The sequence below is a fragment of the Vombatus ursinus genome, unplaced genomic scaffold (assembly GCF_900497805.2).
Source record: "Vombatus ursinus unplaced genomic scaffold, bare-nosed wombat genome assembly UNPS02014798.1, whole genome shotgun sequence".
Lineage (NCBI taxonomy): Eukaryota > Metazoa > Chordata > Mammalia > Diprotodontia > Vombatidae > Vombatus > Vombatus ursinus.
Genome location: NW_020954576.1, coordinates 66,653,834 through 66,725,922, shown reverse-complemented (window position 1 = coordinate 66,725,922; position 72,089 = coordinate 66,653,834).

Below are 72,089 nucleotides of genomic sequence, written 5' to 3'. Positions count from 1 at the left end.
GAATTGTAGATGTCCTTGAGGAAGGGAAAAAAATCAAGCCAGATTTGAAGACTTTTCATTTAGAATTGCAAATTACTAAACATCCAAATGTATATAAACAATAGAAAATTAAGCTTTTCTTCATGGTATGTGCTCTAGTCACTTAAGAAAATGTCAGGTAAAATATTTGGGGAAGTCATTTTCACAAAACTTCTCTCAATTAATACCCTATAAATCAAGAAAGTCATGGCTTCCAGTAAATCTACTGCAAGTAGGACCAGCTTGCTGTAAAATTAGGTCTGGAAAGATCTCAAGAATCTTGCATCTAGCAGCCCATCCCTTGCTCTTCCAGGAAGATGTATTGCTCTCCAGTTGTATAATCTTCAGAAAAAGGCAATTTTATAGACCTTTATAGGATCACTGGATATAGATGTGGGGCTGGCAAGGTCCTCACAGATCATCCAATCCAACTCTATCATTTTTGCAAATGAGGAAACTAAGGCTCAGAGATAAATTAACTTATTCAAGGTCACATAGGTACCAGGTAGCAAAGCTGGGATTTTTCCTCATTCCAATATTTAGCAGTCTACCTTTAACTGAAATGAATATGTAATTATTTTATAATATTTCAATTCTGGTACATAAGCAGTCTGATCTGAGTAGCAGATCAAAGATCCCACTCTGTTGATAATGGTACCCCATAGTTTCAGAGATCATTTAATTTAGGAATCCCTCCCTACACACCAGTTGCCAACTTCCCCAGGAAATTCTGTGAGTGAGGGACTAAAATTATCCTCACTTCTGTGGTGCTGGAAGACAGGAGGTTTAGGTCATGAACTTCCTTCACCCTAGAGGGGGTGAGAATTGAGATTTATTGTGCCTGTTATTGCTGATATTACCATCATTTCGCTAATTAAATTGTTTTGCTTTTAGTGCTGTAAGAGGTTGAGGTGATTTTTCAAAATGACTGAATCTTAGAGGAAGGAGGGAATTCTCAGAGGGTGGGGGTAGAGCTGTCGCCATGTTACCACTGGATCATCCCTCACACATACTAAGAAAATTCTATCCAATAGAGAATCTCAGCTGCAGGTCTGTCACCCCCCACCTCTTCCCCATATTCCCTTTTTCATAATTATAGTAATCCTTTCTATGTTGCAACTTTCCCCATCACTGTTTAGCTATATTGCGGGTTGGCATAAGAAATTAAATGGGAACTTTTTGGAAACTAGGAGGGAATATCTCAGAGTTATGCTGGTAAATGTTTAACAATCACCTCACACACACACATACACACACACACACACACACACATACACAAATATAATGATAAGTGCCACATGACACATGTTTAAGTTTAATCTGCATTATTAACATTTTCTCCATCACTTTCTTAAGTCTAGACAATTAACAAAACAATAACTCAAGCCCTAATTTATAGTATTTGTTGATTTCCAAAGTTGCAAAAGCTTACATTGAAAATTTAACAATTACTTCTTGAGGACTCCAGCAGACTCACCAGGAAGGGCAAATCTGGATCATGGTCTAAGAACTGGGCCTTTATTAATCAATCTCTCTTGCCGTCAATTACATAGACAATTTATACAAAGCATTTTGCAAATCTTAAAGTGCTATACTCATGTCAGGTATTATCATCCCAGCTCTATTAACTTTTCTTAGCACATGTCATACTGCTATGAAATCCAATAATGTATTAGAACATTTTTAGTCAGTAAAGTTACAGAAGACTATGGTGTTTGATGTGATTAATTTGTCTCAAGAAGCTTACTGAAGAAAAAAAAATCTAGCTTCATATCACTGCAGAATAATTATGGAGGTATAAAATCCTAGGGAAATTTTACATTGACTTTTGCAATACATTCTTCTTTCTGGTTTTCTTTTAAATTCCTCTCATTATCAAATTGAAACTCCTAAAGGTGATACTAGTCTGACATTTTCTAATAGTTTTCTACTCAGAACTTTACAATCATAACCTGTAATTATCCTACTTGGTAATATAATGTATTAAATTATACAGATGAAAATATGCCAGATAATACACAGAGTACATGAGCTCTCCTACTAGGAGTGAGAGATCTTCATTTAATAAAGAGAAAAAGTCCCTGATTTCACCCAAAGAAAAATTCTCCAGTCTATGGTGTGGTAAGCTACATAGGGACATGATCATAGCACTGACTCCTCTATACATTGACGTCTTTCCAGAGTCTTTCTCTCCCTACAGGGACCTCTCTCTGAAAAAAACTTTGAACCATGTGTGTCTTCTCTTGAAGCTAGACATAAATTCAAGGAAATCAAATCTCTCCTCTCCTAAGTTCTCAACAGTTCTGCCCCTCTCATAGGCATGGAGTATCAAGTAATCATTCTCCACCAATAAATAGTTGTTATTCTGTCATTTTCAGTCATGTCCAACTCTTTGTGACCCCATTTGAGATTTTCTTGGCAAAGATAATGGAGTGGTTTTGCCATTTCCTTCTCTAGTTCATTTTACAGATGAGGAAGCAGTGACTTGCCCAAGGTCACACAGCTAGTAAGTGTCTGAGGCCAGATTTGAACTGAGAAAGATCGATCTTTCTAACTCCAGGCCCAGTGCTCTATCTACTGCTTCTAAAGAGGTGAGTCTTATGCAAATGACCTTGAACCCCAGGGTACACAAACATACTACAAATTCTGTGCTCACCCACACTTAGTAGGGAACATAAAACTAGGACATGAAATGAACAGCGCCTGGCCTAGAATCAAGTATCATCCTGGTTACTTGGCACAGCTCCTTTCAGGAAACTTAGAACCTTGGAGATGGGGAGGAGGCGGGGACTCAGAGATCATCTACTCCAACCTGCAACTAAAAAGGAATCCCCAATCTATCTCTATAGTACAATATCATCAATCAGGTGTCCTCCAATCTCCACTGGAAAAGGCTCAGTAATGGAAAACTGGCTACCTCTGGAGGTGGCTCATTCCAATTCAAGCAGCAATAATAGATGTATTTCCTTACTTGGAGCTAAAATTTGCCTCTCTACAGTTTCTATCTCTTGTTCTTCATTCTTCCTTTCTGGAACAAGCTAAGCAAGTCTAGTGCCTCTTCCATATAAGAGCCCTTCAAATACTTGAAAATAGCTACCATGTCACTCCTAAGTCATCTCTTTCCCAAGCTTAATATCCACATTCTCTTCAACCGACCCTTGTATGCTACAATCTCGTCTTTTTTACCTTCCTGGTCACCCTCCAAACTGAATATTATACTTCAGAGGTGTTCTAATTAGGGCAAAGCATAAAGGAATGATACTTTTCTTTATTCTAGACACTTCTTTTTTCATACAATATTTTATTCCCCCCCAATTACATGTAAAAACAATTTTTGACATTCTTTTTTTTTTAATTTTGAGTTCCAAATTGTCTCTCTCTCTCCCTCCTTCCTTTCTGTTAGACAATAAGCAATCTGATATAGGTTATATGTGTGCAATCATGTAAAACATATTTTCTAGACCCTTCTATTAATGCAAACTGAATTAGGTTTTGGGCTGTTACATCACACTAATGTTTGGGATCCTTTTCATACAAAATGTTGTCTAGCCATCTCTCCTCAGTCCTGTTCTTCTGCCAGTTTAGAACTTTGGATTCTAGATTTTTATTTTGAACTTAAGTATAGTAATTTACATTTATCTTTTATAAATTTCATTTTTTATTAGATTTAGTTTAACATTGCAACAAGCTGAGATCCTTTTGTCTCCTACCATTCAGCTTATTAGCTCTCCCTCCTGACTCTGTGTCATACACAAATTTGATAAATTCAGGTGGGGATGCCCTCACCTAAGTCACTAAGAGAAATTTTGAACAGAACAAAGTCAAGGAATGGTCCCTGAGGCACTTCATAATGGGCCTCCCTCTAGGCTGGTGTTGATTACTATTTTAGTCTGGTCATTGGACCAGATCTGATTCTACCTATTGGTACCATTATGTGGCCTGATCTTTTCAATCAAGATATCATTAGATTTTGGGTTGGTTATGATTATACATATTAGATGAAATGATCTGTCACCACCAGAATGTTATTTATATTTTGTCATTTTCTTTCATTTGTCGACTGCTTTTCCAAAAATCAGGTAATATACGACTACAATATTTGCCTTCTCTACCAACCAATAACCCTTTGAAAACAGAAAATAAAGTTAGTCTAGCATTACTTGTTCTTGTTGAGCCTATACTTGTCCCAGTGTCGACACTTCCCTTTTTAAGTGTTCACAATCATCCCAAGGGGTGCCCTTTCCTCCTTTTCTTAGCCTTCACTCTTTTCTCCTGTCCCAAGGTTTCTCAGGACTCATCTCGGTCATTGGGGTAGACCTGGTGGTTCTTTTCTTGCCTTCACTTTACTCTCTCCCTGAGCCCCAGAGATCCAGAAACAATCTGGGCTCTTTGACTGTTTATTCTGCTTGGATAAGATGGGAGTCACAGATTCTCATCCTTCTAGTGAAGTAGAGGACCACCAGGACCTACTATCTGCCTTGCCTTTATCTACTCCAGACCCCAGGACTGCCATTTGCCCAGTTGCTGCTCCCTTAGGACTTGTAAACCTTCCCATCTATCCTACAGTTGAACTCTTCTTTTATATGTCTTTTTTTCTCCAATCAGAATTTGAGCTTCCTGAGAGAAGGGACCATCTCCTTTTTCATATTGTATTCTCAGTGTTTGGTATAGTGCCTGGTAAATAGAGTATTTGATAAATACTTTTTCATTCATTCATTCTTTTACTCATAATGGTTTCTAGAATTTTGCCAGAAATTGAAGTTAAGTTCACTGGTCAATATACTTTCTTTCCTTTTTTGGAAACCATGATGTTTTTCTATCTCCAGGCATGTGGTACTTCTGCCATTCTTTATGATTTTTCAGTAATCACCAATAGTGACTCTGAGACTAAATTCATTAGTTCTTTCTTTACTTTGGATTGTAGTTTATCAGAACCTAGGGATCTGAATGACTGGGCTAAGTGCTTGCTTGTTTTCTGCTCACTAGCTCTTCCATGATTTTCTTTGCCTTTGACATTTTGGCATTCATCTGTTCCCCTCCCCCATCTTCATGTTTTCCCCAGTGCTTCTTAAACTGTGGGTTATGACCCCTATATGGGGTCACAAAAATTTGGCAAAAATAAAAGATTTCTGAATAAGCGATGACCAAAAATTAATTAAAAATCAAATGCGTAATGAATCCGAGGTGTTTCTGCCAGTGTTTGCCTGTGTTTCATTGTGTAACTTCACTGCAGCCTTGGTTCTGAACACATAGCACATGCAGCACCAACATATGTTGCTGAAACGTGAAAAGGGGTCATGAATGGAAAAAGTTTAAGAAACCCTGCCCTAGATAAGTCTCAGCTCATGTTTCTGTACCTATAGTACCTGCCTGATTCTCCCTGCCTTCACCTGTTTTCTCAACTCCAGACAATTTTACACCTGGTACTCACTTGCTTCCTGCTATACTAAGCCTTTAGACCTCCTGGCCTTCACCTGTTGCCTGCAGGAATCTGTGCTATCTCCTATAGCCTTCCTGTTTAATCCTAGTCCTTGTTTCTTTTATTCTGTAATAGACCATTACTATCATGTTTTAACTGCAGCTTTTCTTCCCTGTCCAAGACAAAGGTAGTATTGGTCTTGACTATGTTTTCAAATGTCTTCCAAAACTTCATGGACACTGGTTTTATAAGGACTAGTATAGTATTCCTACACATAATCATGGGCAGCTAGGTAGCACAGTGGAGAGAGCACCATGCCTAAAGTCAGGAAGACTCCTGTTTCTGAGTTCCAATCTGGTCTCAGATACTTGCTAGCTATGTGGCCCTGGGCAAGTCACTTAACCCTGTTTGCTTCCCCATCCGTAAAATGAGCTGGAGAAGGAAATGTTAACCACTCCAGTATCTTTGCCAAGACAACCCCAAATGGGTCACAAGGAGTTGGACGTAACTGAAAAGACTAAACAACACACATAATCACAGGATCATAGCTGGAAAGAACTTTTAGGGATTCTTTAGTCCAACTTCTCATTTTATGCATGAGGACCCTAAGGCTGAGAGTGGTAAAGTGACCTTGCTCAAGACCATGATATTAATTAGCAGGAGAATTAGGATGAGAGCCTAGATTTCCTAACTATTGGTTGTATGCTCTGTCCATTGTATCACTTTGTCTTTCATTGTGTCTTCATCATACCTGGCTTAGCTCTATGCAATGACTTCTTGAAGCTGATGTATACTACACACATACACATACACACACACACACACACACACACACACACACACATGTATCCTACCCCATAAAGGATGAGAGACAGTATACGTTTGGATTTCATTACTGTTCAAACCTACTCATGGCCACAAGACCATTCTGATTGTTCTCAGCATGTTTATTAAGATCAACTTTGTCCTGGCCCAAGACTTCCTTGTTTTTATTATCTGAAGCTTTGTCTGGAAATATGTTTTTCATTTGTGTGTTTTTAAAGTTTCCCCCAGGGCATGCTATTGGATCAAGGTCCTTTAGTTGCCCCCTCCCCCATACACACCCACTCTGAAAAGTCCTCTTGGAACGCTCAGATGTTAGCCAGCATTTGTCTGTCTATATCCTATCCCTCCCTCAAATAAGTAGGAAAATAGCCAGATATTTGATCAGTACCTCAGGTATTTCTTGAGATAACCAGCAGAATTGTTCTCCCCTTTAGACTTCATAAAATTTGCCTACAGCATCTCAATTTTTCAACCCTTCAGAAAAACATAGCATTTAGTCATGAACTTTGCCCATTCCCTGCTTAAACTTGCAGTATCTGCCAGACACCTAGTCAATGTGACAATATCATTCTCAGCAGAATAAAAATCCCTGCTGAAGAGAGGGGTAATAGACTCAAGATGCAGAGTGAGACATGTTATTGGACATGGTTAATGTGGGGATTTGTTTTGCTTGGCTATGCATATTTATTACAAGGATTTTGTTTTTCTTATTTTTTTTCATTCTCAATTGGGTATGCAAAGAGGAAATGAATTCTTGTTAATTGAAAAAAAAATTTTCATTTAAAGATTAATATTCCATGTCTTTCAAAGAAAGATGACACCTATTGCCTTTCAATTTACCAGATTTGTCATTCTGTCAGAGGAATAGATCATTTTAGTCTGATCGTCTTCTTGCCTTTGACATCTATTGGTTTATGAGCCTGAGCAAATCACTTCACCACCCAATACCTCAGGCAACTCTTTAAAATTCTAAATTGTGAGGCAGGCACTAATCCAGGCTGGGGTTCTGGAAATGGAGTCAGGGAAATCTGCATTCAAATCTTGATTCAAACTTTTACTGACTCTACTGGTTGAATGACTCTGAGCTTCTATCAGAGCACATGAAATGAAAATTCCTTCTTCTTCCTACAAAAAGGAAGAAATGATTATTTAGTACTTCAGAAGATAAACAGTTAGCCATTGGATTCATTTAGCTTATTTAAATGTTCTTTTGCTTTCTGTTGAAGCAGCTGGGGGCACAGTGACCAGCAGCATCTGACATTCTTTAAAAATGACTGGGTTATATGCTGTTAATCAAATGCTAATTCCCCATTTATCTATCATGCATACCTCCTACCTTCAGAGGGCTCTCTGGAGACTCTCACTGGCTCTCAGAGGGCTTTTCCCATTGGCTCTACTCCTTTGTAATCTAGACTCTGTATGTGTGGATAACCTAATCACATTTTATGACTATTGTTTTTATCCTTCAGGACGAAAGTTCATCTCCTTATATTTGTAATAGGAATTTTTAAATTTTTTATTTCCTTTTACTCCTATTACAACTTCTGGTTAACTAAAAGCCTGTCTTCTGTTAATATTAACCTTACCTGACCAAAACCTGCCCATTGGATGTGCAAATTTACTTAAAACTTCAAACGTTCTTTACATAAAAATTCAAAAGAAGAATCTCAACTATCCTGCCATCCTTGGAATAATAGCTGACATTTATATAGCACTTACTATGTGTCAGGCACTATGCTAAACACTTTACAATTATTATTTCATTTGGTCCTCACAATAATTCTGTGAGATAGGTGCTATTGTTATTCCCATTCTACAGATGAGAAAACTGAGGCAAACCAGGGTTAAGTGACTTGCCCAGGGTCAAGTGGCAAGTCAGGTTTTTCCTGACTCTAGGCTTAGCACTCTATCCACTTTGCCACCTAGCTGTCCTTGGAGACATGTAAATCTTCCCCCTCAATTAGCCTATTTAACCCTTTAAATGTAGTTTAATCTGTACCTTGACTTAGTTTAACTATAGTGAGGTTTGTTTATGAATGACATTATGATTCTGTTTTACTAAGTTTTTTCAACTTTTATGATACTGAAGGAAGCATAGGATTATGGACATATCTTTTCTCTAACTTTTATGGTCCAAGGGAAATGTACAAGATTGCAATATGTAAATTAATTATTTCTCTGTCATTCTTGTGTAATTTTGCCCACAGGAAGACTTGTTAGTATCCTGATGGTTGTTCAGGTTTATTGTTTTCTCTGAGGCCTGAACCTATAATAATAGGTTCATAGGGCATAATAATAAAACCAGGTTTTTACCTCTAGAATTTCTGCATTGTGGTAAACATATTTTGGCAGTGTTACCTACCACATGAACTCAGAGAGGAGATATTTCTCCCATAACAAATTTCACTTTCGCTTTTGTGAGGATCAACATAGCCTTGGATTCATATGGCACTACATGACAGGGTCCTTTGTAAATGTGTCTTATAGAATGACTGGAATATGATTGTCATTTTCAGGATACAGTTTGAGCCCAAATCCTAGATCTGTCATGTACTACTTGTGTGACCAAGTCATTTCATTTCTCTGGGTTTCAGATTCAGCATTTGTAAAATAAGAGGATTGGGCTACAATTCAGTGATGTCAAACTCAAATAGAAACAGATTGCTGCAAACCACATATTGACTCAGTAAACCACAAATTAGCATTATCTATGTGGTATTGTATTTTTTATTTATTTTGTTAAACATTTCCTCCAATTACATTTTAATCTGGTTCAGGTATGCCTTAAGACTCAAGCTTGAGTCTCTGGACCAGATAAGCTCTAAATCTCTGGTCTTATAATCTATTAACCCAAAATTTCATCGGGATAACCTGATAAATGTCTGCTTCTTCTGGCTTCACTATTCCTTTGACTAAGAACCTCTAGAGCAATCCATCCACACATTACACTAAGAATATGTTGAGAAACTGAGCATAATTTCACGGCCAAACATTCCACCTGGGTGACAACAGGGTACTCAGTTTGGGGACTGCAAACAAAATTAAATGCTGATCTCTTTAGACCTTCAGTCTCCTCAATTTCTACACTTCATTCACCTGTCAATGTGTAATACATAAGTGGCATGTCCTATGTAGGACTTGAATGGTTTTTCTCCAGATGAGCACAGCATCTCCCTTGAGAAGGATCATAAATTGCCATAATGGAGTCATTGCACTGACTTGTATCCAGCTTGTTTTCCATCTCCAGATGTTGATTCCCTCCCTTATACGTGCCATGGCACATTTATAAAAAAAATAATAAATTTTCTTTTTATTGTGAACTTAACAGTCATTAAACAAATATTTTAAACTACAAAGAAGAATAAGGAAGAGGATTGTATAAGAAGTTGAACTTTTATATATTTTTTAAATGAAATAAATATATCATTTAACAAGGTGGCAACAAAAAGGTTCTATTTTGTATCTACTTATACACTTTTTTCCTCTCCTATGCCCTTAAAAAAAAAACCTCTTTATTGATTTTCTGTTTTCATGTTTATCACTAGACATTAACCCATCTTCTCTGCCCCATCCCCAACCATTTCAAGTAGAAATTCTTTCTTGAAACAAGTCAAGCAATGAAAATCAACATATTGGTCATATCTGAAAATTTTATGTCTTATTCTGTATCGCTTCTTTATCACCTTTCTGCCAAGAGAGGAAGAGGTAGGTTTATCTTCGGTCTTTTGAAATTATGATTAAGCCCTGCTTTGGTCAGAATCCTAATGTCTTTCAAAGTTGTTTTTTTCCCCCACTTACATTATTGGGGTCATTGTCTAAAGCATTCTACTGGTTCTGTTCATTTCTCTGCACAGGTTCATACAAGCTTTTTTCATACTTCTTTGAATCCAGAATAGTCTTCATTTCTCATGACACAATGAAATTCCATTACATTCATATAACACATGTTCAGTCAATCTCCAATTAATGGATATCTATGTTGTTTCCAATCCTTTACTGAAAAACAAACAAACAAAGAAAAAGATTTGCTATTAATATCCCTGCACAGATGGATCCCTTGCCTCCGTTTTTAACCTCCTTGAGATACATGTTTAGTAATAGTATCAGTAATATGAATAGATTAGGGACTTTTTGTATATAGTTCCAAATTGCTTTCAGGAATGATTAAACAAATTCATAGCTCCACTGAAAGTGCATTGGTGTGTTTTGGTTTTCTTCTTTAAAAAAAACCAAATTGGCGAATGGCATATCTGTTTTATTAGTTTTTTTCTAATCAACCCCTAGTTGTCACTTTTTTTCTAAATTTTATTTCTTTTGTTTTCAGAATTTCTACTTTTGTGTTTCCTTAAGTTTCTCACATTTTACCCTTATAGTTATTTTTTTAGTTGCATAAGAGCAATCCACTGGTTTCTTGCTTTCTTTTGCTAGTGAGGTATAAATTTTCCCCTAAGGACTACTTTAGCTATATACTATGAGTTTTGGCATGTTGTCTCATGGTCATTTCCTTTGACAAAATTATCTATTTTTTTCTATGATCTGTTCTTTGATTCACACATTTAAGGGATAACATTGTTTAATCTTTATTTGTCAGAATTTTTTTCTTCAAATAACTCTTATTGCATATATTTTATTATACTGTAGTCAACAAAGGATATGTTTATATTTCTGCTTTTCTGAATTATTTACAAGTTTTTTTGTGCCCTAGTACATCATTAATTTTTGTAAAGGTGCCATTCAAATCTTAAAACATGCCTATTCTGTCACTCCTGTTCAGCAGTCATCAGAGATCTACCACATATAATGTTTCTAAACTTCTGTTCAGATCTTTAATTTCATTATGGTTTATCTTTTCAAAAATTTATCTACATCTGAAAGGGATAAACTAAGGTTCCTCAAAATCAGTGTTTTTCAGTCTATTTCTCTTAGTAGTTCAATTAGGTTTTTCGTTAGGTACTGAAATGCTATATCATTATATATACATATATAATATGTGTATATATTTAAATATAATTGATATTATTTTATTATCTATGGCATCTTTAAGCATGAAGCAGTTTTCTTGCCTGTACCTTTTAACTGTATCTGTTTTTACTGTCTGAGGTCATGATTGCCACCTCTGTTTTTTTTTTCTTTCCTTTATTTCACCAAAGGCATAATAGATTTTATTCTAGTTGTCGTATTTCATAAGCTCATAGATCTAGAGTTAAAAGGGATATCAGAAGCGATCTAGCCCAACACCTTTATAACTTTCACCTTGCCCTTTAATTGTAATAATTCTTGACAGTTTTGTGGTTTCTGGAAATATGATATCCAGGGTTTTTGTTTGGTCATAGTTTTGGGGGAATCCAGTGATTATTAAATTATCTCCCCTCACTGTTTTCCAGTTCACCTTTATATTTCATGCGTGGTTCTTGTAAATATATTGTTGAATTCTGCTTTCTAATCCATCTGGCACCTTCTCCATTTCGTGGGTTAATTCATCCCACTCACAATCTCAGTTATGATGAATAGGTATAGTTTTCCCTCTATTTTATTCTACTTTAATGCTTCTTCTCTTTGCTTCACATCTCTATCCTTTTAACAAAGAACAAGGTGATGAAAGTGAATATAATCAACATTAGTAATCTAAAACTGTAATGATCTGATCTCACTCCTTTACCTTTCTCTTTACCTAGCCTTGACCCAAATTTCTGGGTCTTACTCCTTATTTTTCCCTTTTGAATCCTTCCTTTATAATCTGTCTTCCATAACTGAAGCTTATTTTGCTTATGACTATTCTCTTCCTCTTCTCTTAACTCTCTCTGTCCCAACTATTTTCCTATTGATTTTAATGTATTTCTGTGTATGTGTTCACATTTCCTTCTTCCAATTAGGATAAGCGTGAGGTTCATGACATGCTTTCTCCAATCCCTACACTTCTATGTTTGTATACTCTGATCTGCCCCAATTCTGAGAAATAGTTAAATTTTTCCTTCTTCCTGATTTCCTCCCTGCAAGACACCTTTTTCCTCCCTTTACTCTTAAATCAAAACAGCACAAAATCTAAACCATGAATTTCTCCTTCTTTGCTCCCTCTTCGGCTTTTGAAGATAGTAGGTTTTGAAGGCACAATGAACTTCCCCCCCCCCCCATTGGTATGTAAGGACTTGATTATGCCTTTTAGATTTGAGGTATCTCTTGTTTCCCATGTTTGCCTTTCAAAGATTCTACCCAAAACTGGCTTTCTCATCAAGAATGCTTGAAGTCCTCTAGTTTTAAAAGTTCACTATTTTCTTCCTACAGAATTATATTTAATTTTACAGGATTTTATTCTTAGTAAGAAGCCTTTTACATTTGCATTTTGGTATGTCATATTCCAAAATTTCCTTTCCTTTAAAATAGTTGCTGCTCTTTTTTGTGTGATCCTGACAGTGGTTCCTTAATATCTGATCTTTCTTCTTGGTTTTCTGAAGTACTTTTTTTTTTGTCCTGAGAACTCTGAATTTTGATTATGACATTTCTGGTTGTATTCAACATAGGCTTTCATTGAAGAGGGGAAAATTCATTCTTTCTATTTTTGCTTTGCCCTCTGACTCTAATAGCTCTTGACAGTTTTGTGATTTCTGGAAATACACAGGATTTTTGTTTGGTCATACTTTGGGGAGAATCCAATCATTATTAAGTTATCTCCTTCCATTGTTTCTAGGTCAGTTGTTTTTGGTAGCAGACATCTCATTTGTTCTAATTTTTTAGTCTTTTGACCTTGTTTGAATCATTGAGTTTGTTCAATTCTTTTTTTTTCAGATTGTCTACTATTTCCATTTTCTGTTCATTTGTTAATTTTTTTCTGAGTATTCTTTTCCATTTTTTATTTTTTGTCCTATAACATGTGTATCTGGGACAGACAATATAGATGGACAATGAGCTGGGTCCAAAATTGAAAAGGAAAAGAAAAGTCTGGATTCCTTTCAGAAAACTACAAAGTTCTTTTACTAATCCCAAGATTCCTATAAAAGCAAAGCCCTATCTTTTCAAAGCTAACATTCTAGCAGTGTTGTTATATGGCAGCAAGACATGGAACACCATTGTCTCTGAAAAACCAGAGATGAAAATCACACAAAGGACAATGGAGAGCTGCATGGTAGCTGTGAGCAGGCTGTCAAGTATAGCCAACAAAGAACTCTGAAGAAGAGGACTAAAGAAATTCATCGAGGAGTTGGAGGATAGGAAGAGAAAATGGGCTGGTCATGTGGTAAGAGTAGGGGATAATAGATGGATAGCTAGAATGCTTCACTGGTAACCTCTCCATATTAGGAGAAAGTTACACAGAGCTCTAGCACACTGTAGTGAATGTTTGGGAGAGTATGGACAAGTATTGCACAGGATAAGCAGACATGTATAGGTTTTGCATCCTTGGAGGGACTATTCAAATTGATGAGATCATAGATGTATTTGAGTATCTTGTTTCAAGTTTTCCTTCATTTCTTCCATTTGTTCTTAGAGTCCTTCTAGCTAATCTACCCCCCCCCCCCAAGATTCTGCTTATGGCTATTTCAGAGCTTTTTCTTTCTTTTGTGATTTTATCTTCAAATTTTTTAAACCCATAATATTTCTTCATCATAGTAGGAGTTGTTTGGTTTCTGCTTGTTCCTGTCTACAGCTTCGGTTCTTAGATTAGGACTTTGTGGAGGGGCTCAGGGATATTTCTCTTTGATTCTTTGGTTTTATATGACATTCTTCCTCAGTGTTAATAGATATTCCTCAGTGGAACTGGGTTTGGTTAAAAAAATTTTCTATCACCATCTTAGTCAGAAGACCACCTCACAGCAATTCCAAGCTAGTCTGTCCTTTCCAGAAGTTTTGAGCTTTATCTTTCTTTCTTAGTGTCAAGGGAGAGCGAGGAATCCAGTGACAAGTTCTAGATAGTCTTCCAAATTTTCATTTCTCCAGAGATGCTGCAATGTGCCACTGATGCAGCTAATTTAAAGACCACAAATGGGCTCTGTCTGTCTCCTTGTAATCTTTAATAAATATTTCACATCCCCCCAACTCCCTAATCAATAGTTCCAGTATCATGAAACATATCCTCAGAGTTTTGTCTTCATGGTCAGGAGGTACTCCCAATGCCAAAAGTTCCTCATGGGAATTATTCCAAAATCTTGTACTAATACTCCAAAGACTTAACATCTATTCTGCTTAGTTCGGCTTAAATAATAATCACAATGTACATAGTAATGCAATGCGATAATAATAAACAAGACCACACAGCTGCACCATCAAATTAGATGCACAGAGAAGCACAGCAGTTTTGTTCAGAATGAAATTTTCAGTAGGAATAACAACACCAAAAAACACAAACAAAAAAAGCTTTTAAAAAATCAAAATCCCAGGGCTGCTAAGTGGATAGAGCTCCAGCCTTGGAGTCAGGAGGACCTGAGTTCAAATCTGGCCTCAGACACTTGACACTTACTAGCTGTGTGACCCTGGGCAAGTCACTTAACTCTGATTGCCTAAGGTAAAAAAAAAATCAAAATCCCAGAAATCCATAGGCTGCTCTAAGCAGACTCACAAAACCTCTTTGTCACATATGACACCCAGCAACCCAGGTTATTTTGGGGCAACTGTCAAACTCTCTCTGGTTCTCATAGAGCTGGCTACCTTTAGTTCTATTCATTTTGAGGTGTTATTTTCTTGTTTTGTTGATCTGAAGTTGATACCACATCAGATCTTATGACTCTAGCACCCATCCTACCAGCCCCTCTCCTTTATTACTTCACTGGCTATGTGCTTCATTGATTCATTTACAAAACTTTTGCATTTTAAATCATAATATTAGAACAGAATTAAATCAATAACATCAATGCACTCAGTGAGAACATTCTCCATGTACCTCTGATCCTCTCCTCCCCTCCCACCCAACTTGCACCAGAAGACCAAAAGCTAGAAAGTCAGTTCCCTACAGTCTCTCCTAGATAGGAGTAAGCAAAGACATTTGCTCTGGGCTTTTCACTCATAACAGTAACAAACTTTAGGGGACTTCAACATCCATTGGTATGATAAAAGTTGATTGGCATGATAAAATATGGTGGGCTTTTGCTTGTCTTGGGTCTAGGTGGCTATTCTTGGGATCACAAAATCATAGAGTATAGACTTAGAATCAAACAGGACCTTTAGAGGTTATCTAATCCAACCTCATCATTTTACAGATGAGGAAAATGATGTGGACAGAGTGTTGAAGTGACTTGCCCAAGGTCACACACTATTAAGTGACAGAGGAAGGATATGAACCCAGGTCCCCTGACTCCAAACCAATGTTCTTTGCATGAGACTACTCTGCCTCCCCAACTGGCATTTCAGGCGCAAACATTTCATTTGCCTGTTTGTCCCTGACACGTGGATCACATGTATGCCTAGATATCACAGCCCACATAGTGGGAGAGAAAATATGCACAGTCTTCCCTAGCAGAGAATCTTTCCCCCAATCCATTTCTTCATGCTCAACTCAGCCCCTCTTTCTAATTGTCTGACCCCAGAACTTTGTGGGCATGGCACAGGCATCATGTGCTTCCTCCCACTTTGATTCCTATCCATAATCAAATCCAGTAACTGTAAGGACACTTAGTCACTTTGGCAAGACTGGAAGGGTAGACAGGCAAGTAGGTGCTACCATCTGAATCAAGAAGGGAAGTTCCTTCTGTGGTTTCCACCACTGTGGGAGCAGCTTGATTGTGCTGACATTTCTGTGGGGATATTTAGAGGTGCCAGGCTTATACTTGTGCAGGCTTAAAAGCTGCTTATATAGAAGTAGAGGCAGAGCCCAGATGTTATTTGGGGAACTGAGAGTTTGCATCAGAAATCACATTATTTGGTCTAAGAAAGGTTTTCAGAGAAATCAGTAGATATTGGGTAGAGAGTGAGAATTGTTGGGCGGGGGGGTATATCAGTAAGGGCCAGAAAAAATAGGTTTGGCCATTTATGTTATCATGGTAGTGCATATATGATGTCTATAAGAATTGGTGTAAGTCTTGGTTGTGTGTTGTGTTGATACTGAACTCTCATAAAAGGCATGCAATAATATCAAAATCAAGCAAACATCAGCATTGCCGATCTGAACTACACCAGGTGAACTTATTCCTGGATCCCCAACCATACGACTAGGTGTTGCCAGTGGTAATAGCACTGGGTACTCATAACTTTGGGAGTCTAAATGTGACACTAATTTCTGCATTAAAAAAAAAATGAAAAATGCATTAAAACTCTCTACCCTTTTAGCATCATATAATTCCACCTAATAAAGAGGAAATACTTTCATTTTTATACTTTCTATTTTTGAAACATTTTATGTCTTTCTACTTCTCATTATGTCCTTTGAAAACTGTGTCTTGTTTTTTGCTTTGATTCTTTTGACTTCACTCCTAAATACCTTCAGTACTTCTTAATCCTTTTCCATGGTCAATTCCTCTAGATTTCATGTCTTTTCTATAGCACTTTTTTTCTTTTTTTTTCCTATGTAGTTTTTTCTTAATCAACTAAATTCCCATCTCCATGTAACTTGTGTGTTGCTCAACCATGGATTTCAAAGAGTTGGATTCAACCTATGGGGTATTTGAATAATTATTTTCTCATCAGGTTCAAGCTTCCATCACAGTTTGGAAAGAAAAACTTCTAAAGTCAAACTCAGGTCTAGATTTCCAGTTTATTATTACACTACCATGGGCAGCTAGGTGGCACAGTGAATAGAGTGCCGGGTCTGGAGTCAGGAAGACTCATCTCCCTGAGTTCTAATCTGGCCTTAGACACTTACTAGCTGTGTGACCCTGGGCAAGTCACTTAACCCTGTTTGCCTCAGTTTCCTCATCTGTCAAATGAACCGGAGAAGGAAATGGCAAACCACTCCAGTATCATTGCCAAGAAAATCCCAAATGAAGGAGAGAAAACTACACTAACAGAAGATAGAGACAAGATACATTGTAATAATAAAGGTTTAAATCAACATAAAATTGCTTCAGTGGAACAGCAGGTGATGGAATTGGAGAAAGGAAGACCTGTGTTCAATCCGGCCTCAGGGATTTATTAGCTGTTAGAGTCTGGAAAGTCACTTAACCTCTTTATGCCTCCATTTCCTCATCTCTAAAACAGGGATAACCTATATCCCAGTGTTGTGGTGAAGATCAAATAAGATAACAGATGTAAAATGCTTTGCAAACTTTAAAGCACCATATAAATGCTATTATCATTATCGTTATCATTATTATTACCTTTAACGGAAAGCAGGTCATTAGGAGTTATAAGAAGTAAAGAGGCGGAGACATTGAAATGTAAAGGGGAGGGTCTTTCTACATTCCACTCCTTAGGATGTATCTGTGGCTTGAATGGCTCAATTGCATATCAAGAGTCCAGTAAAGACAATAACTTGCCTCTAGGGCACTGGCAATATTCCTTCCTACTTTTGTCCCTAGCCACTCAACTGTATAAGACCACAAAAGGAGTCTGGGAGGTATAACTGAGTGAATTGGGACTAATCGTCAAAAACCCAGGTGATGCACCTTATTGAGGGAACTGACTTTGAACCAGGAAGGGTTATCAAACAGGAGAGGCTAGAATTCTCTCACCAGTGCCTAGAGATGACAAATATCAGAGCTGAGACTCTAAGGGACTTAGAGAGGAAAGACTTTTCCAATCCCAGGGTAAGTGTCCTTGCCTCAGTCAAAAGAGTAGCCCTCTAGCAGAAGGGACTACAATACCATGTAGTCAGGCCAGTGGCTGAAGATGGTGAAAGGTTACAGCTGCCCATCCAAGAATAAGTCCAGGGAATCCAGTGTATAGGCCTATCCAGCATAGATGCCACCCTCTGAGAAGAGCTCTTTAGTCCCGTGGACCACTCAGCCCACACAAGCGGCAGCCTCCCAGTGGCAGAAAATCCTGTCCTGCCCTGTCCTGCCCAACCCAGTCCTGCAGCAGCTTCCCAATGGCAGAGTAGGTGGTTAGGCCTAGTCTAGCAGTAATTGCTCAGTGACAGAGATGCCTGCTCAACTCTCTTAGGTCAAAGCTACCCACTGATAGAGCAACCTTCCAGGAGCAGGCCAAGTGCAGGTCTGTCTATTGGTCAAGCAATCCCCCCAGTCCAGCTGGGAGACAGCATTGCTCGGTGAGGAGCCAGTGAAGCAGTTGATCAACCTATGTGACTGAGCCCAGCAGCAGATGGACCTGACCAGCCATAACCCTGTATCCTATGAGAAGCAAGCCCAGCAGTGTAGATACTGTGTCCTGTGCAAAAACAGCCCAGGTCAACAGAGGAGGGATGCATCTATCACCAAAATCATATAGTGGACTTAAAGAGGACCCTCTAGATCATGGGGAGTCAAACATGCAAGCCTCGCAGGTTCCATTTAGCCCAAAACACTCTGGACCAAGCCAGATTAAAATATAACTGGGAAATATTTAACAAAATAAATGAAAATACAATAGAACATAGATAGTGATAATCTCTAGTTTTCTAAGTCAGTATGTGGCTTGTAGGGATCCTTATGTGAGGTTCAGTGGCCTATTTCTATTTGAATTTAATACCACTGCTCTAGAGAAATAAAGGGTACTGAGAAAGAGGAGAATATAAAAGCTGATTTAAAGCTCAACATCAAAAAAACTGAGATCTTGGCAACTGGTCCCACCACTTCCTGGCAAATAGAAGGAGAAGAAATAGAAGCAATGTCAGATTTTATACTCTTGGGCTCAAAGATCATTGCAGATGGCCATTGCAGCCATGAAATTAAAAGATGCTTGCTCCTTGGAAAGAAAGCTATGGCAAGTCTGGACAGCATACTAAAAAGCAGAGAAATTACCTTGCCAACAAAGATCCGTAGAGTCAAAGCTATGGTCTTTCCAGTAGCAACGTATGGCTGTGATAGTTGGACTATAAGGAAAGCTGAGCACTGCAGAATTGATGCTTTTCAATTGTGGTGCTGGAGAAGACTTTTGAGAGGCCCTTGGAGACTAAAGAGATCAAGTAAGCCAATACTTAAAGAAATTAATTCCGGCTAATCACTGGAAGGTCAAAAACTGAAACTGAAGCTTAAATACTTTGACCACAGAATGAGAAAATAGGATTCATTGGAAAATACACTGATGTTGGGAAAGATTTAAGGCAAAAGGAAAAGGGAAAGGCAGAGGATGAAATGGATAGATAGTGTCATGGAGACAATGAGCATGAACTGAGACTTCTAAAGATAGTGGAGGATAGAAGGATCTGGTGTGCTATGGTCCATTGGGTCACAAAAAGTTGGACACAGCTGAACAGTGAGGTCCATTAGAGTTCCAGAGCTGTTAGTTCTCTTGGTCACATGTGTATCCTAAATGGAACCGTCGATGACTATTGTACTTAAGGTCATGTCTACTCTCCAAACCCTCCTTTGCCCCTCCAGATTCGTCGTGCTCTTGGTTTGAGAGGAAACATATTGTATCTAATATTCGTGCTGTGCCCTGGACCCATCATTTAACCTCTTGAGTCTTCAAGCCCTGTGCTAAGCACTAGGTAATACAAAAACAAGCAAAAGTCTTTGAAGACTCCCTGCCCTCAAAGAGTTTACAATCAAATGGGGCAGAAACTGAACTTTTCTGGCATACTCCCTTCAGTATCTGCTGTTCTGCCTGGTTTCAGTCCCATGAAACAAGATATCCTCTGGTGTCTACCCTTCTACCCCTCTTTTCAGCCTCCTTTTTTTTGTGCAGTCTCCCCTTTTTAGATTGTAAGCTCCTCGAGGGCAGGGGCTATTTTTCTTTTTATTAATTGAATTTCCAGGGCTTAGCATAGAGCCTGGCATATAGTAGGCACTTCCTAAACATTTATTCAATTGGATTGGATTGAATAATAACAAGCAAATATGTATAAACAAACTATACAGGATAAATAGGAAATAATTAAAAGAGGGAATGTACTAGAATTAAGAGGGGTTAGGAAAGGTGTATTGTAGAAAATAAGATTTTAAATGGGACTTAAAGGAAGTCAGTAGAGGAAGATGTTAGAGGAGTGAGGTGTTTGATCCATGTCTGCTGAGTGGAGGAATCACAGGTCCCAGGAAAGGACCAGTCTGGGGCAACAGTAGATGAAGTTCATCCAAAAAAGAGCTTCTAAAAATAAAAAATAAAATAAAATAAAAAGTCTTGGAAACAGGCGGTTTGCTGGAAGAATGGCAGAGACACACCGAGCACCTCTAGTAACTTTGTAGAAACGTCAGTTCAGGCATAGCCCGAGTTAAGTCCTTCTGACCAATGTTATTTTGTAGCAGCATGCTTGTAACTGAATCCTGCCCTAAAGTCAATCCCCAAAGACCAGTCCAACTAACGGATCTGTTCAATGGCCTGATCTTTAGCTTTTAAACTTTACCCCAATTGCTACAAATGCAAACTCACCTTTATATCTGTTGCCCTGTAACAAAGTAGTATTTATATAGTACTTTAAGATTTTCAAAGAGCTTTGTAGATACTATCTCATTTGATTCCTATAATAGCCTTCCCATTTTACAAATGAAGTGACTGAGACAAGTTAAGTGATAAGTTAAATGGGACCCCAAGTATAGGGTCCCATAACTAAGTATTTGAGGAAGGATCTGGATTCATCTTTCTGACTCCAATTCAGATATTCTACCCACTGGGTAACTAATCTGCCTCAATAGTCCTGATACTTCTTGAAGAAAGTAGACAGAGGGGTTAGGATCCTGAGTACAGAACCTGCCGTAACTAGAGCAAGGTGAGCAGAGTGCTGACAGTACTTACCAGCATTGTGTATTAGAACTATCATCTTCTTGTACTGGACCTTATTATACCTCGTAATCTATGCTGTGAGTAAGACAGCAGTGCCATGTCACACTTTTGACTCATTCTAAGCTTGTGATCCATTAAAACCCCTAGATCTTTTTCACAGGAAGTGTTACATAGCCACAGCTGCCTTATTCTGTATTTGTGAAGTTGACATTTAGGATCCAATGTATTTATCTTTATGAGATTTCACCTTATTTGAACTGGCCCATCATTTTAGCCTACTGAGATCCCGTCACTATCCTTGTATTTTCCCTATGCCTCTCAAATTTGTCTCATTTGCAAATTTAATAAGCATGTCTTTTGTGGCTTTATCTAAGGCATTGATAAAAATCATCAACTAAAAGCCAAGCACTGATCCTCTGGGACACTCCAATAGAGATTTCTTTCCAAGCTGACGTTTAATTCTTATTGACTATTCTTTGCTTCCAGATTTTCAACCAGTTTCAAATACACCTAACCATACTATTGTCTAGCCCACATCCTTTCATGTTGCCCACAAGCATGAGAAGCTGTCAGATATTTTGCTGAAATCTAAACATATTATGTCTACCACAATGTCTTCATCTACCAGTCTAGTTAGTAAAAAAAATATATGAAATGAAATTAGTTTAGTCTGGCATGACCTATTCTTGAAGAAGCCATACTTTCAGTGATTGCTCTTTTCTTATTTAAGTGCTCATAAATTATACCATTAATATCATGTTCTAGAATTTTCTCACAATTGAGTATAAAGACTGCACCTTCTGCTCTTTTAAAAACATTGCAACAACATTTGCTCTGTAACACCACCTGGCCTGTCCTCCAATATTTTGTTTCTGTATGCCTAGCACTTAGTACAGTGCCATGTACGTAACAGGCACTTAATAAATGTTTGTTAACTGAACAGCTTTTAAAGATCGCTACAGTGGCTCAGCAATCATATTTTTCAAATCTTTCATTATTCTAGCATGTAGCTTATCCATACCTGGTAATCTGAACTCACTGAAGGCAGCTAAATGCGGCTGAACTGACTGCTCACTTATTTTGGGTTTCTACTCTTTGCTAAATATTGTTGTGCTAGCTTTCCCAGTCCAAAGATCTTGGAAGAGAAGATAGAAGCACAGTTAGAATGGAATGCTCTGGCCTTATTACCATTGTCAATTATCCTCATCCCACATACCCTGAATAGTAATTATATTCTTTATTGATCCTTCTCTTACCTCTAGCATAGCTTTAAAAAAAAAAAAACTTTGTTGTTCTTTCAGTCCTGTCTGACTCTTCATGACTCCATTTGGATTTTTCTTGGCAGATGCTGGAGTGGCTTGCCATTTCCAGTTCATTTCACAAATGAGGAAACTGAAGCAAATAGAGTTAAGTTGACTTCTCCAGGGCCACACAGCTTCTCAGTGTCTAAAGCCAGATTTGAGCTCATGAAATAAGTCCTCCTGATTCCAAGTCCAGTACTCTATCCACTACGCCACCTAGCTGCCCTTTAGCATTCATCAACAACTGCCGGACTTCTGACACAATTCTTAAAGTGCTGTGCCATTCATCTATATTCATTCTCAGTTTCCTGTCCTTGATTCTTTCTAGATCCATCTCTTTCAATTTCAAGTTTGCCAAATAACTTACTCTGCACATGCATCAGTTGACTGGACTCATTCCCACTTGTGGCTTTCATTCTTCAGGGCTTCCCAGCCCAATTGACTGAATTCAACTTCAAAATATCAGGTCATTAAATCCTACCTATTCTTTCTTTCAACTTGCTTGAATCAGACCTAGAATAGCATTAGATACAGAATAGCAATTCCTTCTACTATTTTCTCCAAATTTTGAAGTATGAAATTGTCATTAAGGAAGACCACATATTTTTCAGTAGCTTTGATTTTGGTCAGAGTTGTTAAGAAGGGGGAAAAAGCATTTATTAAGCCTAGCAAATATCCACATAATTCAAGTCCCCCAACAGTACAATGGCATGTTCCTGTGACACATTGTTGATCAGTTTCCCAAACTCCTTATCTGATTCTTCCTTCCATCCAGGTAGTCTGTAGTATATCAATTCTCTTTCTACTGCCATTAATTCTCACTCAAATGTTTTTCATTTTGTTTCTTTTACCAAGTTCATGAGTTTTCTTACATAAATACACACACACACACTTGATAAAAATGCTCCCCACTTCCTTTTTATCTATTCTATTCCTTTTGAGAATGAGTGGAGGAGGAGCTTGCTTCCCAAATACTTTAAGGGGGAAAGAGAATAGATTGTAAATACTCGGGATGCATGTGAAATGATTTCTCTGTTTTGTTATTGATTTCAGTCCAGATGAAATATTTTTTCCATTTCCAAGCCTGGTCCTTGTGAGTACAGTGCAAACTGAATTTAGTTGATGCTAGAAGTTCCCAGGAAATTAGATGGGAACAATAAGACAGAAGCAGTAAATTATTCTCCAAAATATCCCCAGATTGAACCCTATGGATCCAGAGATGAGAGGCACTCAGTTTATACTAATATTACTTGGGGGTAGGGGGATACTAAAATGTAAAATACTGTCCACCTCTAAGCTGAGCTTTACATATGTAATTCATTTGCACAAACCACTGTCTCTGCTTCTCTTAAACATATTTGGGGAGGGGAGGGGACAGAGGGAGGGATAGAATTTGAACTCAAAACTTTAAAAAAAAGTTTTTAAAATTGTTTTAACATGTAATTGGGGAAAAATAAAATATTGCAAAAAAAGTACCCTGACTCTCTTTGACAAGCCCACCAGCTCTCACAAAGAGATTCTACTTCCCTCAAATACTCCCTGGGTCTCTCACACTCTAAATCTCAGCACTAACTCTCCTATCACCAGTTCACACATTAACCTCTTTTCAAATATCCCAGGGCCAGTTTATCTGACATTGTCTAAAACTAACATCATTGATACACCCCAGAGCCAGGTAATTGAAGTCCCTCAATGCTACAATGGCATGCTCATGTGACAGATTAATGATCAGTTTCCCAAGTTCCTTATCTGATTCTTCCTTCCATCCAGGTGGTCTGTAGTATATCACTTCTCTTTCTACCCCCATTGATTCTCACTCAAATGCTTTCCATTTTGTTTCTTTCACCAAGTTCATGAGTTTTACCTTAAATAGTCCATTATAACTGTGGGCAGTTACCTTACCACAGGCTCTGGGGCACTACTATTCCCACTTTAAACCCCTGTTATCACTACAATCTAATACACAGTCAAAGGACCTGGGTTTGAATTTTCCTTGTGCTACTTGCTATTAACCTCTTTTGGCTTCATTTTCCTAATCTATGTCTAAATACTATGAAAATATCAAAGAATCAAAAAGTATTTTCAAGTACTAACCATTGTGCTACTTTACAGAGGATTCAAAAACAAAGAATGAAACAATCCCCACTAATGAGGAGCTTACATTCTAATAGGAGAGACTATATATGTGTATGCATGTACACACACATGTATGTATATATGTACACATATGTATTATATATGTGCACATATTTATATGCACATGTATGTGTATATATACACATATAGTACCGTATATGTTATTATATAATATATGGAACATACATTGTATATTATTATATATATATACATATATCCAGTATGAAAGTATGAGAATAGATAGAACTAAATGCAAAGTAGCTGAATGCAAGGTAGCTTGGGAAGGAGACCACTAGCAATTGGGATCATGTAGAAGGTGTTACTTATGATAAATCTTGAAGGAAGAGAGGGATTATCTGAGGTCTAAGTAAAAAACGAACAGATTCCGGGCATGGGGGACAACCAGTACAGGGCCCCAGAGATAGAAGATAGAGCACAGAGGGTGAGGAAAAGAAAAAAGGTCAATCTGACTGAGACACAGAGTACAGGAAGGAGACTAATATCCAATGAGACTTGAAAGGTATGTTGGGGCAGTTTTGAAAGACTTTAAAAGGTTAACAGAGGCGTTTATATATTTGACCTTAGAGGCAACAAGAAGCCCCTAGAGTTTATTGAGTTGAAGAGTGACATGGTCAGATCTGGGCATAAGGAAAATCATTTTGGCAATAATATGTTGGATAGACTGGCATGGGAAGAGATGAGAGACCAGTTGGGAAGCTATTGCAAGAATTTAAGGGAGATGCATACCCTTCGATCTAGCAATACCATTACTAGGTCTGTATTCCAAAGAGACCATAAAAAAGGGAAAAGGACCCATGTGTACAAAAATAATTATAGCAGATCTTTTTGTGGTGGCAAAGAATTAGAAATTGAGGAGACGCCCATCAATTGGGGAAAGGCTGAACAAGTTATGGTATATCAATGTAATGGAACACTATTGTTCCATAAGAAATGATGAGCAGGCGGACTTCAGAAAAACCCAGAAAGACCTGCATGAACTGATGCTGACTGAAGTGAGCAGAACCAGAATAACACTACACACAGTAACAGCAACATTGTGAGACAACTGACTTTGTTAGACTTAGCTCTTCTGAGCAATGCAATGATCTAAGACAATTCCAAAAGGCTCTTTTTTTTTTTTTTTTGCTTTTTAGTGAAGCAATTGGGGTTAAATGACTTGCCCAGGGTCACACAGTTAGTAAGTGTGAAGTGTCTGAGGCGGGATTTGAACTCAGGTCCTCCTAACTGCAAGGCAGAAGCTCTATCAACTGTGCCACCTAGCTGCCCCCCAAAAGACTCATGATGGAAAATGCTATCCACATCTAGAGAAAGAACTATGGAGTCTGAATGCAGATCAAAGCATGCTATTTTCTCTTTTTTCTGTTGTTTTTTGTTTTTTCTGTCTCATGGTTTTCCCCTTTTGTTCTGATTTTTCTTTCACAGCATGACTAATGTGGAAATATGATCATACATGTATAGCCTATATCAAATTGCATGCCATCTTGGGGTGGGAAACGTGGAGGGAGGAGGAAAAATTTGGAACTCAAAATCTTATAAAAATGAGTGTTGAAAAAATAATTAATTAATTAATTAATTTTTTAAAAAAAGAATTTGAGGGAGAAGTAAGGAGTACCTAAACTAAGGTGCTAGATATGTGAGTAGATAGAAGGGGATGCATGGGAGTGATATGCTAGAGGTAGAAATGGCAAGATTTGCATGAACATATGTAAATCCGTGACTATAGGACAGTTCACAGGGTAGCACAGTAGAATAAGCACTGAACTTGGGGTCAGAAATTCTGGATTCATGTCAGTCTGTCAAGAAACATTTATTAAGCACCTACTATGTTCCAGGCACTGTGCTTTTTTTGGAGAAGTCACAAGATTACTCCCCCTCCTTAAGTCATCTGACTTAAGGAATGTCACAGAACTACTTCTTCTCCCTCTCACCTCAGTGTCTCCCAATACCCTCCACCAATGTGAAACCCAGATGTCTCAGTTTCTATAATCTGTTTTTCACTCCCTCTAAATTGTATACTAACTACGTAGAAACCAAACTTGGCTACCAAGAACCTTGAAGCTGTATTTCTGCAACCACATGCCTTGCTAAATAAATCATTTGTCTGGATGATACTCAGTTTTGTTTTTTTTATTTCATTGTAACAACTTCTTATGGGCAGCTAGGTGGTGCAGTGGATAGAGCACTGGACTTGCAATCAGGAAAACTTACCTTCATGAGTTCAAATACAGCCTCAGATACTTACCAGCTATGTGACCCTGGACAAGTCATTTAACCCTGTCTTCCTCATTTCCTCATCTGTAAAATGAGATGGAGGAGAAAATGGCAAACCACCTCAGTATCTTTGCCAGGAAAACTTCAAATGGGGTCATGAAGAGTCGGACACACTGAAATGACTGAAAAGTAGCAGCAACAACCTGCTATTGACCTTTGCATGCAGTGTTTGCTACTCTCTGCTGTTATCTACTGGTCCTCATCAGCTGATCTCTGCTAGCATCTGTTAAAATGTAGTTCCTAGGAAACCTCTTCCCATTCAGAAGAAGTCTAAAGGGGGGGGGGGGGGAAGGAATGAGCATTTACCTTTACAAATATTGTCTCATTTGATCCTTATAACAAGCCTGTGAGGTAAGTATTATTATTGATATTTTAGAGTTGAGCAAACTGAGGCAGGAAACAGTTAAATGACTTTCCCAGAGTCACATGGCAAGTAAGTGTCTCAGGCTAGATTTGAACTCAAGTATTTCTAACTCCAAGTTCATCTCTATTCATTGCACCACCTATTCACTGCCTCTTTAGGTCCTTTTGCATAGTCAAAGGCCATGACAGACCACTGACAGCCTAGAAGAGCTAGCAAAAACCACAGGCTAAGATTCAGTCTATTCTTTTGAGAAATTCTTCTGTTGCTCTGATTTCAGGGTTGCTAGCCCCAGTCAACCATCTACCTTGGAATTAGGAAATTCCTTTTAACTCCTCTCAAATCCCTGATTGTTAGTCTATATTCACTAATTGGTAGCTCCATCCCACAAAACCAGGAGTTGGAGTATTGTGTCTCCACTTACCTCCCATAATATTTCAGATTGGCATGCACATAAACAAAATGTATTCTGTATTTCTGCCTTCATTATGAATGCCTTCTTGCAGCAACATGACTGATCATTGCTGAGTATTTTGATGGACACAAAATTTTCTGGTCTCTCTGTATCATCATTACTAATTCTTTAACAAAGAAACCCCAGGAATTTATTTAACTCAGTGCTTTGGTCACCATATTAAATTACTTACTTTTCCAAAATATAAAAACAAGGTTTCTGATATTTTAAGTTTCTTTTTTTTCTATGGATAAAATTATCTGAAAATAGTGCAGATACATTTGACAAAAGTAGAAAAAAAAAGCCCTTATCTAATTTTGTAATATTTTTATTATCAACTTTATTAAGTGCTATTTTACAATGGTATATTTATAGGGCACTCAATAATTTTCCGTTGACTGACTAATCAGAGATTGGTGAAATATCAACCTCTATCATAAATGTTTTGCAACCTTGACATTTACAGCAGACTCCCATGAATTGGTAATTTCCTAGAAAAATTTTTTGTTCCAAGATTTATTAATTGACAGATATGGGGGCTTCCTAATTTTTGTCCTCAAAGTTTATATCACTCTTCTTTTCCTCTTGAAATAAATTCCAATAAATGTATCCTGGTGGTTTTAAGAAATTGCATTATGGATACTCATTGAGTAGTCTGACTATTTCAGTATGTCTCATTTCCAAAGAGACCCGCCTGCCAGAAAGGGAATTTCCTTCAGGCTGCAGGTATTTCCACACTTTAGTTTTTAAATTAAACAATAGTAAAGTGCACTGACATTTTGTTCCTAGAGCATGTGGAGGAATATTTTTATGGTTACTCTGGCAACCAGAGAGTCATGGGAGGGAGAGAGAGTGGGCAGGAGTAAAGGAACAGAAGGAATAGCATCAGTTATTGGTAGGTGAAACAGGGCCTCTGTGTGATATGCTGGCTCTCATACTACCAAGATGTGGCCAACAATTTCAACTGATGTCGAAGAGAAGGCAATGATCCTTGCCTGAATAATCATCATATGGTTAGAGAAAAATCTAAAGTTTCTTTTTCATGGAAAAGGAATGACAATTCAAGGATATTGGGATTATAAGGGAGTCTCAGAAATAAAAGTTTTGTTTGGGCTAGGTTAAAAGGCTTTTCATTTGGAAGAAACTGGCCTTTAAATATTTATTATGTAAATGAGTCCATTAGACCTTGTCTACACAAAGTAAAGCAAACTTGGAGGAAATACTCCATTAATTCAGACCAAAACATCTGCTAGTGAGGAAAAATGGTCTGATTTATCTATATTGGCTATCTATATCTATCCAATTCAGCATTAAAAAATTCCGTTTTTCTTTTAGCTTTGAGGATAGATACAATTTCAGGGGGTCAAGTACTGTTGTATGATTATTTAGGTTCCTCACTGCTGACTTCAAAGTTTCAAACATCACAACTGGGTATTCAAGATCTTCCATAATCTAGGTCCTATTGACCTTTCAAGTTTTGTCTGTATTACTCTTCTATATACAATCTCCACTCCAACCCAAATGAATTTTTACTGCTTCCTGTATGTGCCCAATTTTCTATCTTTTTACCTACTCAGTTTCCTCATCTATAAATGCTGATAATAGTAATATCAACATCCCAGAGTTGTGAGGATGAAATGAGATAATATTTGCAAACTGCTCAGCACAGCACCTACACATAAATACGTGTTTCCTTCCTTCCTTCCTCAACTGCCGTCTCCTTCATGAAGCCTTCCGTGATTCCCCCTTTTACCACCCAACTAGATACTATCTCTCATTCTTATGAACCCTTATAGTTTTTATAACTCTTTAACTGGAACTGTAGTTATTTGGATCCTTTTCTGATCTCCCCTAGTGGACTATAAGCTCCTTGAGGTCAGTGACCTTGCAATATTTTTGTATTCAACACAATGCCTTATACAAAATAAATGCTAAATGCATATTTACTGAATAGAATAAATGTGGTGTCCTTTAAAGACCTTATAGACCTTCCCCCTTAAACTGCACATGGATTTCTTTCTGCATTCTAATGAACATATCATGTAATATTTTTATATTACAATTATCTGGTTTGGTGTCTAATTCAACTAGTAGCTGTTCTATAAACCTTTGAGGACAGGGTTAGTACAATGTTCTATAAATAGTTCTGCAAACAGTGCTTAATAACTATTTGTTGAATACTGAATGAATGATGAATTACTAGAGGTACTAGAATTCAATAACCAATATACACCATCTGCAAAAAGCATACTTGATTTATAGCAATAATGGTTTATATGGCATCAATCATAGTTGGCATACAAAATATAAAGGTTGTTTGGAGTGCTATACTTGGAAAATAGTTATACAAGTGGTCAATGGACATTGGATGAGCTAGTAAGGATAGTCATGTTTTGAGGCAGGGCAAAGTTTTCTCCTTGTTGCTTGGAGGTGGGCTAACACCACACCATGGAAGACACAATCGTCACCTGAAAGAACTTGTAGTCTAATTAGGGAGGTTATACATGAAGTAAATAAAGTAATGTTACTAGTGACTTCAAAATGTTGCCTTTAATTTTTTGACTTAATTGCCACAAGTGGCATTAGGCTTGTATACTTCATAGATCTAATCACTCCCTCTGGAATGAGTAGGGGTATGTCTTGATATCCTTAAGTACCATTTTCTAGAATGCAGCTGAAGTCACCTTGGGTGAATGAGATACAATTTTACCCTTCTGTTGGATTAGTCACCCAATTAAAAATATTTTAAAGTCAGTGCTCTATTTATATACACACAAAGCTAAGTATGGAATAGTATGACTCTGCAAGTATTTAAAAATATTCCAGATAAGCTAAAAAGAGAATAGGTATTATAAAATAAAGCCTATCCAGATCACCTTAATTATTAAACCATCATGTCATGAAACTGGGATATGTTAACAGTGAAGTATATGTTTTTAAAATCAGATTTAAGTACCACAGGAAATATTTTTCTTTAGCAATTTTTTTAAAAAGAGCACCACTGAAATTGGTGGTAGCATAAAGTGATGGTGGCTACCACTTTTAAAAATTGTGATTAGTTTTATTGATTCCTAAGAGGTATTTCTCTGTATTTACAGTTACCTATAACACACTGACACACTGAAGGTACTTTCATAAACATTTGTTTATGAAATGTTTGTTAATGAATGAATGGATACTAATATTAATAATACTAATAATATTAATACTACTACTACTAATAATAATACCAAGTGGTTTTACTTAATGTCCTGTGATCACTTATAATTCTGATCTTCCTGTACTGAACAGAATGGTTTTGTTGTCTGGTCAAGAAACAAAAAAATAGATAAAATATTCTCAAGTTCTATAGAGGTAGACTGTAAATCCTTGAATTTTCTAGAACAAGAGTTAAGATTATAACAGAAAAAAATAGAAATAGAATAGAAAATAATTAGTAGGATAATTAATTAGAATTAATTATATAGAAATATAAATAATTAATAGAAAAAAAAGTGCCAAACCAGGAGATCATGAGAGTAAAATTACAGTCAGGAAAGGTTTCATGGAGGAAGTAGGAATTGAGCTAGGCCTTGAAGGGCTGGTAAGACTTTAATATGCAGGCAGGAGGAAAGAAGCATTTCTAGGTGAAGCAAAGACACATAGAATTTAGCATTGCATGTTCATGAGATAGTGAGGAAGTTAACTTGACCGGAAAAGAACCCATTAGGAGTTAGGAGGTTTCGGAAATAAGATGGAAAAGGTTCAGATGACTGAGGACCCTAAAAACCAGGCAGAGAAGGTTAGATCTACTGCACTATGGAATGGGAATCATTAAAATTTTCAGCAGGGAAATGACATAATGAAACTGGCATTTAAAAAAAATAAAAGTGGGGGCAGTTAGGTGGCACAGTGGATAGAGCACTGGCCCTGAAGTCAGGAGGACCTGAGTTCAAATCCAGGCTCAGACCAGACACCTGACACTTACTAGCTGTGTGACCCTGGGCAAGTCACTTAACCCCAATTGCCTTTAAAAAAAAAGTGGCATCAGTGTGGAGGATGCATTGGGGGGCTGGAGAATGGAGCCACATTTAGACGGGAGAGGTGGCTAGTGCACTAATCCAGGGGGAACTGAAGAAGGCCCGTGCTATAGTGGTAGCAGTAGTGAAGGAGATGGAGAGATGGTTAAACATGAGACACCTTGAAGGGGAAAAAACCAAAAGCACATGGAGACTAACTGGACACAGAAAGGAAAAGAATGAAGCCAAGATGACTCAAAGGTTTTTAAGTCTTGGTGAATGGAAGAATGGTGGTGTCATTGATAGAGACAGACAAGTTGGTAGGGGGGACATCTACATTGAGGAGAAAGATAGTAAAGTTTGAGGTAGGAACAAGATATCTCTTTATCCAGAGTTAAAGAAGGGGAGATCAGTGTCATATATAGATATATGTGTGTCTGTATGTGTATATGTGTCTGTCTGCATGTCTGTATGTATGTATGGGCAGCTAGGTGGTGCAGGGGATAGAGTGCTGGGTCTGGAGTCAGGAAGACTTCTCTTCCTGAGTTCAAATCTGGCCTCAGACACCCACTAGCTTTGTGATCCTGGGCATGTCACTTAAAACTCTGTCCGCCTCAGTAAAATGAGCTAAAGAACGAAATAGCAAACCACTCCAGTATTTTTGCCAAGAAAATCCTAAATGAGGTCACAACAAGTCAAACACGACTGAACATACATATTTGCATGGGTAGGGGGGAGGGAGGAAAAGAAAGAGGGAGAAAGGGGAAAGAGGAAAGGTGAGAATTTAGTGTTGAGAACATCCCCAGTTAGGTCAAGAAGAGGAAGACAAAACAGAAGATATGATTGGAAAGAAGAAGATAGTGTCCTGTCACATGCCAAGGGAGAAATGATAGCGCAGTGGGAAGGCAGAAAAGCTGGGTCACAGAAAGGGCCTAGCTGTGGCCATGAACTCTTGGAAATCTAACAGCCACTCCCATCTTAATAACATACACATATAAACATTGGAGTTTCCTTCAGGTGGAATATTTAGATAGGGAAAAGCAGGGATCTTATTGCTGATATTTATAAACAAATGCTCCTAACACTGCTTTTGTAGAATCATATCGTGTTTAGAGGTAGAAGAAGCCAGGTGGGACCCTGTTATACCAAAATAGCAGGTCTGGGAAGATGGAGGTGGGTGGGGAGATTGGGCTCTCCTGCATATCTTTCTCTGTGGTGTTTCTTTTGCCTTGTGAATATTTCCCTAGTGATGGGGTGGGTCTTGTGTTCCAGCTCCTGCTATTAAGGAGTCCAAAGTATAGCTAAGCACTGCACCAACTAGGGTATGAGTTCCTTCCTTAGAGTCAGCAAAGAAAGGCTTTATCCCTGGTTCATACCTTCTAAGCTCATTCTCCCTCACCTCATTCCTCACATATCGTACTTAAGAAGGATTAGAAGTCTTGTGGTGATACATCTGGGAGTCAAACAAAGAGAGAGTTTCAAGGGTAGCATATGCAATGGAGGAAAACACAATGAAGAGATCAAAGACAATGAGGATAAAACGCCATTGGATTGGACAATAGGGAAATTAATGGTGACCTCTACCGAAATAGCGAGCCATCATACTGTCGTGGAAAAAGCAAGATGTGGAATTTGTAGTCAGGCTCAAGGCCTGGCTCCAACATTTACTAGCTGCATGATCATAGGCAAGTCACTTTATATCTCACCTGAGACTCAGTTCCCTTATCTGTAAAGCACGTACTTGGATGACCTGCTTTATGAGGTCATAGTGAAGAAGGAGCTTTATAAATCTTGAGATGTTATTTAAATTTGGTTTATTATTAATTTCTGTGATTATATCTTTGAATTAGAAAGATGACCTTGCTTGTGCAATATTAATTGGAGAGAAACAAGACGGGCAGCAGAGAGACCAGGTACAAAAGTCCAAGGAAACCAGAATGGTCCTGAGAATGCTGTCAGTGGGAATGGAAAGGAAGAGGTAGATGCCAAGAGATATTGCCAAGCTCTTGAGACTTGAACACTGATAGGATGTGGGGCCAGAAGGAGAGGTAGGAGTCAAAGATGACTCACATTTTTGAGCATGGGTGACTAGGGAAATGGTGCTATTAACAGAAATACAGAAATCAGGAGGAGCATGTTTGGGAGGTGGGGGAAGAGAATGAATTCAATAGCTTGAGTTGTCTGCAGGATATCTAAGTGGAAGCATCTCTACAGATAGAGTTTGCCTAGGGATATAAATTTGAGAGTCCTCAACATAATAAGGCAATGAGTTGTAGTAGAAAGAGTAAGTCTAAGGACCTGGATTTGAATTCTGCCTTTATGATGTCTTACTTTTGTGATCTTTAGCAAGCTACATCTTCTCTGGGCCTCATTTTCCTCCTTTGCAAAATGAAAGAATATTTGAATTATCTGAATGGTCTTCTCCAGACCTAAATGTATGATCTATAATAATGGTGTGACATGGGTGCCCCTGAGGAATCCCTGAGACCCTTCCAGAGGATCCCTCATGGTCAAAACTATTTTCATAATAATATTGAAACATTTTAATTTCCACAATATTGATAGATATATCAATCTACATAGATATATTGGTAGCTATAACCCACATAAACAAAAGTTCTCGGTGAGGGAGGGCCTCAATAATTTTTAAGAGTGTAAAGGTGTCCTGAGACCAAAAACTTGGGAAACCACTGATCTATGAGGTGGTATTTGAAGCTATAAGAATAGGGGAAGTGACTATAGACTTTTGTAAGACTACAGAAAAAGAAGAAAGTAGAGGGCATAACTTAGGGAATTATCTATTTAAATAAGAGGAAGAGGAGTTCATAAAGTAGATAGTGAAAGGTCAAAGAGACAGGAAAACCCCAGGTCTGGTGAGAAGCCAGCCCTAAGGAGTGAATTTGAATGACCCAATCCAGCAGTGAATTAACACTGTGTCCTGAGAGTGAGGGAAGGAACTATGCCACACCCAGAAGTAAAATTGGTAAATTTTAAATGGATGTCAAATTTAATGTTTTGTAGCACATACTTTAAGTTTGAACCTATTCTCCTTTGGGACAGAGATATGTAGAGGAGAGAGTGTGCTCCCAATTTAGGGGAATGTTTTTGTACTTTGGTCCTTGTTATCTGATGTTAGTAAATATTCCATACAAGTTAATTGATGTTAATTGTTTAATTAATATTGGGAAGATGTTGACTAGTCAAATGACATAGACAGCATGGGAGCTTGGGAGTGACAGTATCAGACAACTCTTTAGTCCCTCAGGGTTAACCCTCAAACCCTGAGGGGAGAAGCACCTCAGTTCTAAGGACCCAATGTGCTAGAATGAGTATGAATTGGGAGAGTGAACTGGGAGCAGGTGCTGCCCTACAATTTACCCACGAGCTAAAACTTCTCTCACATTGATTGATGTTTCATTTCACTACATCCTAACAATTTTTATTCTGCCATATTTACTTTTTAAAATATTTTTACCAATGCTTTTCTTCCCCAATAGTCAATTCCCCCCATTCCCTGCCCCTGCTGAATAGTCTCTTATAACAAAGCTAAAAGTGAAATTAATCAACAAAATATCCGTGTCTCACCACATTGACAGTATTGGCAGCATTCTGAATTCCCCTCTCTACTCAGAGCAGGGAACTGTGTTTCATCATCAGATCTTTAGGATGAAGATTGATCATTTCAGATACTTGGAGTTTAGCTGTTAGTGTTGTTTTCATTTACTTTATCATGATCATTGTGTCTATTTTTCTCTTGAATCTGTTTACTTTAATCTGCATCAGTTCAAACACATCTTCCCATGCTTCTCTGATTTCCTCATATATGCTATTTATTACTATGCAATAATATTCTATTCCATTCACATTCTATAATTTGTTAGGCTACAAGCTGGTTGTGGAGATGATTAAAATCAACCTTTGGAGTAAGATTAGTGACTTTTGCTCATCTAGAAGTGAAAAAGATGTATAAAATGAGTAAAAATACTGAACTTTCCATTCCTGGTCAGAGGTGGTCCAGTGGATACTGAAGTCCTACTCTTCTCTTCTCTCTGAGTAAGGTTTTTGTTGAATCTAGCAGATGAAAGACCCAAGAAACTACTGAAGCTTCTTGTTTTGGCATTTCTAGTGTCCATCTATCTAGATATAGGAGTGATATACAATCCACATCCATTTTGGATTGTCTGGATGGTTGATATAAATGGGGTCAATATTTCCTTAGTGTATATTCAAGATATATCTTTGTGTGTATGATTTATTGAGGTACAAGCATCAAAACTATTGTCATTTATCTAGATATTCAAGTTTCCAAAACTAAAAGCAATCCTATTGGAGAAAGGACGAACAAGTGCTGTCCCATGATGCTTTAGGACCACTAAAAACTGGTAGGTAGCTCATTGTCCCTGCCCCCTCGTCCCAGTTCAAACCCAGGATGTGGTGCCACTTTTATTTAAACTCTATTTCCTGTTCAGCTGTTTAAGCCTTTAGAAGGTAATTTTTGATCTATGAGTCACAACCCCTGCTGATTATTGGGTGATAGAGTTAAAACAGGAACACTATGGTTCAATTGGCATTATGGCCTCTTTCTTCTTTACCCTTGCTTACCAAGCTTCCCAGGTTTTGGAAAGGTCACCATGAGCACCCCAGGCTCAAATAGGTTAAGAATTGTTTCTTGAGGTAAAGGGGACAATTTCATGTCTTGAAATTGAGGGAGAAATCTATAAAAGTGTGCTGCTTAGCTTTTAAGTTCACTTTAAAATGCAGAATAGGCAGAAACCAAGATATATTAGAGTTATAACTTGAAAAATTACATTTACTACAAAAAAATCTCTAAAAAGATTTTTTTTTAATTTTCTCTAATGATAAATCAGTTAAGACATTGTTATAATTAAATCTTTTTATCTACAGGATTTTGGTCACTGGGATGTTTTTGAAGATAAATAAGAAAAAGTATCTTGTGTTCCTTAGAAAAATGGCAAACTAATAAAATAATTATAAAATGATTAATGAATATAAGATGCTATACATTAAATGGTAACATTCACAATAATAATTACACAATTCTTAAATACACACAAAAATATCTAAGCAACTTTTTCACACATTGCGTAAATAATGATTGTTAAATTACTTTTAGAATTTCTTAGTATTAAAAATAAAAAGAGATTTAAGAGTGCTAATTCTTCATATACTCTAGTCCATTACATTCCATGGAGGTTAACAAAGGCGGTTGTAGCTTGGGGTGCTCTCTAGTTGATGGGGGTCTGGGTGAGTCTGTAGGACTGGGTCAGTCAAGGAATGGCCCATGTTAAAACTCCAATGTGATTGTGCAGTTTTTGCATGAGACACACTGAACCCATACCTTGTCTATCAGACAGCACAAAACTCCTGCCACCTGAAACCTAAACATTGCCTCCTGCCAAGCTCCTCTCTCAGAACTTTTTGCAGATTTCTCATTTTGACCCTGCTTCTACCTCTGGCCCCAGCTCTTTCCAGTCTCTCTTTACAGATCATTGATTTGTTGGCCTGCGGCTAGATAGTTGCTCCATGTTCCTAACCTTCATTTGCACAACAACTTCCCTACTTTTTCCTTTTTCCTTATTCCCTCCTTTATCCCTTTTTCCCTATTCCCCAAGCAAGGGGATTCAACTAACATCGTTGACTCTGACCAGCCATATGTCCAGGGGTCAATATAAAAGCAGATGAAAATACTGTATAGTAGGGCAGCTAGGTAGTGTAGTGGATAGAGCTCCAGCCTTGGAGTCAGGAGAACCTGAGTTCAAATCTGGCCTCAGACACTTGACATGTACTAGCTGTGTGACCCTGGGCAAGTCACTTAACCCCAACTGCCTCACCAAAAAAAAAAAAAAAATACTGTGCAGGAATACAAGGATCTCTTAATTCAACAATATTTGGAATTTCTGGTGTAAGAATCCCTTCCACTAAGAAAGATCGCAAACCACTTTAGTAGATCATAAAGTAAAACATGAAGGGAATTTAGAGGTAATCTTGTCTAATTCTGGGCAGCTAGATGGTGCAGTGAATACAGTCCAAGCCTGGAGTCAGGAAGACTTAGCTTCATGAGATCAAATCCAGCCTCAGACATTTACTAGCTATCTCACCCTGTGCAAGTTACCCTTTTTGCCTCAATTCCTCATCTGTAAAAAATGAGCTGGAGAAGGAAATGGCAAATCACTCCAGTATCTTTAACAAGAAAACTCCAGACGGGGTCACAAAGAGTTGAACATGACTAAACAGCAACAGTCTAATTCCCTTATTTTACAGATGAGGAAACTGAAGCTCAGAAAGGTTACAGAGGTAGCAAGGTCACACAGGTAGCAAGTGACAAAGGCAGCATTTGAACTCAGGTCCTCTGATATAAAATCCAGCATTCTTTCCACTGTACCATGCTGCCTCACTAAGGATTTCATGAATATAGAGATGCATGTGGAGAAGAAATGCCTTGCCTAAAGTTATATAGTTGGTTAAGCATCAAAGGCAAGATTTGAACCCAGTCCTTTCTGAGCCTAAGTCCAGCACTCTATCCATTCTATCACACTGCTTCTACATAAGTACAGATAACAACTCCTTCTCTTACATTTGCTTATCACCTTTCAGCTTTCAACAGACTTCCTACTCATTTTCTCTCTTGACTTTTCCAATAACTCTGAAGGGCCAACAGGACAGTTATTCTCATCTTACAGTTGAGGAAATTGAGGCTCAGAAAGATCAAGTATTGTAATGTGTCCAAGTTCACATGACTAGTAAGTAGAAGAAATAAGATTAGAATTCAGATTTGCTCCATTGAGTTTATGTTTACTTATTGAACTTGAAATTCTCCAACTGCCCCACTATTCATCTTTTATCTTCCTCATAAAGCTTCAAATACTCACACGGTATAAAAATTGAGAATCAAATAAAACTCAAAATCAATTTAGAAATAGAGTCAGTCTTACAAGGGGGTGGGAGGAAATGTAATTTATAGCATTGCACACTTTTATTTCAGGAAAGAAAGAGAAAAGCTATCAATAGCTAAATGGTTCAACAGATTGAAGTTCTTCAGATATAACATTGTTTGGTGATAAAGTAGTGGTGGAGAAAATAGGCTAGTCTGACTATTCTCGACTTTCAAATGAGCTCAAACAGCTAAGCTGCACCTTTTCTTCTTGGGGCATATATCTAGCCTGTGACCTAACTGTTCTGCTGAATTATGCCCTTAGTGTCAGATCTCAAATACCTATCAAGAGCCAGGGCAGGGAGTTGCCCCTTGATAAATCAAAGAGTCCACCTTGCAGGACCACTGCAAGGTCATAGAAAGATGCTTACATATATAGAGCCTTGTCGGTCCTAAATTTGCCTCTGACCAGCTATTATCTGACTGGAGAATGTCTCTGTGCTTTGATTTTGAAACTTTGCTTGTATCTCTAGACTCTACCTTTTTCCTGTATGCCTTAGTTTCACTGAATCATTACTCTATTGCTGTTTCTTGTGAAACTTACAAGTCTGCCTGCCTTATCTGCTCAGAATCCTTACTAATCCTTTCATTTCCAGGTTCCCCACAATCCATGGCCATGCCTATACCCATCTCCAGAAGGAACCTGTCTACAATGTGTTCCTTTTTCCTTTTTCTGCTTCCCTTTTTCTATCTTCTATCCTCAGACACTAATTGTGTGACCCTAGGCAAGTCACTTAACCTCTATTTGCCTCAGTTTCTCATCTGTGAAATGAGCTAGAGAAGGAAATGGCAAACCACTCCAGTATCTTTGCCAAGAAAACCCCAAATGGGGTCAACAAAGATTCAAACACAACTGAACAACAACAACAACAACAACAACAACAACATCCCAGTGCAAACTGGTAACCACTTCCTTCCATGGAAGGAGTGAGAGGGAATGAGGGGAGAGCTCGCTGAATGCATCCAGACAGGCAGTTCTATGGTGAATTTGGAGCATGAGTCGGCTCTATTTGTAGGACCAGAGCATCATTGTTCTAGAGCTGACTGAAAGAGACCTCTGAGGCCACTAGTCCAATCCCTCCATGTGATTGTTCTCACATATGTTATGTCTGAGCAGTACGAACACGTATCACTCTCATCTACCATCTTCCATGTATTTCCTCTATTCTCAAGAGTTCAATAACAGGCTCCCATTCTTTCTCTTAACTTCTACCCCAGCTCTCATACTTTAAAATTATTACCTCAAATGATTACGCAAATGTAAAGTGCTAGCCTAGTACTAGCATACAGTAGGTACTTAATAAATGCTTCCCTCCCCCCTCCACCATTAGTTTGGAACATCAACAAAATGTTATTGTCCCATCAGATATCACCCCATCACAAGCCCCCTCATCTTCCCTGCCCCACATCTCAAAGCTCCTCTATATCTTTACTCACGATCTGCTCTTTTTCCTTAGCCTCAGAGTAATAGGTGGCTCTTTTTCTTCCGAGGCCAACTTTTTTATCCCAAGTAGAACAGGGGTACTAATATCCCTTCCCACCCTCTTATCTTCAGTCTTTCAGAGAGAGAGAGAGTCTGCAACTTAAAATGCCTTCAAGTTCTTGTGCTATACTTCACCTCCCTTTCCTTGCTGATCTCTAGTCAATGCTGTTGCTTCCTCATCAATGACATTCTTCTGCATAAGCAGAATAAGGGCTAGTTTTACAAACACCACCCATCTAAGCTCTACTTCTCCCTACTTATATATGATAACTGTGGGAAATCCCAGTATGAATGAAATCTGGTACAGCCTTTGGCAATAGCGTCTGCCCTCCTACAAGCGTGGCCCAGATTTTCTGCCTTCTTTGCCATGCTAACATGGGCGATATTAGAAGAGATGGCCTTGGAAGGAAAAGGGCTACCTCTTACTCTGGGACTATGGAAAAAGAGGAGATTGTGAGTGAAGATATAGAGGGGTTTTGAGATATGGGGAAGGGAAGATGGGGGAGCTTGTGATGGGATGATGTCTGATGGGACATCAACATACTATCCAACTATTCACGTCACTTTCATCTTAAACACAGAGATGAATATGGCAGAAATCTAGTAGTTGCAGCTAGGTGGTCCAGTGGATAGAGTATGGGACTTAGAGTCAGAAAAACCTGAGTTTGAATCTTGCTTCAGACACTTGTTACCTGTAAGTGGCTTAATTGCTCTCAGACTCAGTTTCCCTATCAGCAAAATGGAGATAACAATACTGCCTACTTCACAGAGTAGTTGTGAGGATCATATAGTATGTATAAGTGCTTTGCAACCTTTAAAGTGCTATAGAGATGCCAGTTATTGCTTTTATTATATGGAAAATTATCTCAATTATCCACTTGAATTTACCAATGAAGATGTGATCCCTCACAGACTTTGAAAAGATTTAGAGCAACATAGTGGGGCAGAGGGACAAATTCACAGAGAAAATGAAAATTTACCTTGCAAGACTATAACTAACTTCCCAACTATGAACAGGTCAGCCTGCATTATAGGATGGATGACCTTCCCAGCCTAGCTTGGGCTGCCAATGTATAAAAGTTTCAGTGGACCTCTGATGATGAACCCAGATGATGAACTGAGGCAAACAGAGGTTGAGTGACTTGCCCATGGTAACACAGCTACTAAGTGTCTGAGGCTGAATTTGAACTCGGTCTTCCAGATTCCAGGCCTTACCTCTATCTACTGCACCACTGAAGTGGTGGTTCCTTTAAACCTTATATATAAATTATTGTTATGAAAATATCTCCTAGTTTACTGCAGCACTCACTATCAAAAAACAAAGATTCAATCCATCCTTAAAGGATTCTCATAACATTGGCAGATATTCCTCTACAATACTTCAGTTGCTTTTGCTATTAAAAGCAGAATGTTTTCCAAAAGCCTACGAATCAAGCGTACTTAGCTATTTAGATGGATCTGTGATCTGAATGATATGGTTGTTCCTTCTGGTACAGATGCCAAACCTACCAGGCTTTCTCATTATGTGATATTCTTATCCATATCTTTCCATTAATTGTAGGACCACAGATTGACATCTGAAAAGGACGTTAAAGATCATTTAGTCAAAACCGAGCATTTGAATTAGGAAACTGAAAACGGAAGGATGGAGTGGCTTGTCTGAAGCCAACCGGTTGGTAAATATCAGAACCTGGATTTGAACCTAGGTACGCAACTAGAAATCCAAGGCTTTTTTCTCAAAATCATACTACTTCTAATTCTGCATAGACAATTTTCTGATGTTCTGGCATCTTTATTCTTCTTTTTTACAACCTTGAAAGTAATGTTGTAATGGGGTAGTTGATCTCTGACCAACTGCTGCCAACTCGCCCCTGTTGATGTGATCACAGGAAGCACTGGATAGATAACAGAGGTGGTAAGGTATTAATACTTTAACAAACACCAAAGGCCTATTAAAGACCTTTTTGAAGTATGAAAAATATTTCTCCTTGATGGAATTAGAGGAGCAGTTGATAGAATTAAAGGGGCAAATGAGTATCCTACCATCCCTTTGGAGAATGTGAAGAAGTTTTCCTCGATTGAATTTGATGGGGCAACTAGTCAAGGCATAAATTGGACAAATCCTGAGGGCTCTTAAAAGGCTGCTGAGCTCACTAGTACTAGTTAGTTTAGGCAGGAGCTAATAGTTGGGGGAAAATCTGCTTCCTACTCCATCAGTCAGTTGCTGTTCAGTCATGTCTGACTCTTTGTGACCCCATTTGGGCCACAACCTCTACAGAAAGACAAGGAAACAAAAGCAGTGACTTGATGGGGGTGACAGCTTTTAGAAGCATGTCTTCTAGTAGCAGAGAAGAAAGAAACTGACCTTGGCAGTTGAGAGTTGAAAAACTGACCTAGGAAGCCCAGAAGAGTTGCCCACCCATTAGAGAGGCTGTACCCAATGGGGAGGAGTGTGAGATTTCTACAAAGCTCACTCTTCCCACAGACACTGTGTGTATTGGAGAGAGTGTGTGTGTCCTGGGGTAGGAGGACAATGTTTTGTAGCTAATTTTATTTTGCTGGCTTAGGAAATGCCATTGCTTAAGTTAATTGTGTCTATTGGTTGACCACTAAGGGGAAGCACACTAGTGGGTGACTTGTGAGCTATAATTTTAAGAGTGCAGATCCACAGGATACCCTAGTAGTTGCGCTCTGAGGACCGAACCTGTAAGTATGAGTACAAGCTGGGAGAGTACTCTAGAGGGGATCCTCCAGTGGTATTACAACCATCCATCTATTGTCTCTCATTCTTTCTACTAAAACAACAAAATCTTCTTTTCTGCTCTTACCCCTTCTTGTCTTTTATGGCATTTATAACATGTACACCATTACTGGTAATAGGAGGCAGCCTGCTATATTCACCATACATCTTTCCATTGCCCTTTGGGTCACCTTCCATTTTAATTTTTCTAGGATTTGTAGTATTCCATTATTCATGGTCATAGGGTATCACTCAGAAAATATTTATATTGATGAAAAGATGGGCTCTTGTAGCAAGCAAGCGACTGAGGAGCTCCTAATTACAAAAATTAGTACAGCTAGATTATGAAAAATCTGTTCTCATGCATATTTTGTACCACAGTGGCAAGGATACAATTCAAGGATTATCAGAGTTAGGAAAAGGCATTTGTGTGCCCCAGACAAGATTTGAAAATTGTGCCTCCTGAGGGTTACTGTCCACTGGAGGCTCTAGCCTTCATTGTAACATGTGCAGCTTGACTTATCACAAAATAAATGCCTGTGTGCCATGGAGACTGGAATTTTCTGCCATTAAAAATTAGTACATTTATACAAAACAAAATTGAAAAGTTTTCCTTGTGGTTCCTCCTGTGTATTGAAGCCTAGGCTGCTTCCTACTTTATACCTCTGGTCTGATTCAAAGGATTGCCACTCCAAGGCTGTGTTCATAATATTTGGTAAATAGTGGAGACATTCATCTGTACTTATAAAAACTATGAAAAAAATTAACCCTTTTAAGTGTAAGACTTCTTTGGCATTTCTTAAAAGACAACGTGGAGTTTTGATTGTCCAGAAGGGGAAAAAGAACATTTATAATCTACAAAGATAATAAGATAGGCCATTCAATAAATGCATGCTTCTATCTGAGCCGCTTCATTGGCTGAGAGTGCCTGGTGTAGGCAGCCTGATCATCTGTGCCCCACCCCCGAGCCTCCCTCTCTCCTCCTGGATTTAGGCTGGCATCAGGTGGTGGGCCCAACTGGAGCACAATCTCTGTCCCTGGCAACAGTAAGAACTACAAAGATTTGTCCACAGATGCGAAGCCTGATACTGATAGAGATGATTATTTGGTATCTAACTTGGCACCTTCCCACACAGCTTTCATAGTCTCCTTGGGTCAGCTAGCTTTCTTACACTGTCATTCTTTTATCTTCTGAATATTCCTGCAAGGAGCTGCAAGGGGACCAGCCTTTCTACAAATAGCTCATCTATCTCCATTCTCACCCTGCCTGTGGTGCATATGGGCCCTTGGTAGACAGCACCTTGAATAGACACATTCCCTGTTAGCATTGTAAAATGTGTTACCTCATTTGGGAGACGGAGCCACACCATAGAAAGAAATAGGAAGCTGCTCTCTGTGGTATAATTTGAGACACTCTGAAAAAAAATCTTCCCCCAAATACTCTCCCTCACCAGCCTTCAAAGATGTCTGAAAGGCTCTCAATCATCCAGCTAGGACCTTGAGAAGCCATCAAATGTAATTCTTCTAAATTCTGAAAGATGGTGAAATTGAGACACAGGGACATGAAGGGATGTGTTCAGTCACAAAACTATTAAGAGGCAGGATTTGAACACTGGTCCTCAAAGCTCCAAGTCTTATCCCCTATCCACTACACCATAGTCTTTTGAATGGAGGTATGCTGACTCATTTAGGCTAAAGTGCTGCTGATAATATCTGGAAAAGGTAATAGGTAAAAGGTAATTTGCCCAATTCCCTTAAAGATACCCAGTCTAACTTACTGCTATTAAAAATCTCTGATTCTCCCAACTTCAAAACAAAAGTAATCTCTACCTCCATCACATTTCTACTTTCTTCTACTAATCATGCTTAATTTGTGCTATGGTTATTTGTATATATGTCTTATCTCTGTGATTAGATTAGAAACCTTGTGAAAGCAGGGACCACATCTTATTCAGCTTTGCACTGCCTATCACAACAAGCCACGGTGCCTTGCATATGGTAAAGGCTTAATCAAGCCCTTTAGTAAATTGACACGTTCTTTTTGTCCCTCTAAAGAAGGAGTTTCTGTACTCACAAGAAAATCCCAAATCCTCTATCTACGATAATTTCATCTGCAAATATGTTCAGAGAACAGAGCAGAAGTATAAAATGTAAGACTGCTTCCTGCTCTGCTATGGTTCTACTCAATTATGTGAAATGCTATCAGAGGACATCATTCATACAATTTACAAATTAGGGAAAGTAATGAATCTTACAGAATGGAAAGAGCCCTGGAACCAAAACCAGAAGACCTGGGTTTGAATCTTGGCACTTAGGAACCTCCAATTCCAACATTCTCTGATTCTGTGATCTTTGAATTCTGACCTCCATATCCCTCACCAACTCTTGCACCTGCCTGCCCTTTTCCACCCTAACCCCTCCAAAAAATGAGGGGATGCAATCTCAGGATTGTGATGTGATTCCAGTATCAGGCTGGAGAGGGAAGTTTATTGTAAGGATCAGAGGAGGAAACATGTGGAGCCTAACTTGGGCCATAGTTCATATCCACACAGAGTGAAATATCTGCCCTCACTCTCATGACTCTCTGAATGGGGCAAAGGGAAGGAGCTCAGAGGGAGAGGCTGTGGTAGCTAGAGCAGCGGCTCTGGAGTAAAGTTTGATCATTGCCATTTTCTAATTATGTTATTTACTGAGTAGGTTCCTGCTTCCTCATCTATAAAATGGAAATGATGATGCTTATAATGCCTCACAGGGTTGCTGTGAATATCAAATGAGATCATGTATGAAATTACTGTCAGGGGGCAGCTAGGTGGCTCAGTAAATAGAGCACCAGCCCTGGAGTCACGAAGACCTGAGTTCAAATCTGACCTCAGACACTTGACACTAGCTGTGTGACTCTGGGCAAGTCACTTAACCCCAATTCCCTCGAAAGAAAAAAAGAGGAAAAAAAAAAGAAAGTACTATCCAGTCACTTCAAAGAATTCTGTGCTTATGGATTCAGGAGCTGGATAGACCAGACCTTCTCCTCTGACCTCTATGATCCCTCTCAGTTCTAAAAATTCCATTATTTTCTACTCAATTCTAAAAATAAAACCAAGAATAGAGAAGGAATGCTTATAACCCACAAATGGAGAACATTTTATTTTCATTTATTGAAGAATCAACAAATCCCCAACTGAAAATTTTCAAAGAGAAGGTATAAAAGATATTCCCCTCGCTAAATTACTCACTCTTCACTAATTAGAAGGGATTTTAAAAAATTGAATCTTTAAATGTCTTTTTTGTTTCTAAAAATAACATGTATTTTCCAGAACTAGGACAAAAATACAAACTTCCACATGCATACAGAATACCAAAATTAGAAGAGACTTCGGTGAACTCTTAGTCCAAATCCATTCCTGAAAGAAAAAAAAATCCCCTCCACAATATGCCCAACCAGTGGTCGTTCAACTTTAAATTTGAAGACTTCCAATGAGAGAAAACCTACCACTTCCCTAGGTAGCCTTTTAACTTTTGGACAACTCTAATTGTTAGGAATTATTTCCTGACATCAAGCCTAAATATATCTCCTTACAGATTCTCTCTTCCTCACCCTTTTCCCACCTCAATTGTTCCTGGTTCTGCCCTCTGGGGTCAAATAGAACAAATCTATCTATCCTCCAGATGACTGCCCTTCAAATACTTGAACATAGTATTTTTTCCTCCACTAAGCTAAGCCAAACAACTCCTGTTCCTTCATTTCCTCACACTACTTGAATTGGAAGTTGTTCATCATCCTGGCTGCCCTGTAAGCTCTCTGACTTATCATTGCCCTTCCAAAAATGTGGCATCTAGAACTGAACACAATATTCCAAACCTAGTCTTAGAACGCTAAAGTACAGTGGGATTCTCACCTTTTTATTCTTTAATGTTATGATCCTCTTAATGAGACCTAAGACTGTATTAACTAAATTAGAAAAGAATTAATATGTCATAGAACAAAACTATATGTTAATAATCAAAGGTCCTACCCTAAGAGGGAAAATTTATATTAAATGAAGATACATCATATAGAAGAAGAGATCTTAGATTTCACATCTGAAGGGATTTTAGAGATTGTAAAGTCCAACCCCCTTATTTCACAACTGTGGAAAATGAGACTGAAGGAGGTTAAGTAATTTGCCCAGGGTCACACAGATAGTAATTGTCTGAGGCAGGATGTGAATTCCAGTGTATCCTATCTCCAAGTTCAGTACTGTATTCACCACCTACCTATTCCAGTGTATCCTATCTCCAAGTTCAGTACTGTATTCACCACCTACCTATTCCAGTGTATCCTATCTCCAAGTTCAGTACTGTATTCACCACCTACCTGCTAGCAAGAGGAAGTTACTGCAAGTATGGCTCAAGATCAGGAAAAACAAACAAACAAACAAACAAACAAACAAACAAACCAAAAAGGGATTCACCTGAGCCAAAGTCAGCAAGTCAAAAAGAAGTTTTGGTAACCCAAGAAAACAGAGGGGGAAAATGGAAGAACGTGGATTTTTTTCTTTCAAAAACAAAATGTAAAAGAGTTTTGTTAAATAAAACAGAAACTAATCTTTGAGCTCAAGCAAAAAAAGGGGAAGGTATAAAAAAAAGAACATAGCCAAACGTTAACTCCTGTCTAGTCTAAACAAATGGCCTCATCAAGAAAGGCAGCATGGTATGGAGGAAGGGCTCTTAAGCTAGAGTCCACAAGTCTGTCCATAGATTTCAAGGGATCTATGAACTTGGATGGGTAAAAAATTACATCTTTATTTCAATATAACTGGTTTTCTTTGTAATGCTATGAATTTTATTTTATGCATTTAAAAATACTATTTTGGGAAGGAGTCCATAGACTTCACTATACTGCCAAAGGAGTCCTTCACACACACATTCACCCATGTACACGTACACACACACACACACACACACACACACACACACACACACACACAAGATTAAAGACCCATGGTGTAGAGGAAAGAGGGTTGGACTTGTGTGCCCAAGGTTGGAGTCCCAGTTCTATTAGCCTTGTGACCTTGGATAATCATCTAACATTATAGAGCCTGAGCGTCTTCATCTTTAAAATGGAGCAATGACGTCTGTATACTATTTCTGTGCCATTAGAAGGGTCAGTTTGGATAATGTATATGAAACCACTTTGTAACGTGTAAATATAGGGGGCTAATCATTATTAACAATTTTGCAAAACACAATATAAAACAAATAGGGCAACTAGGTGGCACAGTGGATAGAAAGCAGGGCCTGAAGTCAGGAGGACCTAAGTTCAAATCCAACCTCAGACACTCACTAGCTCTATGACCCTGGGCAAACCTCTTAATCCTGTTTGCCTCAATTTCCTCATCCATAAAATGAGCTGGAGAAGGAAATGGCAAACCACTTCAGTAGCTTTGCCAAGAAAACCCCAAATGGGGTCACAAAGAGTTGGATATGACTGAAAACAACTGAACAACAACAACATAAAATAATGGGATTCTGAAACAGTTTATTCAAAAACTTGTCTTCCTAACAGGCTCATGTTCTATTTTTGTTTTAGATGTCATTGTTTGAAAGCAGTCAATAAATATCTATGTGAATTCATAAGTCATAACTCACAAACCTCAGATTCTTCATCTATGAAATGAGTACTAGGCACTGTGCTAAGCAATGGGTTTACAAAGAAGTGCAACAATATGGCCTCTACTCACATTCTAATGCGTGAGGCAACGTTGCAAAAACTACGTGCATACTAGATATATTTAGATACACATATTCATAATACACTAAGCATACATATATTTTGCTGACTACTTCCACTTGACCTTATCATACTATTTTCTCCAGAAATCAGCTTTTTCTGACCTGTGTCATTCAATCTTAGACACAAAGACCTTGAAGAACCTAAGGAGGAAGGGGAAGGAACAAAAGTTTATTATCAGGACATTGACCCAAAAGCTACCCATAAAGAAGGGTTTTATTATATTTGTTATATTGTTTGTTGTATGATATATCAGAGATAGATTTTGTTCCTACTACGGTACTTGTGACACTTACACAGATACGGTTATTTATTTGTTGTTCTTCATTCTCAAAGAGGACCAAAATGACATCCCTGTGTAAGAGTCAAGTTATGATGCGTCCGACTGTGGCTGATCAGACAAATATGAGCTTGGAATGCTTTCCTACAGGTTGGGCACAAGTAGTCCACGTGAACGTTTGGGGTAGATTCTCTAAACGTGCACATTTTGTGTTTCTTTTGAACTACTTCAATTCTGCTTTGCTCAGAGATCACGGCACCTTCTCTGATGTGGGCACGCAATGCGGGCAGTCCTGTGCCGGTGTCTCCTGTGTCACACCAAAGTTTTTAAGAGAGACCTTGAGAGTGTCGTTGTATCACTTCTTCTGACCACTGTGTGAGCGCTTGCTCTTTCTGAGTTCTCCATAAAATAGTCTTTTAGGCAAGCGTATGTTTGGCATTTGAACAACTTGGCCAACTCATCATAGTTGTACTCTCTGTAGGGTGTGTTCAGGGAAGTGCTTCTGGTGTGAGGGCTGCTGAGCCCTTTTCAGAGCACTTTCTACCTTTGGTGTCTACCTGATTCACCTAACTCTTACCTATTCAGATATAGTTAGCACAGGGAAGAGGAAAAGAATGGAAGGAACAGAAACATAATAATATAATGTCATGTTATATATTATATTATTATATTTCTGCCTTCTAAATTTTAATAATATAACATTATATTATATATTAAGTTATATCATATTATTGCATTTCCTTTAGCTTTTTTCATTTCCCTGTGCTAAATATAATATACATCTATAAAACATAATATTATATTATTAATTTCTGTCCCTTTAATTTTTATCTCTTCCCTGTGCTAACTATATTTGCATAAGTGCCACAAGTGCCATGGGACATCAATAGTAGGAACAAAACAAATCTCTGACAGTGAATGCTGATATATATTCTTATCTTTTATTGACTATTTGGAAAGGTCCGAAATAATTTGGCCAGACTTCCTAGTCTTCTGGAAGGAGGCAACATTAACTCAGTGAAAACAGCAAAGCTGAGTTCAAGTGCTTCACTAGGAGACTTCAAAACTAGAGAACATTGACTGGACGGGCCCTTAGAGATAACCTTGGCCACCCTTCTCACTTTAGAGATGAGGAAACTGAGACCCATAGAAGAGGTTAAGCACAGTGGAGCCAGCACTGGGCTAAGTATTCCAAAAGTTGGCCTTTGCATTACAAAGCCCTGCTTCCCAACTTACCAACTGTTCAGCTTTGAGAAAGTCACTTAACCTCTGTCAGTCTCAGCTTCTTCATCTATGAGATGAGGATAAGTCAAATCAACAAGCATTATTAAGTGCTTACTATGTGCCCGGCACTGTGCTAAGCGCTGAGTTTACAAAGAAAAGCAAAAATGTGGCCTCCACTCACATTCTAATTGTACAACATTGCAAACAAACTATGTGCATACAAGATATATAGAGATATAGATACACATACACACAGAGTAAATTGGATGTAATCTAAGAAGGAAGGCAGTAACTTTGAGTGAGACCAGGAAAGGCTTCTTACAGAAGGTGAGATTTGAGCTGAATGTTGAAGGATAATCATATTTCTACTAACTACCTCACAGAGTTGTTGAGGATCAAATGTATATGAAGTGTTTTTAGACCTACATGGAAGCTAATACTACTATTCAAGGACACACAAAGGAATAGGAGTAGAGGGAGAACTACCATGGAGATCCAATGTTCTTTTCGTTATGGGAAAGCCACCGAGCCATTCCGAGCTCCACCTATCCCTTGCTAGCTATCATGATACGACGCTCCTAGATAGGAACGTAGCTCTTGTCTGGTCTTGAGAACCATCCCCATCAGTTTGTGTAGCCTATTATACACATCTGCCCTCCAACAGGGTGACAGGCATAGGGGATAACCTTCCCAGAATAACACTTGGGCTTCTACAATAAACCTGTCAGTAGATACCTCAACACGATGTCCCATCTGCTAAAAAGAATTATGTACACTGCTTCTCAAATAGGTGTGGAGAGTACATGAGATGTAATGACTGCCCACAGAACACTGAAAATTAATCATGAAAATGAGTCCATAGGTGCTTTTTTTCTTTCCTGAGCCATATGAAATTAATAATATTAATAAAATACAACATTCATTGGTCAGAGTTACAGAAAAAACATCTGGTACATTATAGACAGACATAGAACTATGGAAGGAGCCCAAGAGATCATCTAGTCCAATAACCTATTATAGATGAGGAAACTGAGGTCCAGAGAGGTGAAGATATTTGCTTAAGGTTACACAACTGGCTAGCAGCAAAGTTGCTACAAGAACTTGAGACTCTCAACTCTCTCTCCACTGCACTTTCCACTCTAGTATTTTTTTCTTTCCTGTATAAGGAAGGAAAGAAGGAACAAAAATCATTTACTCAACATCTACTATGTGCCAGACATTGTGCTCAACATTTTATAAATATCATCTTATTTGATCCTCACAGTGACCCTGGGAGGTAGGTGCTATTATTATCCCCATTTTACAGTTGATAAAACTAAATTAACAGAGGTTAAATTACTTGTTCAGGGTTGTATACCTAGTAAGGGTCTGAGGTTAGATTTGAACTCAGGTTCTCTTGACTCCAGGCCCAGTGATCTATCCACTGTACAACCCGGCTGCATTATGGACAGTTGGAAAGTCAGAAATCCTCTTGAGCTCTTATGAAGTCAAAGAAAGGAGTTGGATTTGCCTAGAATGAAGAAATTCTAGTCCTTGCGCCTAATAGTATACCTTTGCCCACTTCCAAGTCAGGATGAGACAAGTTGGAAAATTCAGATCCGTGCTCAAGCAATTTATTTCCATTACATTCATACAACTCAGTGGTGATAGCTTTTAGCCTATTGAAAGGGAATTTCAGTGACCTGGGAGAGCTCCCTTTGTTTATTTACTTATTCATTCATTCATTTGTCAAATACACGTGGTCATAACAGGAAATATCTGCCATCCTTAGGCATGGTGGAGAAATCTGGAAGACCAACAAGAAAGGACCTATCCAAGGCTGCATCAAAAAGCAAATTTTCATCAGTGTTGCCTCAGACGCAGGGTGACAAGAAGCTGTTTCTAAATTCATCAGCTTTGTCAAAAGCTTTTGAGCACAATTCCTGTCACCGGGTGTGAGTAGGAGTGGAGTTACTGTGGGTGTTTTAGGCCCTCCAACAATGACATTAAAAGCACCTGCCACATGAGAAGCAAGACATTCTTGATGCTGCTGTTGACAAGTTTTTAGCCTTCCATTCAAGGAAGGAAGAAGCAGGGTTCTCTAAACTTCTGTGGCCAGAAAGAAGGGAATGCAAGAGAGTAGAACCACATCAAGGGACCCCTGTATAATGGATTACGGGGGTTTCACATCAGCTAGAATTTTTGCAACATTTTACCTTCAGACTTCTGTCTAGCAGTTGCTCTGTTAAGTTGTCCACTCCAAGTCATTTAATTTTAACAACTTTAAATTAAAAAAAGGAAAATAATTAAATGTAAAAAATCGCAATTGCCTTAAAAGTGGAGAGTATGTGTTTCTATCCAATGCATGAGTTTATAACACAGCACCTTGCATATAGTAAATAATAAATGTTTATTGTGCAGAATGCATGGACCAGAGATGTGGAACCTGAGGCCTCAAAGCCACATGTGGCCCTCTAGATCCTCAAATGTGGCCTTTTGACTGAATCCAAACTTCACAGAACAAATCCCATTAATAAAAGGATTTGTTCTGTAAAACGCAGACTCGGTCAAAAGGTTGCATCCAAGGACCTAGAAGGCCACAGGTTCCCCACCCCTGGATGGACTATACGTTGGATCTTTAATAATACCTCAGAGGGCTGAAAATAATCCCAAACTAATTGTGAAGGGAAGACATCCTACAGAGACAGAAGAAAAATCGAGGAATTCTCTCAAAATGTTGTCCTCCATGAGATCCTATAGATGATAGGGGGCCTACATAGATGTGGGGGTAGGAACTTCAAGGTCAAATTAAATTCTGCCCCTGTGGTTTGATAGAAAAAAAACACTTGATCTGAAGGTAATCAATCAATCTATAGAATTTATTAAGTGTTTAATAGATGCTAGATACCGTGCTAAGGGCTGGGTTCAAGTCCTGTCTCTGTTATTTATCATCTTTGTGACTTTTTGAGCAAGTCATTTCCCTCTTCAGGTCTCAGTTTCTGTGTCTGTAAAATGAGAGGGATGGACTAGATATTCTGTAGGTCCCTTCCAGCTCTTAATCCTGGAACCCACATTGATTTCTTTCTTCTCTAAAATTTTGAAGCATTTTTTCAATCTTTAAAGAGTATGCTTAAGTTCTCAATTCTATAACAACCAGAGTTAACAATCATAATGACTGGCATTTGTATAGTGCTTTAAGGTTTGCAAAGCACTTCACATATGTGATCTCATTTGGTTTTCACAACAACCCTGTGATTCCTAGATCTGACGCTGGAAGGGACCATTGAGTTCAACCTCTTCATTTCACCGAGGAAGAAACTGAGGCTGAGAGAGGTCAATGGACCAAGGTCACACAGCTAGGTCTTTCTGATTCCAAGTTCAGCCCCATTCCCACTGTGCCTCCCAGCTATTCTTGTTCCATCCTCTCGTGTTCTTCATTGTTGTTTGATAATAGACTCGTTTCTCCAAGTATATTGTAAGCTTCTAGAGGATGGCAGGGGCCATGTAGTACACATTTCTGTATCCTCCACACCACCTAATACAGTGAAGACTATAACAGGCATTGGACATTCATCGGTTACCATAAAATACGGAATTACAGAGTGGCTTTGGGACACAGAGCAGAATGGCGTGCAAGAACTCTGAAGTGAGAAAACCACAATCAGTCTAACATAATAGTAGTTCGATACCTGTCAGAATTTAATAAAAGGATAATAATAGTAAGAACTGGCTTTTATACAACACTTTAAACTTGGAAACATGATTATAGGCTTTCTCAGTTGATCTTCTTGGTAGTCCTCTGAGGTAGATAATTATTATTAGTAGTAGATAACTATTATTAATAATAATTAGTAGATAATTATTAGTAGATAATAATATTATTGTGTCCATTGTGCAGATGAAAAAACTGAGGCTTTAAGAAATTAAATGACTTGCCAAAATACTAATTATAAGAAGCAAGATTCGAACCCAGGTTTTCTTGATTTCAAGTCTAGCACTCAATCAATCAATTTTATTAAATACCTATAATGTGTCAGATACTCTGTGAACTGGGGGTACAAAGACAACAATGAAACATACCCTGACTTAAAAGAGACTTACATTTGACCAGGGAGAACATGTACAAATATATACAAAAATATAAACAAAGTCAATGTCTCCCATTAGATTGTGCTCATATTAGATCATGAGTGCGTCAAGAGGACGGACCTTCTTTTACCTTTCTTTCTTAATACGGTGCCTGGCACGTGGTAGAAACTTAATAAATGTTCATGGTTGATGTTCATTACTTATGACTGATTGACAGATTGATTTAAAGGGGGAAAGCACTAGCAGCTGGGAAGATCAGGAAATGTAGATCAGGAGAAAGCAGAGTATAAGCTGAGCTTATGTGTTATCTCTTTGTGCTTCTCTAAATTTAGAGATGGGAGGGCCCTTAGAGATCATTTTGTCCAAAGCCCTCTCTATGGAGGTGACATGCAAGGCCTAGAGAGGTGACATGCAAGAATAAAGGTCTGCTTCACTCTAATAAAACATAGAAGGCCCAGACATTTCAGTTCAATCAGCCAAAAGTAAAAGAGGCATGAATAAGTTCTTAATCTTAATATAATATATATTAATATATACTTAATATAATCTTACATACAATATATACTATATGCAATATAATAACCTTTAATATAATATCTTTAATATTAAGGACCATGGGAGCATTCTGTCCTTGGACACCACACAGGAAATGGCTTAGGATTGTTTAAAGAGAATCAGTCATGCCCCATAGAGCTATGTATAAAAACAACAAGCTAGGTCAGAGCCAGTCAGTTGAGTTGTGGTAGAATCCAATGGCGAAAGACTCCCCAGAAGGAATCATCCTAGGCTAGTGAGGCAGGGAGGGGCAGGAGGAATGCATCTCTCTCCTCCCATTGACCAGGTTCAACTTTATAAATTATGAAAGGTTGGAAGACTTAGAGATCTCATCAGTGAGGGTAGCAGTGTCTACCTAGCACCATTAGCAACATCCCCAGAGTATCAGTGGCTGACAGCAACATCTACATTAGGGAAAGAAAGACATACTTAGGACAAAATAGACATACCAAGGAAAAGAAAGATTCAGAATGCTGTAAGGGCACCAGCAGAGAGCCAAATCTAAAAAGAACTTCATGAGGTCTCCATTAAAGGAGAAAAGGCCATTTAGTAATAGGGAGCTGTATTATCCCTTTGCCACATTTTATTATTTTACTCTTAAGTTTGAGCTCACTTTTACCAGGGACTATTGTGTTTAATTTCCCTAGTTTGGGGAATTAATTTCTTTAATAATTGTTCTTGATATACATGCTTGGCAAATACCCTTTCTGTAAGATAGTTAAGTCTCTCTGATAAGCAGTGGGAAGCCTATTTTTGGGTGCTTGTGAGTGGCAGTACTAGAAACCAAACTCCCTTAGGGTAATCCCTTGAACCGTGAGCGGTAGTAGACAGCTGCCCCTCTGGACACCCTTTATGGCTAATAGTCTTTCTTTAAGCTAATGGAAGTGGGAATTGAGGAATTAGCCATGGAAGGGATGTTACAAATACACCTTGCCTAAAGTCATGCAGCTTAGTGGTGGCAAAGCCAGGATTAGGATTCATGTCTGCTAGACCCCAATTGAGTGTGGTTTCCACTATTTATACTACGTACCCTTAAATCTGACACTGTGCTTGCCTGTGCAATAACCCATGACACATTTATGGAAGGGGCAGTGTGAGTGTTGCAGGTGCCTGCTATTCCCAGAATGTCTGCCATGGTGGAAATGTGCCCAGCCCGCTCAGTGGAGGTCATCCAACTGATAGCAGATCCAGGAAAAGGTACAAAAAGAGACGTGGCTGTTCAGCCTTATTCCTGCAATGCAGAAAGTTCCTCAGATTTTCTCAGTCACCGGAGGATGACTTAGGAGCAGTGTGTTTTAGTGGGAAAAGCTGGGGACCCAGAGCCAGCAAGCATGACTTCTATTTCTAAAGATCTGTCACTAACTTAATTGTGTGACCCTAAGCAAGTGACTTCAATTCTCTTGGCTTCAGTTTCTTAATCTGTAAAATGTAGAACTGAATCTTTAGAAGCCCTTCTAGAACTAAAAATAGCCTCAATTTCCTCATCTTTAAAATGAAAGGGTTGCATTAGAGAGCCCTTAAAGTCCTCTCCAGCTTTAGGACTATGAACCTATCAGCCTATGAGCTTGGGATGTTATTGTGCTTAAAGTCAGCATCTCTCTAGTTTAAACATTTCACTTGGTTGCCTCTCATATGCCTGAAGAAAAGATTCAGATTGATTCCCTTTTTGTTTGCAATGCTTCCTTGACTGTCCGAGTCCTGGGTCACATGTGGTTTGTCTGGTGTGGCTAAGCTTAGAGGGGCTCTTTCTAAAAATTCTGTCCTACTTAATCTGATGCATCCTCTTTGACATCGTGGATGGAGGCAAAGAAAGAAAGAAAGAGGGGCATCATATTAGGCCATACAGCACTGTGAATGCCCTCAAATTTCCTCAAATCAGGAACTCTGAGAGGTCTAAAAATCACAACTATTGCTAACTAAACTCTACCTCTAGTTAGACAACCCCCCAGATAACTCTCAGCCTGGCTTTTAAAGCCCCCACCTACTCATTTCTCTCTGTCACATACAATCCATTCCAATCATGGAATCCCAGCAGGGAGCATTCTACACCTCGTTTCCATGCTTTGACACAAGTAATTAGTTCTCCATCGCTGGGATATGATCACTCCTTACTTTAGCTTTTCAGGGTCTTCGGCTTCCTTCAAAGCCAGCACAAGTACCATGCCCTGCATGAGGCCTTTTCTGATCCCTCTGGTTGTCAGAGCTCTCTGTGTCTTGAAATTTCTGTGTGTGTGTGTGTGTGTGTGTGTGTGTGTGTGTGTGTGTGTGTGTGTGTGTGTGTGTGTGTTTGGCTATATTTGAAAGGCACCATGGTATGGTGGGTCAAGAGCTGACTGAGGAGCCAGGAAACTCAAGTCCTGCCTCCGACACATACTGGCTGTGTGACCTTGAACAAATCATCTAACCTCTGGGTAGCTCTCTACGACTACAGGTTGCAGAGAATGTGTCAACCTCCACTGGTAGAGGACACTCTTCATTGGGAGCTCCTCGTACCACTGAGACCACAGGTCTAGTACCTCTCCAGCCCTGTATTTATCTCTGCATATGTTATATTACCCCAGTAGAATAGAGTTCCTTGAGGACAGGTACAATTTCATGGACTTTTTTTTTTCCTTTTATCCCAAGGGCCTAGCATAATGCCTTACACACAGCAGGAACTTAATCAATATTGTTGAATTAAACTTGGGAGGAGCCTCTTGGACATCTCTTTTAAAACTAGAATACCTTGTTTGTTTCTTTTTCCCTCAGCTGTTGGAAGGGGATCATTTCCATAGGAGAGCCATTTCACCCAGACTGTTCCCCCTTGGTGCTAAAAGACATTCTTCTTGTTGATTGCATGGTTTTTCTTTCCTTTGTGACTTTGACTCATAAATCTAGTACAGAAGCTAATACAAAATTCCTAGGTGAAGTATGGGTACAGGCAAGAACCACAGAAAAATCATGTAGCTGAAACAAATCTGCAAAATGAGATGACGCTGCAGAAAGGGTAAAAAAAAAAAATGGAAACGTAGACTTAATCCCGTGAGAACTAATAATACCTCAGCATGAGGCATATGGTGGAAGCTTAATAAATATTATTTGATAATGATAAGGCCACGGCAATCATCAGCAGTCCATATTGTCTCGTCCCATTTTCCTTGCTGTTCATAATCATAAAGAATAATCACACATGCACACACACACACACACATATATTTAGCCTCATTCCAAAGCACTTGGCAAGCTTCAAATCCTGTATACCAGCCACCTGCAAAGATCATCTCATTGCTCACAGAATTGTATCCTGCTCTGAAACAGCAGCTGTCAGGCAGGACAAGGCAAAACCAGAGAGGAGCTTGGGGGAGGAATGAGAGACAAATGACATAACCAGAGGAAGCAGCAGGTAGACTGAAATGGACCAAATGAAAGAAACATGCACCAAAAATTGAATTGAGACAAATGTCAATATCCTCACATCTTTAGCACGAAAGTGCTCTGAGAACCCTCTGGGACCCCATGGCCTTAAGATTAGGTACAGATATCTACTGAATCTGGGAAATGTGTTGCAAATTTTATTTTAATGAAAATACAATACTCTAAGCCAGACACTACCTTCTATATCAGTTCATTTTTTTTTTGTAACAAAAGAGCTACCATTCAGCCTAAGCAAGGGGTATTCATGAGCCATAGGTTCTATCACCTGGATTTAATAAAAACTACAAGTGGGAGACTTATGATAATATGTAGTCCAGGGCAGTCCCCAAACAGAAGAGTCTCTGGATGTTTCTGTTATCGATTGGGTATCTTTTTACCTTATCACTGAGAAGACAGGAGTTTCTCATACAAAGTCCATGTTGCTAGAGCCAAAGTCATTCCTTTCTTTCTTGGAAGACAATTTGACATAATGGAAAGAGCACAGAGCTTAGAGTCAGAAGACCTGGGTTTGAATCTTAGCCAGGCCATTTCCTCACTTCAGTGATGTTGGGCAAGTTAATTTGTTTCTCATGAGCCTCAATTTCCTCATCTGTAAGATGGGAGATAATGATGCCTGAACTACTTACCTTACAATGTCATTGTGAAAGCAGCTTGTAAATCTTAATGTATTATGTAAATAGGAACTAGATGGTGCAGTGTGCCGGACCTGGAGTCAGGAAGACCCAAGTTCAAATGTGACCTCAAACACTTACTTGCTGTGTGGCCCTAAGTCACTCAACCTCTTTCAGTCTCAGTTTCCTCATCAGTAAAATGGGGATAATAATAGTACTTGCTTCCCAATGTTGTTGTGAGGATTAAAGGAGATAGCATATGTAAAACAGTGTCAAAAAAGGAAATAAAGATAGTCAAGATGACCTGTTCTCAGTGAAGTCACACTGGATATTTGAAATTATTACTTCCTTTTCTCGATGTTCAACAATCATCTCTTTAACGATCTGTCCTAGAATTTTCCTAGGAATCTAAGTCATATTGGCTTCGAGTCTGCAGGATCTGTATTCTCTTCTCTCGTCTCCTCTTCTTTCCTCTCGTCTCCTCTCCCCTCCCTTCTCCTCTTCCTTCTCCTCCTCCTTCTTCCTCTCTCTCTCTCTCTCTCTCAGAATTGGATTAACATTTGCCCTTCTCCATTTTTATAGTGCTTCTTCTGTTTTCCATAATCTTTCAAATATCACTGACAATTGGCTCAGTAATCACACCTGTCAATCCTTTTAGCACTGGAGGATATAATTCATCTGGGCCATGTGATTTTAATGCCCTCAAAGCAACTAAGTACTCTCTTATCATATTCTTACCTTAGCTTGAGTATCAACTTGCTTATTAGTCATTTTTATTTTACCACTTCCAGTGCAAAGATTATTCTTCCTGGTAAAGAAAACCAAAGACAAAAAGTGAGCCATTCTTCCTTTCTCTGTCGTCGGTTATCCCACCCACCCCGAGCAAATGTTCTTTCCCTTCTTCAATCCTGCTTTTTCTACCAAAAGAATCTACCCCCCCCACCTATTTGTTGTCGTTAATTCTTCTTACCAGTCTCAGTTCATTGTGCATTTTAGTGCCCCTGATGCTATAAGACTGTACCGTGCTCTTACATTCATCTTGAGTTGCCTGGCCTTTTTTTCTATCTTCTGTTTAAAACATGCCATTTTACTAGCAAGCATAGCACAAATTCTATATGAATCAACTAAGCTACAGGTGCATAGTCTCACTGATTCAGCTGAGCTTGGGAAAGCATCATGTAGAATTCAGGCTTTTACCATTGTTTTCAACCCTCCTTCCAAGGCCCAAATTATTACTTTCAGCATTCTTGGTCTCAGGGGAAGAAAAATCCTTCTGTCTGGACCTTAGACTCACCTACCTCAGAAATAGGCCAAAACACCTTTCAACTCAATTCAGCAAGAATTTCTCAAGCACCTATTATGTGCCAGGCACTGCAGTAGGTGCTGGCAACATGAAGACAAAAACAAAATGAGATTTCCATTCTCCCGTTCTAACTCCCCAACATTGATAGGATTCATCCTTCCAGTCACATGTGTCTTTGTTGCCTAATGGGTTCTCTCTCCATCCCTATTAGTATGGTCTTCAACATCTCAACAACTTCATTTCTGTGGCCAGACTAAATCCCTTCCTAATTCTCACAGAAAGTCTGGGAGAGAGCTCTTGCCCCAGATGCTCCCACCTCTAAGAGAACAGGAGGTCAAAGAATGGTAGATGAGAAACAGTGTTGCATGGGGAGCTAGGTGGCAGATAGCGCACCAGCCCTGGAGTCAGGAGGACCTGAGTTCAAATCCAGCCTCAGACACTTGACGCTTATAAGCTGTGTGACCCTGGGCAAGTCACTTAACCCCAATTGCCTTGCAAAAAAAAAAAAAGAAAAGAAACAGTGTTGCATAGTGGTAAGAGTAACAGATATGAAGTCAGCGGACCTGGATTCAAATCCTACCTATCTCTGTATGATCTTGGCCAACTACTTTGGGCATCAATTTCTTCATCTGCATGTAGCCCTTCCCCCAATTTGTTGTCTTGGAGACTTGGTAGGATTGGGTAAAACAGAGTGGGATGAGTGTCTGTGGGCCCATCTGTGTGTGCATTATCGAGTCCCACCAAGTCTCCATGGAAATGGTTCTAGAGGGAGGGGCTATATGTTAATTGAGGAGGTAGCACTAGATGGCCCCTAAGGTCACTTCTAGCTCTATGCTTCTGTGACCAATTATGAGCTTATATTATGAGTTTATGCTTATATGATGAGTTTTTAGATATTATAGATTATGAGTTAATAACTAGAAAGCTAAGATTGATGACCAGGAGCTTGGTTATCACCTCTGATAAAATTTATCCCTCTGCACATGTGTTCTCTGGTGCTATTGAAAGTTTTTATAGAAATTAAAAGGCAGATTGAAGAGAGATTGACACCTCATAAATATACAGCTATGGTTTTCAGTCATCGTAGATTTTCCCCTTCTGGTTGGAACATCATATTGCTCTGTATATGTGGTGCAGTGGGTGCTGTCTAGAAAGACTGAGTACAAGAATGAATTGGAGGGCTCCTGATGACAATGAGCAGAATTTTTCCACTGACTCGGCTTGTGGACGCAGAACGCTGCAGCACAGGAATACAGAGTACAGTATTCCTCAGCTGAGGAGCAGACAGAAAATGCAGATGTTTGAAGGATTTGGGCACTGCCTGCATGGAATTCAAAAACTCCAAAAGACAAGTCAGCTGCATAACTTCCTGTGAGCCTCAGCTCCTGGCTGGTATCCAGTTAGCTTAATCTTAATGACCTAAACCAGGCAAAAAGAAAGTGGTGGCTTTAAGGAAGCACCTGGGAACACACAGAGAAACCCCTTTAGTGTACCTAAAATTCTATACATTTTAGAGGAGAATAATGGGAAGCCAACTGTGTCTATCAGAAAAGCTAGCTGCTATTGTCCTGGACCATCATCTTAGGTGGTCTCTTAGCTGCACACTCTGCTCAAACACAGCCTATCTCTAGGAGAAAATTAAAAAGGATCTGAATACTTACATACGTATTAGTCAACAGAGGAGTCATTTCCCCAGCTTCCTCAGAGTGGAGAGAAAGAATTTTTTTTAAGGCAATTGGGGTTAAGTGACTTGCCCAGGATCACACGGCTAGCAAGTGTCAAGTGTTTGTTTTGAGGCCAGATTCGAACTCAGGTCCTCCTGACTTCAGGGCTGGTGCTCTATCCACTATGCCACCTAACTGCCCCTGAGAAAGAATTTTTTAAACAGTGATCCATGCCATCAAGCCCCTTCTCTTACTTTCCTGATTGAGAGTGATGAAGTGGCAAAGGTGTTGACTTTGGAATCAGGGAACCTGATTCAAATCCTGACTCTGCTGAGTGGGGTTGCACAAAGTCACTTCCTCACCTGTAAAAGGAAAGGATGATCTCTGAAGTCCCTCTAAGCTCAAAATCTAGTACCCTATGAATACCTGGCTTTTTCTCCCAAACCAATGAGGCCAGGGGCAGCTGGGTGGTGAAGTAGATAGAGCACCAGCCCTAGAGTCAGGAAGACCTGAGTTTAAATCCAACCTCAGAATCTTACTAGCTGTGTAACCCTAGACAAGTCACTTAACCTCAATTGCTTCAAAAAAAAAAGTTAAAAATGAAAACCCAAACCAATGAAGAAGTAAGGGTTGTGAAATGCCCTCATGGCTTTAAATCCTAACTTGTCTTCTAGAATTAGAACCTTACTTTAGTATATCATGATCTTTACTATACTGGACTAATGTAATGGAGGGTCCATAGCAGCTCTTAATGGAGAAAATGTAGCATCAGAGGACCATAATTTAGATCTTAAAGGGGCCATGTAGATCATCTAGTCCATTCTTCTCATTTTACACATGAAGGAAACTGAGGCCCAGAGAGTTGACATGAATTGCCCAAAGTAACACAGTAGTAAGTACTAGAGCTAGAATTCAAGCTAGGGTCCAGAGTCCCATTGAGAAAGGATTGCAGAAAACAAAAGTGTCTAGAGTTCTAGATTCTCTCAATCAGTAATGGAAAGAAAAAGTGAAAATATCAAGATGGTACAAGGTGCCAAGGCAGCACAAAGAATAAAATAAGCAAATCAACATGAACCCAAAACTTTACTACAGAAACTTGAGAAGTCAAGAATCAGAGGCAAAGGAGAAGCCACAAAGAAGGAAGAAGAGGAAAATTTCTGGTTGTTGATACATTCACAATGAGTCCAATACCATGAAAACACAAAGTGTATTAAACTAGAAGGTGAAAGCTTTAGCACTGTTAATTAATGAGCAATGAAACACTTATACCCAAGGCAGCTGATAAATTCTAACTTCTAAATAAAACTGGAAAGTTTATTGTCTCAGATGCCTCACAGGGGCATGCAAATTACTAGCAAAGCACTTCATAGCTTCCTTTTAGATGCAAATTTGATTCCAGGTACATCAATTGATGCAATTTTTGGTCACTTGAAACTCTACATAGATTAGCTATTTCTACTTCATATGTTATGACTTTCCTATATCTTTGGTATAAATGTCCCTTAGTATTCTAAAGACTTTTCAAGTAATGAAAAATAAAATTTCTTGTTTTACCTGAAAAGGCCAGATGCATTCAATGGAGCAGCTCAGTCCTTTGAGATTTACTTAAATTCTAGTCCTTGGAAAGCATCATGTATCTACTAACAAAAAAGAACAGTTGATATACAATAGAGGCCAGTTACTTATTTATGTATTTTATGTAAGGCATTTGAAGCTTGTATCAGTACAAAAATATGAAATGACAGAAATAATATATTAGCCGAGGAATAAAACATCTTACAGTATAAAGAACAATTAATCAATTCATAATTATTGCATAAGCTGCCACAAAGCATTTTAACATTTGTCCTTCTTTTGTTGATTATTGCAAAGCCTTTGACTCAGTTCTGAATTCATTGCTTATTCAGGTACTGTAAATATAAAAAATAGACCCAAGTGTGATGAGAACACTATACTATTTTATTTCCACAAGAAAAATGATTCTCTACGTAAAATATTCTAACAACATGAAAATGTCAAGAATAAAATGATATAATATGGCATTTTTCAGAGATATAGTTTAAATTCATTATGATTCTGGCTAGCCACAATCAATTATCATCTCTCTTGAAGAGAGCTAAGTATGGTTTCCAAATTAAAGAGGGTATCAAATAAAAAAAAAACATTTGATCAATCACTAGTGTATACAAAAGACATCAATTTTTATGGTCCCACAAACACACACACACACATAGACACACATACATTAAGTATCTCCTTCATCTTGTGGACTCCCCCAGAGACTAAAGGTGCCAAACTGGAATCCTGAAGTCATATTGAACCAATGGATTAAAAAAAAACTTTGAGGCAGCTAGGTGGCACAATTGATAGAGTACCAGGCCTGAAGTCAGCAAGACCTAAGTTCAAATGTGGCCTCAAACATTCACTGACTATGTAACCCTGGGCAAGTCACTTAACCTCCATTTGCCTCAATTTCCTCATCTGTAAAATGGGTATAATAGTAGCACCTACCTTCCAGGATTGTTGTAAGGATAATAATAATAATAATGATAATAACAATAGTAAAGAACTTAGCACAGTGCCTGGCACATAATAAGTGCTAGGTACATGTTATTATTACTATTGTTGTTGTTGTTATTACAAAGAAATATCTTGATGTCCTCCAGGCAAGAGACATCAGGCATAAGGATATCAAACAGAAGACTGTGGCTGAAGATGTTAAGTTATTCTTAACTTGTATTACTTATGTTAAGATTCTTATTGGCATCCTGAAATCAAAGCTGAATGGGAAGATGTTAAAAGTAAGGGACATCTATGGCCCATTTTTAGCGTATACTTTAAAAGATGTTGCTGTACCAACTAATCATCTTCTACAAATTTTATAAAACAAAAAGCTTTGAAAAGATAAAGATCTAGAAGAGGTGATCAAAATCATGTGAAAACAGAGTGAGTGCAAATCATCCCCATTGTTTTGTCTGTGACTGGAATTGTACCAAGGATGTTTATAGTGTGCCTACAGCTGACAAGCTTATGTCCTAATGCTTTTATTCAGCTACAAAGATTGCTTATTTTGTCTACTCATGCAGTATTCTGTAAAACATTAAACATAAAAGACTACCAACATAATATCTTGTCCTTGGACTGTTCCTGTGTGAATTCCACTAAAAACAATGAAAAGAGTAAGATAATACTAAAAGGCAGTGTGGCATGGTGGATTAGGAAGACCTGGATTTGAACCTTACCTCTACTGGTTACTAGTTGAACAAGTCACTTAACCTCTCTTGGCCTCAGTTTTCTCATCTATAAAATAGGAATGATAATAACTGCAGTTATCTACCTCATAGGATGATTGTGAGAATCAAATGAGATAATTTATGCAAAACATTTTGCAAATCCTAAAGTGTTATCCAGTATAAATGTTCATTACCACATCATCAACATCATTTTTGGATGTGATGGACAGGAAAGGTTGGGTGGGCTCTTTTTATCTCTAGAATGTATCTCTCTGGGGTTCCTGGAACATTGTAAGAGCTTAAAAAAAAGATTAATTAATTCCTCTTTCAGCTCACCAAATCATTAAGTTGGTTGACCCTCAGAACTAGAAAAGAAGAGCGTTGATCTACTTGGCCAAATTTTCTTCAGACAATAGATGATCTGTGTATGACATAGTTATGGAGTGTTCAGGAAACTCTCTCTCATCAACCCAAAAACAGGAAAATATTATCTATTTGGTTTTAACACCCTTCGCCAAATCCTCCTCCAGTGCCTCATTGTGATATGAAGGTGACCCTAAGGTCTCCAAGGGAATGCCAACAGGGCACATTCACCTCCTTCCCCTGGTATGTGTTGCAGCATAGAGTCTGAGATCCTAGGTTCGAATCCCACTTGTGTGACCCTGGACAAACCATTTCTCCTCTTTGGGCCTCAGTTTCCTCATCCGTAAAATGAGGACTGGATTACTTCTAAGGTTCCTTCCAGCTCTACAACCAGGACCTTAACAAGCTAGAAAGGACCATTGCTAGACTACGTATCTATCACCCAACAAAAAGCCAAATTCACAAAAACCTAGCACCAGGTTGGCTGCGGGGTAATTAATCTGAGGGCCTTGGAGGCTCTCAAAGATTGTAGGGAATATATGATCTGAGACAGCATGGTATGATGAAAAGAGCACTGGCTCCAGAGTAAGATGACCTAATTTCAAGTCCCACCCAACCTGTGCGTGGGGCCAGTGTGACCTTGTGCAAGTTGCTTCACTTTCTGGTGCCTCAGTTTCATCATCTGTAAAGTAAGGGGATTGGACTTTAAATGTCTTCTAAAGTTGAGATCACTTCTAGCTCTGAAGCTACGATGTTATAATCCTACTGATGAAAGTATGCCCACACTGATGAATTCACAAATCCTGGAAAGACTGAAGAAAGAAAGACTTCCCTCCCCAACTCCCAGCTGTCTCCTTACACACTTCCCGCTTCATGGGATGTGGAGTCTCATCAGTGCAAGAACTCCTTTCGCTGTATACACAGCGACATGCCTTCACACCCGACATGACTCTTGTTTATTTTCTTCCATTCACCCAGAGGAACTCTCCAATGTGCTGGAGGGCTTTGTTTAGGTTGTTTTCATCTCATAGGTACCAGTGGACTACTGTTGCTATCTTTCTCTCAAAGTTTGCTCTTGCTGAGGTCCTGCCCACCTCCCTTTCTTGATATCAATCCCTTATACCAGTTCTTGTACGTAGTTAATTATTAGGAAAATGCTACTTGTACCTACCACGTAACTCTCTATTACTATTTGGATCACCTACAGTTTTGATAGCATAGGGTTTATAGAGTTCCAAGATTCACAATTATACAACTTCAAAGGGAGAATATTTGTGTTTAAAGACAAAAACAAAAAGATGGGTCTTTGCACCAAGGAATATGGGTCATTTGCAATCCAGCCTGCTCTCTTTCTCTTGTTCAATTTGGGCCCAATTCATTGTCCACCTCCGATACCTGTCCCAGATAAAGGCACCAATGGACTGATTTAATGGACTGATCTTCCAACTGTGCCTCAGAGTGAGCTTGTGGCATAATTATTCTTCAAATTTGAGCCCAAGAAGTAAATAGGAATGAAAAGTATCAACAATCCAGATCTCAATAAGCTGCACTCCCGTCATCTTCAAGCCATGCAGTTATGCTTACATTCCCTCTCCACCCTTTTCCACCTCTAGCTCCAAGTATGGTAATTAAACCAATACTACCATTCCCGGAAGGACACGTCAATCAATTGCCTGATGGCACTTTTCATCTTCCATGTGACTTCTCAAACTGAATCACTCCACCCTAGCAATCCATACTTTATGTGTGTTATTTTCCCCCATCAGAATGAAAGCTCCTTGAAGGCAGGGACTGTCTTGCTTATTGTCTGGTGCTTAGTGTGGTGCCTGGCATGTAAAAAGCACTTAATAAATGTTTTTAATTCATTCGTACATTAATAAAGACACTTGCCTTTATAGCACTAAACATGAAATAGTTTTTATTTTGGTAAGATGTGGGTCCAATTTACCAAACTCATCAAAATACAAGATAAATAACCTTATGACCCTAGTAAATCTTTGGAGTCAGCACAATGGATAAAGGGGGTGAATACTGATTTGGTTATTGCATACAGTCATTGCATACAGTTAAGCAGCCATATTGGCTTCATGGAGAGTATATTTTCAATGGGGCAGGGAGGAGGGTGGGAAGATTATATGGTATTGCTTACCAATAAAATATAAGGGACACATTGTTCTGGTGAAGCAATGGAACATGAGAAACATTAACAGCTCTGAATTTTAAATTTAAGGTCCCATTTCAAATGGAGATAAAGTAAAACTCCATTTAGTCATGTAACTGATTTCATATTACACTCTGCTAAGTGTCCCTCAGCTCACTACAATGTGGTTTCCACTGCCACAAAGGAGAAAGAGAATTTAGTCAGTCATTTAGATAATATGGGTCCAAACATAGCTTGACTTTAATTATTTTGGTAAAATTTGGGTCCGGATCTCAATAATCCATTTGTTTCATTTCTTGACTTTGGTCTTGAATAGTTAAACTCTACTTTGTTCTCATGTGAAGAATAAATGTTTTAGTATTTAATTAGCACTTTAAGGTTTGCAAAGCACTTTACTGATGTTAACTCACTTGATCCTCACAACAATTTTGTGAGGTAGGTGCTGTTTTTATCCACATTTTACAGATAAGGAAACAGAAGTCTGAGAAATTACGTGACTTGCCTAGGATCACACGGCTAATAAGTATCTGAGGGAGGATTTAAAGCTTTACTTCCAGGCTTTCTTCAGATATGAGTAAGCATAAATTACTCTATAAATGTGTTGGTGAATCATCTATTCAGGGACTGGTAAATATAAATAGTGTTGGATGTGGAAGTTAGAAGAGCCTGGGTTCAAATCCTATTCCAGGAACTTGCTAGTAATATGACCATTGCCAAGTCACATAACCTCTATGCTTCAGTTTCCTCCTTCGTAAAAATGAAAGGGTTGGGCTCCAGGACCTCTAAGGTCCCTTCTAGTGTTAAACTTATTATCCTCTGAACTCCCAGAGTGCTAATCCATTTTAAATCAATGAAGATTTTAACCAATATATCCATTCTCACATGAGCCAAGGGAGCCTTGGAAGAATCACAGAATCACAACTTCTCCAAGTTGAAAGGAACCTATGAGATCATCTAGCCCAATGCATGCTCAAACAGGAATCTCTTCTATCACCTACCTAACAAGTTTAGCCTCTGCTTAAAGACATCCAGCAATAGAGAATCAACTCCTTCCTTAAGCACTCTGTTCTACTTTGGGATAACTCTAATTGTTAGGTAAGATTTTGCATATATTGAACCTGAATCTACTTTTCGTTAAATTCTACCCATTACCTCTGGTTCTTCTATAGCAGAATAAATCTAATCCCTCTTCCATGAGACAGGCTCTCACATATTTGATGACAGTTTTCATGTTTCTCCTAAATCTTCTGCAAGTTAAACACCCTCATTTCCTTCAATGGATCTTTGCATGGCATGGAGTCTCATCCTTTTAACATACTGGTGAACATGCCCTCTAGATGTGTTCCAGTTTGTCAATGCCATTCATATAGTATTGGACATTTAGGAATACCCAATCCTAAAGTATGGGATTCAGAACTGAACACAATAGTACAGATGTGGTTGGACCAGGGCAGAGGTCAATAGAATTATTACTTCCCTTCTCTGTAGCATCAAACAGATGTGAGCAAACAGGTCAGAGATTTTTTTTTGTCATTTCCTCCAAATATCTGGTTCTGAGACACAAGATTTTTTTCCCATGCAGGATAGCTGCTTTTATTCTGCATCATTTTAAATCACAAGCTCATAAAAATGATATGCCTTCAGAAAGAAAAATTAATGATAGATTTAAAGGTTTCATTTTGTGGAGATAAAAATGCACCTCTTCTTCAGTCTCAATTCCACTTATTTGCTAGATTACTCAGATTCCTCTTTTCCTTTTATTATAGGGTGGGAACATTTTCTAGTGATTAGAGATAAACATGAGTATCTGGAGCTGACTCCCAGATCTTCTATTTGACTTTCATTGTGACCTTGAGCAGATTAGTTGGAGAGCTATGAATCAAATTTTCTGTTTTCTCATCTGTAAAATAAAAGGACTGGGCTAGAAAATCTCAAAGGTCCTTTTTAGCTCTGTCCTTCCAGCATAGCCCAAGAGTGTGATATTCAATAGCATATGACCTGGCTGAGCTATTTCCCTTCAAACATGCCTTTCATTTTTTTAATTACGTCAGTCCCAAGTGAGAACATGCTCCCCTAACTCTTGCTTTCATGCCATCCACCAAGAAAAATAAAGATGCCAGTGAACCCAATAATGTTTTCTAGAAGCTCTGTGGATGTACACATCTCTGCCCCAAACCCCATTCTATGATTTAGGAGTTTTGATTATCATTTACCTGGTAGGAGTACAAAAATCTCTGCAGATAAAAGCACTCTCCTCAGCTGTTTTGTAAGACAACTGGCTGAGTCACGTCCCATGCTCTGTCTTGAGAGGCCCTCTTTACTTTCTGGAATATATCAAGACAGGAAGGATAAAATTGGATTGGTCAGGTGAAACAAACCTTTCCATACTACACATGGCAGTGAATAGCATGAACCAGAATAGGAACCAAGACTTGGATGAGCTAATCAGGGAAGATCTGCAACAAGACAGGAGGGGGAGGCTGATACATGGATGCCAGCCATCAACACTTAGTCAATCCAGGGCCTGTGGAGAAGAATCAGAGAAATGTGAAGGTGGCAGAAACCCAGCCATCCTGGTCATCTGTTGACAAGGACAGGGTTATTACTGGACCTCCTTTAGTGTTTCTGTTCACAGGGGTCTTAAGAACCCCCAAATGAAAAACTGTATACTTCCCTAGCAACACAACAGTTTCCAAAGGCAAGCAGCCTGCTTTGCTACTTAACCTCAATTTCAGTGTCCTTCAGGCCCTCCCCTTACTCCTACTAATGACACACTGAATAATTACTTCTCTCTCAGCTGTTTAGATCTTTCAAAGATCTGTGGACTGATCACACCCCTTTTAATTACACATCACTTAGCTAAATGATCCATGCTCCTCTCCTTTAAACTTTTTGTATCTCAATCTTTTTCTCTTCTCCCATCATTACTTTGATTTTCTCTGGCCTCCCTCCATTTTGACACCATCTCTCTAAAGTAGGGGAAGAGGGGTGCTTAACCTGGGTTTCATGGACTTCTGGAGGGAAGGGTTATGAATTTGTTTTTTATTGCATTTTTATAATATTTCAGTATACTGGTTTCTTTTTAATTCTATGTTTTAACATTTAAGACATTATTCTGAGAAAGGGTCCATAGACTTCACCAGACTGCCAAAGAAGTCTATGACACAAAAAAGGCCAAGAACCCTTGCTCTAAACTAACAAGAGTGGCACACAACAAAACATGACCTTTCTGATTGAAGTTTTATACATATATATATATATATCTTTTTTATTTTCCCCCAATTACATGTTAAAAAAATTTTAATATTTGTGTTTTTTAAAAGTTTTGAGTTCCAAATTCTATCCTTCCCTCTCCTATCCTCTTCTTGAGATAGTAAGCAATCAGATCTAGATTATAGGTGCACAATCATGTAAAACATTTCCATATTAATTATTTTGTATAAGAAAACTCAAATAAAAGAAAAAGAATGAAAGAAAGAAAGTGAAAAATAGCACGCTTCAGTCTGTATTCAATCAATATCAGTTCTTTCTCTAGAGACAGATAGCATGCTTTATCATTAGTCCTTTGGGATTATCTCAGATCATTGTTGCTGAGAATAGCTAAATCATTCATTCACAATTCTTCATTGAACAATATTGCTGTTACTATGTAAATGTTCTCCTGGTTCTGTTCACTTCACTTTGCATCAGTCCATGTAAGTCTTTCCAGGTTTTTCTGAAGTCATCCTGCTTGTCATTTCTTATAGCACAATGATATTCCATTACAATCATATATGACATCTTGTTTAGCCATTCCCCAATTGATGGTCATCCCTTCAATTTCCAATTCTTAGACACCACAAAAAAAGAGCCGCTATAAATATTTTTGTACAAATTGGTTCTTTTCCCTTTTTTTGATGTTTTTAGAATATAGACCTAGCAGTAGTATTGCTGGATTAAAGGGTGTGCACAGTTCTATAACTCTTTGGGTATAGTTCTCCAATTCAGTTTTAACAGATGGAAAAGTACTCCCAGACTTCTTCAGCATTCTGCTCAATTGCGGGATGCTATCTCTCAGGGATCCAATGCACTTCAATTCAATTCAACAACCACATTTGGTGCCTACTGTTTATAGAACATTGTGTTAGGCCTCTGTGAGAGATAAAAAGCTTAGAAAAGATACAGTCCCTGTCCTCATGGAATATATCGTCCAGTAAAAGTGTATGACACATACACAAATTATAATAATACAAAATAGTATGGGCTAGGAGCACATGAGAGGCGCAAAGTGCTATGTGAGGTCCTGTGGGCACTAGCTCATTATAAACTGGATAAATCAGGGAAGGCTTCATGGAAGAGGTGGCATTGAATTGGGTTTTAAAGGAAGGGTAGGGAGTTAGATAGTGAAGAAGACAAAGGAAGACGCTCTTTGTATAGGGAACAATAAAAGCAAATACAATAAGAGCAGGAGGTCAGAAGGCTTATTTGAGGTTTTGGAGAGTCTAAAATTTCAGGCAAAGTAGTTTGAAATTGTCTTGTGGGCAATAGGGAGCCATGTAAGATTTTTAGCAGACTGACATGATCATTCAACAAGTATTAATTAAGCACCAACTGTGTGCTAGGTGCTAATGATACAAATACAAAGAAGGAAACAATCCCTACTGGCAAGTAACTTATAATAGAGGAGACAGCAAGTGTGTATAAAAATACAGCATAAACATAAAGTTAATAAATACAAATATATACAAAGTA